A 72,089-nucleotide genomic window follows, 5' to 3' on the forward strand; every position below is an offset into this window, starting at 1 on the left:
GTATTGATTGGTGTAGAGAACTGAATTCGCTAGGCCGGCGTGGCTTATCAGACAAAGACACTCTCTCGCCTTCCGCCGTATACAACTCTTCTGCCTGCTCCCGTGAACATGACAAATTGTAATGTATGGACACTTCTGCTTGAGATAATGGAAGGGAGCCATTACATCGTCAATAATTTTTATGATATTATAGGTTGATTGCTCCGCCTTAGCATACGTAGAAGATACGAGATTTTTCAGGTGTATTTAGGTAAGGTACTTGACAGATGTGTTTCATACGTGCAAATATTTATTCCTTGCTCCAACTCACGTCTTTTGTTGATCCTATGAAGATCGATAGCCGATTTCCTTTCGGTCATCTGAGCATACAAGTCGCGTAAATCATTACTTTCCCATTCATGAAGCAATATTTCGGGGGGGTATCATGAACCTGTGGTTATTTTTTTGTATTTGTAAATGTTTGGTTCTGTATAGACAGAAGGACAATTCTATACATTATTCATAGGTTTCAGTATCCACTTTGTGAATAACACAACAGTTTATATTCAGTTCCAGAATAATATGGATCACTTATGAAATTAATTTCCAGTCCCCTGTTCATTACCCAAAATCATGGCGTGTGCTCATTTAAACCTTATTCATGCAGGAAATACGTTCGAGTGGATTATGTATTTAATTACGAGAGAACTTAAACTGTCTTCAGCAGAGACAATATTTCATAATTTGAAATGAAATTTTCAGTAAACAATGTAAGTGTGGTTTGCAGCGGATAGACATGACACGTTTTCTGCAGCCACAAAACGGCAATCTTTGCCCTTTAATGAGTCTTCTTCAGTGTGTTTGATATTTTAGAACACAGAGTGCAGGTGAATCTCTATGAATCGTTTTCGATGTGTTAGATCACATCAATTTCGCTTGATTTACTTAATGTTAAATCGCCCCTTTGTTAACAAGTTGCTGTGTAAGAAAGTTGGTTTCCTGCGGCTTATTTACTGTTGGCAATCGGATCGCGTTATTGTTCATTTATGGGCGAGATTTGATACTAAGCGGAATGTTTTCAGGGCATTAAATCAGGCGTCATAAGATGTTGTGTACTCACAGGCTAAAACCTTAAATGCAGTGACCGTTTTCACACTGCTAGTAATTCACTATCACCATTCATTCACACACATAGCACATGAGAAAGAACTGTCTATATGAGTATTTTCGATCTCCGTACAGGAGATGTATGTTAGCAGCAGTAGGAACATTCTGCAGTCAGTCGGAAATGTTGGTTCTCTAAACCTTCTCAATAGTGCAACGCCAAGGAATTGTCAGCTTATCTCCAGGAATTCCCATTTGAGTTCAAACAGAATTTACGGAATACTCGTGTGCTGATTTAAAGTAACTGGAATAAATCTGGCAGTATGCCTCAGAATTGCTTCGATGTTTCCCTTCAAGGGGGCATCGACCACTAAACGTATGAAAAATAGGAGATAACCGTGATTTTTCAAGTAAAACAAAAAGTAATGCTAAATCTGATGACATTGTTTCATTTGTTACCCTTTTTTCTTTAAGAAATCGTTTCGTGACCTCATAGGACGTTCCCTGTATCCGCTGCACCAGGTGGAAATACCCACTGCAACTGCAAGATCTGGCCATCGATGGGGATACCTGATGTCCTCCTATTGGATCTGAAACAATATCTTTTGTACACTGCTGGCCATTAAAATTGCTACACCAAGAGGAAATGCAGACGATAAACGGGTATTCGTAAGACAAATATATTGTACTAGAACTGACATGTGTTTAAATTTTCACGCAATTTGGGTGCACATATCCTGAGAAATCAGTACCCAGAACAACCACCTCTGGTCATAATAACGGCCTTGATACGCCTGGGCATTGGGTCAAACAGAGCTTGGATGGCGTGTACAGGTACAGCTGCTCATACAGCTTCAACACGATACCACAGTTCATCAAGAGTAGTGACTGGCGTATTGTGATCAACCAGCTGCTCGGCCACCATTGACCAGACATTTTCAATTGGTGAGAGATCTGGAGTATGTGCTGGCCAGGGCAGCAGTCGAACATTTTCTGTATCCAGAAAGGCCCATACAGGACCTACAACATGTGGTCGTGCATTATCCTGCTGAAATGTAGGGTTTCGCAGGGATCGAATGAAGTGGAGCCACGGGTCGTAACACATCTGAAATGTAACGTCCACTGTTCAAAGTGCCGTCAATGCCAACAAGAGGAGACCGAGACGTGTAACCAATGGCACCCCATACCATCACGCCGGGTGATACGCCTGTATGGCGATGACGAATACACGCTTCCAATGTGCGTTCACCGCGATATCGCCAAACACGGATGCGACCACCACGATGCTGTAAACAGAACCTGGATTCATCCGAAAAAATGACGTTTTGCCATTCGTGCACCCAGGTTCGTCGTTGAGTACACCATCGCAGGTGGTTGTGATGCAGCCCCGGCCAGTGTGGCCGATCGGTTCTAGGCGCTCCAGCCTGGAACCGTGCGACCGCTACGGTCGCAGGTTCCAATCCTGTCTCGGCCATGGATGCGTGTGATGTCTCTAGGTTAGTTTGGTTTAAATAGTTCTACGTTCTAGGTGATTTATGACCTCAGATATTAAGTCCCATTGTGCTCAGAGCCATTTGTGATGCAGTGTCAAGGGTAACCGCAGCCATGGTCTCCGAGCTGATAGTCCATGCTGCTGCAAACGTCGTCCAACTGTTCGTGCAGATGGTTGTTGTCTTGCAAACGTCCCCATCTGTTGACTTAGGGATCCAGACGTGGCTGCACGATCCGTTACATCCATGCGGATAAGATGCCTGATCTCGACTGCTAGTGATACGAGGCCGTTGGGATCCAGCACGGCGTTCCGTATTACCCTCCTGAACCCACCGATTCCATATTCTGCTAACAGTCATTGGATCTCGACCAACGCGAGCATCAATGTCACGATGCGATATACCACTATCGCTATAGGATACAATCCGACCTTTATCAAAGTCGGAAACGTGATGGTACGCATTTCTCCTCCTTACACGAGGCATCACAACAACGTTTCACCAGGCAACGCCGGTCAACTGCTGTTTGTGTATGAGAAATCAATTGGAAACTTGCCTCATGTCAGCACGTTGTAGGTGTCGCCACCAGCGCCAACCTTCTATGAATGCTGTGAAAAGGTAATCATTTACATATGACAGCATCTTCTTCCTGTGTCAGTTAAATTTCGCTTCCGTAGCACGTCATCTTCGTGGTGTAGCAATTTTAACGGTCAGTAGTTTACATGTCATTTTCAAAATATTTTCTGTCAGCATACTTAAAATAACTGACAAATATGCTGTTCTTACAAACTGATGACGTGTCGATTTGTTCACCCACAAAATCAACACAAAAGCGTGCGACAAAAATAGACTTTTCAAGGTATCTCGAAATTAGTATGTACGCTGATAAAGAGTTCAGTTTAGAAATCCAACATTAAATTCCCATCAAGATCGTATGCACCATTTCTCAAATTATGTTACTTGCCAATTTGAAAACTATGGTTGAGCCGTGTGCCGCGCGTTCTTGCCGTTCATGACTTGACGTCGTGTAATAACACTAGTGGCGTCTCGATTCCTTCTTGGGTTAACGGTGCCATTGAGTTGCTAGTATTGTTTGTTTGCGTGTGGCAGTAGCAGCGATTATCGATAGCCAGCACTGTTGTAATACGTTTGGTGCCACGGCTTGTATTCTGGGTCGTCGTGTGTGTGTCAGCCAGTTCGGCTTAGGACGGGGCAGCGAAGAGGTCCACAGCGCGAGAGCAGGCCGAGACTGCTGGCGGCGTGCAGCCACTGTCTGATTGAGGGGCTGTAGCTGACGACCGAACCCAGGACGTTTGAAGTTGAGTGAACCATATCCAGTACTGAAACCTCCACTGTTTGCGATCTCGCTGTTGTTTGCGTGTTGCTGCTCCCGGGGTCGGTGAGACTAATTGCAACAAGTGGAGTCTGTCAGGTTGGCGGAAGCTATTGACTGCCTTTGCCGGCCGGGGTGGTCGAGCGGTTCTAGGCGCTACAATCTGGAACCGCACGATCGCTACGGTCGCAGGTTCGAATCATGCCTCGGGCATTGATGTATGTGATGTCCTAAGGTTAGTTAGGTTTAAGTAGTTCTAAGTTCTAGAGGACTGATGACCTCAGAAGTTAAGTCCCATAGTGCTCAGAGCCATTTGAATCATTTTTAGATGCCTTATACACCTTGATATTAGTTTGGTGTTAGTATTATTCTTATTAGTGAAGTGCAACCAGCAGTATTTTCTGCCTTGTGGCGGCTAACGCCCCATTTACCTGCCCTGGAGATTAGCTTACTTTACTGGCAGTGTACCTTTCCACGTCGTGTTGATGCTGTCCGACACAGCTTGTAGTTCGATAGCCTCTTGAATTGTACTGTGCATATGTTTTTGGGAGGAATACCTTGGTTCTAGTGTTTCCTTCGGCCTTGCGCGTTCTTCTGTAGACATAGTGCTGTCCATGTCATCGCCCTTGCCTAAAAATATTCCATTGCACCGGTGATCGGACGTTAGCCGGATTGGTTAGTCGGTCGGTCGGCGCTTAAGTTACCCCTAGTGTCAGTTGCCTTCCTGTTACGTGGGTACAACTATTGGCTGCCTGTCTCACTTCTTACACAGCTGTAGTCACCTTCCTCAGGTCGATCCATGGAGGACTGTCTGTGGATCACTCCATCTTATTTGGACAAGTTGTCATAATTGTCTGAAATTTATGCTAATGTTTTAACATGTTATTGCCTTCACCACTTGCAATTCCTGCCTTCATTTGTTGATTGGGTGTAACATTGCTTGTGGCTTTCAGTTGACAATAGCCGGCAATTCATCTAATAAGGCTTTCAGCCTCCAGTGTAGTGAAGTCTTTTGGAAATGATTTTCGAGAGTTTGTTTTCAAAAAATAAAGATTATGTGTTTTCTGTGCAACCGACGGGAACAGATTAGGCCCCATCCACACATTTCCTGCTTTCCCTAATTCCCACGTTTCAACGGTTTCGAGAAATACGCGTTTGAAATTTTGGGTTATATTTTTTTGCATTTATGTTAGACATACATTCAGGAACATACAGCACTCCTTCCAGATCCAAAAGGAATTCCTGCACCATTTTCTTAGTGGCCATGTTAACCTTATGTGCTTCTCTGGCAGCTTCTGTCATCAGCTGCTCTGCTGACTCGACACGGTTATCGTCAGCTTTTGGGCATAAGTTATAACAAACTGATCCGATCTCAAGTTCGAGCGCGTTCATAGTTTCCCTAACGGCTGTTAGGCCGTCGTCGTAATTAAATATCAACTACTTTTTCCCCTGTGGTTGGTTTCGGAGAACTTTATCACACCTCACCTTGTTACTCGATGGCGAAGTTTCTAGTGGACTTGGGATGAAGGCTACAATGAAGCCTACATCCAGAGAATATTTTAAACCAAAAAGAAAATCGAGTTTCTGAAATTTTCAATGATGCAAACACTCAAACAGTACTCTAGAACGGGACGCACAACTGTTTTGACGCGTCTCCTTTATAGATGAAGTACAATTTTCTAGAACTCTCCGAGATATGAGAAGTCGTCAGTTCAGCTTGCTTACAAATGGTTCAAATGGCTCTGAGCACTATGGGACTTAACATCTTTGGTCATCATTCCCCTAGAACTTAGAACTACCTAAACCTAACTAACCTAAGGACAACAGACAACACCCAGCCATCACGAGGCAGAGAAGATCCCTGACCCCGCCGGGAATCGAACCTGGGAACCCGGGCGCGGGAAGCGAGAACGCTACCGCACGACCACGAGATGCGGGCGCTTGCTTACAACCGACCTTACGTGCTCGTCCATTTCATGTCCCTTTGTAGTGCTGCCCACAGTTATTTCGTTGACATCAATGTGTCAAGCGACACATCACTAATAGTGCATTCGAGTATTACTATATTCTTATTCCTACTCATCTGCATTAACATACATTTTTTCACATTTAGAGAATGGTGCCATCTCTCACGTCCTTCGTTGATACACAAAAATTGTAATACATTTTCTCACTCTGTGAGCTTGAGCATAGTGAACACTGGCATGCTAAATACTCTGATGTAACATTGCCAACATGAAGTTATTTCATGTTGGGCCAATGTTTTTAGTGTGGTGTCTAGTGGAATAAGTGACCAATGAGGGTCGTCGGGTTCACTGACTTCGCACTTATCGCACAGATTGGTTAAATTGTAGTTGATGTTAAACTCCTTGGACGTCTCCTCCTAATGCTACGACCTTCTTTTAGCTTATCTCCTGCTGTATCCAGGTCTGCAGGATGTATGTGATTTGCGTGTCCACATCAGATGAACTACTTTGGTTGTTCTCCTCCAAACAAGTTGCAATGGTTACTGTATTACTCTCTATTTTCAGTGATTTTTCATTATTATCTTCATTTATAACATTGAATTTTTACATAGTGACACATTTTAGTTTTAAACTCTTTTTTGAATTAGTCAACGTTTAATATAAAAGCTTTACTTTCTATATTTCCTACGACTTTAGAGGTGTGCGGTTGAAAAGTATTTAATAACAAAAATTTTCCATTTCCTAATAATTTGTATTTCATGTTTTATGGTATAAAGCGGAACACGCTGTTGATGGCAAGCTGTCGCTGAAATTAGTTTGAGAAAAATTACCAGAATATCTGCATCAAGGAAAAGAAATCTCGTTATGTAGTATAGGATCAACTTGAGGACATTGCCATATGACTTAATGTCAAATTTGCTGAAAAATATGTTTCTGGTCTTGTATCAGACAATGTAATTTTAAATAAAAGCAAAGCAAAGATTGTCAGACTCACAGTGTGATATAAAATAGTTGCTTTCGAGGAAAGAGAATTTTTTATTTGAATTTTTGTCTCCTCTTGATTTTATCCAAGAGGTACAGTTTTGAGAGAGGTTAAAATTGAATATTGTGCCCTACTGTATTTTGCATGGAGTAGAGCGCTGGAGTAATTCATTCACTGGAAGCTACTTTTCCTGCGGAAGTTAGTTTTTTGAGTACCACATGGTACTTGTCTCGACTGTGAAAGCCATCTTCAGATCAGAAAGTGTTGACAATGCATTACCTCCAAAAGGTATAGTATACTGTAACAAATTTTGTGATCTTAAGATAACCATTAAATAGTCGAAAACTGTGGTAGTGAGGAATTATTCGTGGTTGTGTCTGTGACAAAACAATTCTGCAGTTAGTTTCTGTATTCTCCTTTACAACGTTCATAGTGTTAGTAAATGAATGCAATGCCTGTATACAGAAATTTACATCTCTTTGCTATGGTGATAATGAAACTCGGTGGTGATGTGATGGTCTGGGGTTATTAACTCTAGTTTTCAGTTGAACACTTAGTTTTGCTCTATGGCAAAATGAACGTAGCTGTTTATAAAAATATTTTAGACAATAGCATAATTTCTATATTGAGGCAACACTTCAGAAACCATCTTCCTGTATTTGATAACGTTCCTGTCTTCAAATCAAGGTACACTGTCTAGTGATTGCTTAATACGTAGGCGAGTTTCTTGAATTAGTCAACCAAAGGTCTACGGCTGAACCACGGTGAGCCTGTTTGAAGTGAATGCAAGTGACATTGCCATCCCAACTCAGTTACAACAGAAGCTAAACTATTGCTGTTCCTGTGGATGTGGGAATAACTGAATCCAGTATCACCTTCAGTATATTAGAGCTCAGTGAAAAGGAGCCCCTAAAGATTCAACTAATACAAAATGGAAGTTTTCACACACTATGAAACGGGGTTGCCACTTAGCCTTCTTTCATTTAGTAACATAAGTTACTATCCACGATGAGTTCCCAAGATGAATGCATTTCCGTTGGGGGCTATGTGTTGCTCCATTATCTTTGGCGTGACACTCGATAGCGTTGCTATCATACAATATGTTAGTTTGGTAAACACTGTTCGGTCAAGGGTAATGATAGGGGTTGGTCCATATAGTTCTTTGATCATGAGCAAAGTTTTAATCTTTGCAACAGAAAAAGCTCTCTGTATCATTTATCAAAATACGTAAGGTGATTACTTCAATAATATTAGAAAACACAAACATCCATGGTACTAATGTTGTAATAAAATTGTTCTAAAACAGCAAAAAGTACACAAAATTCACCTATTGGCATTTCTGATCTAACTTAAAGGTTAAGCTGCACTTAGCAATGAAAAAATTTTGATAATTATACCAACTTTTAGAGACCTCAGAGATAGTCCGTTTCAAAATATGTGAATATCTGTTCCATAACATTACAAAATACACATGGCACTGCTGATCAATCTTAAGGGTTTAAGAACACTTGTTGTTGTGAGTGGTTTGGTCTTTGTACCATTCTTAAGAAATCAAAAAATCAAACTATTTTACGGATGCTATGGACTATAAGACACACCTTAATTGCTAAGCATTTTTTAAAATAACATTTTTACCATTTTTATAATTAGATTGGAAAGCCAGACTAAAAAATTCTTCGTTTGCAAAACCGAACAGACCTTTAAAATCACTGAAAATCGTCATCTGGTTTACCATCATGCATTCAGTTCTATATGTACACCTTTAGTCTCCTTCATTTTTTTTCAGTTCTTCTTTACAAGCCCACCAGTCGCGAATGGTTTTGTTTCTGTTGGTGGAGGACCGGAATAACACTCAGCTGCTCTGTTTTCACGTTCTTCTGCAGATGCTATTACTTATACTTTCAATTTATAGCACGCATGATATGAACACCTTTTTTTCGTTACGAAACTAGCCACTTACAAAAATATTGTAGTGTTACTCATAACACAAAGCACTGTCAGTTCAAGTCCACTGCCACTATACACTGCAATGACGCGTCTTAGGCTGAACAGTGTTCTGAGTTTGTGTTGGCGGGGCGAGAGGGAGACACTGTTGGTAAGCTTGCAAATCCCCAAAACTCATGTTCATCGGATCGGTGCATTGCTGTTGCCAGTTGAGTTGTGTTGAGAGATAGTGATAGATTTTGTGCGTGATCGATTATATGGCCATTTTTAAGACTTGCGGCAGTTTTAAGTCAAGTACTGGACATATTTATATTAATTTCGAGCATAAGAAGCATATGAATGTTGAAGGCAATTCTTCGAAGAAAAAATGCGTCTTATAGTACTTAAAATACGGTTAATTACAACAGTAATGCCACACGCGTTTTCTATCGTTATAGATGATATCTATACACAATAATACATAAAGAAATGAAATATGTAAGCACTCACATGCCCGAAATTTATGTCAATGTTATTTCAATGACATAAAACGTGTCGGTTACAGTATATACTCGTCTAAAATGTTTTCTATTATTTTCCAAAAGTATGTAACGGTCGTCACCAAAACAAACACCCATACACAAAATGTTTATATCAAGTGTCACAGTCTTATTTCTACATCTAAAATATCTGTCACAAGTGCAGAAAGATACTGATAATACTGGTGTAATTTACAGTTCTTTCAATCTAAATTGTCTACCAAAACGCATATGACACTACGGATCCAACTAACAGGTAAATCTGCGCTGGGCAATGATCAAAGACAGAATTATCTATCACGATCAGAGATTTGTCAGGAGCCTTGCGCACCACTGTCTTTTACTGGTCGATATTTAGGATGCCAAGATATCATATTTGGTGCACATTGAAGCTAATCTTTCATATTACGGAAGTGTGTAGTTTAAGTGACACAACATACTGCAGATTTCTTACAGGTTTCCCACGTGCTAAAGTGTCAGAAAGTGGGTAAGTGATAGATAAACATGCTATAGATGCAGCTATTATTTAGTACTTGATTACAGAGATGTTGTTGTTGTTGTTGCGGTCTTCAGTCCTGAGACTGGTTTGATGCAGCTCTCCATGCTACTCTATCCTGTGCGAGCTTCTTCATCTCCCAGTACTTACTGCAACCTACACCTTCTGAACTTCTGAATCTGCTTAGTGTATTCACCTCAGGGTCTCCCTCTACGACTTTTACCCTACATACTGCCCTCCAATGCAAAATTTGTAATCCCTTGATGCCTCAGAACATGTCCTACCAACCGGTCCCTTCTTGTCAAGTTGTGCCACAAACTCCTCATCTCCCCAATCCCATTCAATACTTCCTCATTAGTTATGTGATCTACCCCTCTAATCTTCAGCATTCTTCTGTAGCACCACATTTCGAAAGCTTCTATTCTCTTCTTGTCTAAACTAATTATTGTCTATATTTCACTTCCATACATGGCTACACTCCATACAAATACTTTCAGAAACGACTTCCTGACACTTAAATCTGTACTAGATGTTAACAAATTTCTCTTCTTCAGAAATGGTTTCCTTGCCATTGGCAGTCTACATTTTATATCATCTCTACTTCGACCATCGTCAGTTATTTTGCTCCCCAAATAGCAAAACTCCTTTACTACTTTAAGTGTCTCATTTCCTAATCTAATTCCCTCAGCATCACCCGACTTAATTCGACTACATTCCATTATCCTCGTTTTGCTTTAGTTGATGTTCATCTTATATCCTCCTTTCAAGACCCTGTCCATTCCGTTCAACTGCTCTTCCAAGTCCTTTGCTGTCTCTGACAGAATTACATTGTCATCGGCGAACCTCAAAGTTTTTATTTCTTCTCCATGGATTTTAATACTTACTCCGAATTTTTCTTTTGTTTCCTTTACTGCTTGCTCAATATACAGATTGAATAAAATCGGGGAGAGGCTACAACCCTGTCTCACTCCCTTCTCAACCACTGCTTCACTTTCATGCCCCTCGACTCTTTATAACTGCCATCCGGTTTCTGTACAGATTGTAAATAGCCTTTCGCTCCCTGTATTTTACCCCTGCAACATTTAGAATTTGAAAGAGAGTACTCCAGTCAAGAGATACGGTTTGCATACTTCTTTAGATAGCCTGAAACCATAGTTTCTTTCAGTAAATGTCATAGTCTTCCTTAAAATCTGGTTTTTTAGACCAGTGAAACGTAAGCGTAGGTAAGTCCCAGATCAAAAGTAATAAACAAAGCTACATTACTCAATCATCAAAGTTAATTTTTTTCTTAATGCATTATCTTTTTCGCAGACTAGTATTGCTTTTTCAGGCTTATTTTGTATCACCAGAAATACTACCTCATTCGTGTCTAAGAGAAAGTGTCAACTATTACTGCATCGCCTACTGAGCATGTTATTTTAGCCACATGCATTTTATTCTGTTACAAAACAATAATACAGACAATTTAGACCTGGAAATCGCTTTGTGGCACTTGCTTTCAGAGTCGATAGTCATGCTTCAGGCATCATCAAGTGTATCTTAACCCGTAAGTTACACATGAACTGCACCATTACAATAACTGACACATTATTTTATCTAAGACGAGGTTTGTACGTTTACAGCACAGTAATACAAGCAGTTTGGATGTATTAATATTTAATATTAGGCTCCCTTGTGGCTTGCACAACGATCGACCCTGTCTCTTTGTCCAGTGCAGCTTAATTGGTAAGTTAGTCAGTAGTGTTTGATAGACATTTTAGATGAGAAAATTTACATTTGGTAGACTTTTTACATGTGGGAATAACATCATGACACTTGACGTAAACATTGTGTGTGTGTGTGTGTGTGTGTGTGTGTGTGCGTGTGTGTGTATGTGTGTGTGTGTACATGATGAAACGTACGTATTTTTGAGAGACAGAGACATTTTAGACATATAAGTGCTGTAACTTACACTCTTAGTATGTTTCTGAAGACGTTTTGGATGTGTCAGTAACATGACCATGGACACTGAATCTGTGTTTCTGTAGAAGCTTACGTATTTTTGATAAATAAAACAGATATCTTGAGTATGGGATGTGCAGTTAAGGATTTTAATCACTTATAATTTTATACTCCACAAACCAAGTCGACATGCAGCGCATCTGGTAACTACACGCAGTGAACTTCCTAGATTCCGAACTAAATTGCCACTCTTTATACATGGTAAACAAATGTTGACAATTTGTAGTCAGTCGGCTATTCCTTGTTCTTCTGTAGATTTCCTGAATATACTCGGTGAAGCGCAATTCGCGCAATTGGACTTCGCAGCGCGACTTCTCACATGTCAGCGCAAAAAAAGAAAAAAAAAATATCGCTTACAAAATTTCGTTGCCGGCCGGAGTGGCCGTGCGGTTCTAGGCGCTACAGTCTGGAACCGAGCGACCGCTACGGTCGCAGGTTCGAATCCTGCCTCGGGCATGGATGTGTGTGATGTCCTTAGGTTAGTTAGGTTTAATTAGTTCTGAGTGCTAGGCTACTAATGACCTCAGAAGTTAAGTCGCATAGTGCTCAGAGCCATTTGAACCACAAAATTTCGTCCACTGAGTACATCCGGCAGGAAAAAGGATATTAAAGGGTGCCAATCTGACAAGACTGCACCACATGTATGGTAACTTCCTCTGTCAGCACATGATTGTTGTGCTGCACGGTTGGTGCAGAGGATACAGCTTTGGGTTAGCATGCAGGAGGTCGATGGTTCGATGCTGGATGGAGGCATAAGTTTTTCATTTGGTAAATGTAGTCCAGATGGTATGGTATCTGGCATCTGGAATCGTAGAAATGGAAGATTGGTCAGCTTTGAAAGAAGTCCTTCCCACGTCATGGGCATGAATTAATTCGCACCACCTCATCTACTAGATGCGATACCTGATTTCTTTGTACCCTCCTCCAATGGTCCCATTCATTAGCAACAACTATTGTTCTTGCCTCGTTCAGGTCCATTACATTTCGTTAGGGCCTTACGTTACCAGCCGTACTAGTAACGTGCTTAACGAATAATGTCCTAACTCTGTTACTATTTGCATGTGATATCACAATGGTCCCACTAATTATGCCTTTCATCGCTGAGTCTGATAACTGCAAGCTATTTAGTACGTATCTCAAAACCGAACCTTTCACAGTTAGCAGTGTCGGGATGAATCATGCAGAACAAAATCTGTCAGCTGGTAACGTGCATTAGATGGAACAGCACGCAGGGCTGACGTCCTGTTTATACTGTGTGCGCTGTCCACCAGATAGGGACTAGTTGTGAGAAGAGTAACGTGCCCATGACAGACTCCAATGTAAATGCGTACATGTATCGAATTTCTCATTGTAAACCTCTAAACTAGTGTGGCAGGCGTATGCCATACTCAGACGATGAATATGTGGTTATGCGCTTGGTCCTGGGTGCATCTGATAACAGGGCTCGTGTTGCCGCTCTTGAATGCGCTGCTAGATATCCTCGTCGACGACATTCAGGTAAAAAGGTGTTTGTCGTCTAGGCCTGCACCTTTGGGAGTCAAGTTCTCTCCTTCCACCATTGCGTGGCAGGAGTCGTCCACGGACTCGCCGCACTCCAGTTACTGAGGAATGTCATACACCAAGTACCTCAGGGCAAACAGTTGCGTGTTTCACGATGCACAGTCGCTAACGTGCTGCACGAGCTTGGGCTGCATCCCTGTCACTATGCTTTCACGTAACACCTGCATCATGCAGACCGCCATCAATTCATGATTCTGTGTATGGTTCCAACAAGAACAGGAATCCAACGATGACATCGTTAACACCATAGTATGGTCGGATGAAGCAGCATTCAGTCATGAGTGCGTCTACAATATGCACAATGCCCACCATTGGTGTGAGGTTACATCCAACGTCACCCGCGACCGTGAATGTCAAGTTCGCTTTGGTATCGACATCTGGGCCGGAATATTCGGCTACAGGTGCTGACTGCACGAAGGTATCATGCAGTCCTCTTAAACTATCTGCTTGATGCGCTGGAAGATGTTCCCCTTCATGTTCGGCAAAGGATATGGTACCAACATGATGGTGCACCTCCATCATACGTACCCTAGAATCAATATGCGCCGAGGGAGGAGGGGGGGGGGGGGGTGGTAGCCGCGCAGTCTAAGGCGCCTTACCATGGTTCGCGCTGCTCGAGGCCTCCCTCGGGGATGACTTCAGCAGTTTGGTCCCATAGGAACTTACCACAAATTTCAAAATTCCAATTAATGTGCGACAGTATCTGAACAGAACATTTCCAGGGAAATGGCTCGGACTTGGGAGGACTGCATTCACCTGGCCCCTGGATTTCTCCCTGTAGCAGCTTGGGTACTCCATTCCGTCGACGAATGTGGAAGAGTTGGTAGCGCGTGTTCATGCTGCTCTTGTTACTGTGGACGCAGCTTTGCTGCGAAGGGTCCAGAGCTGTACGATCTGGCAGATAGCGTAATGTTTGGAGGTGCAAGGATGTCGCTTTGAGCATCTGTCGTTCTGAGAGCAACGTATTCTACTGTGGAAGTCATGTGGTCATTAAAATGGACATTATTATTGTCACTGGTTGCTGATGTGCGTGTAGTATAAATGAAAAGTAGATGTTGTCTTATTGTACTGTGCTATTACCTTTAGTATCTCGAAACTGATTTGTTTTTGTAGTTATTATTCGTATGACAGGTCATTAGTTTCTACTGTCTATTTTCTATTTGTCTAACGACGTGTTTGTTATGTTCAGGGTTACAAAAAGTTGAAAATTTGGAATACATGTGACCTAATAAACGGTGTATATTGTAGAGATGGGGGATCCGCTCCTGAACTAATTCATAGAGTTGAATCTTTCAAAGGAGTGAACAATCAGTGATTCAGAAAAAAAGAACGGTAGCTCCAAACTTTTCCCACAGCAGAGAGAGAGAGAGAGAGAGAGAGAGAGTCGGAGCAGACCATTGGGGCCTCTGCTGGTCAGAGCACACTGCACGCCACACAACGCAGCCAGCGCCAGCCTCTACCCTGCTTCTGCCTTGGCTGCCTACTTTGTGCAGTGCCCCATTGGATTTTGTGTTTCACATATGCCGTGCCCTCTCTGTGCTTCCTCTGCCGCGTGCAGTGTCTGGCGCACCTTAGCATAGCACTCCGTCGGCGATCGTTTCAGTCGCACGTCCTGCCCTCTGGGCAGTTGATGCGAGCAACAGGACAGAGAGCCTCCTAGCGGAGAACATAAGAACTACTTGCAACAACCTGCTCGCAAGAGAACGGACGATTTGTCTCCGAGCGGGTGAGTGGTGGCAGTTCACCGTTCCCCCCACCCTCGGAACTCGCCCCCGCTCAACGCTCACCCCACCGTTCTCGACTCTAGCCAGAGCGTTGAGCAAAGCAACTCAGGTGTCACTCTGGTCTCTGCGGTCTTAGCTCACGCAGTAATACAGCTCGCGTCTCGACCTGCTTCACTCAGCGCCTCTGCATCGGAGTTCGTCTCTACTGGATATTGTTCTTCGTAGTAATACCGTTATGTATATTACATAATTATGTTATGCATACATCATTTGTTTTTATTTTATTTTTATTTGTTTAAACTGATCAGATTAGGTTCCTGATGGCTCCTTTTACTATAGGATTTTTTATTATGGTCACTCGAATTTACACTTTAATTACGAGTGAACCGATAAACGTATAGCAAAAGTGATACACCAATATTTTCCTTGTTTTATTCTGCGGAAGGCTATATGCAGCACTTTGGTCTTACAGTCAAATTTATATATATTTTTCTTATTTTAGTACGGATTTTGTGATTTTAGGCGTCTTCGGAAGGAAATGTTCACTTTAAAAATGTGTGGCTTGCGATGTATTTGTACGAGGTTAATGAAATTTTAATACATTATAGCCAAATATATTGTTAATGTAAATCTCAAGTTACAACATTTTCCGATCACCCAAAAAACCACGATAGTGCAAAATAAATCAATAATCAAAAACTTTGTCATATCGTGGAAATTTAAATAAAGAATACAAAATTCTTACTCATTATCTGTGTTACTTCAAAATAGGATCAAATAAGATCAAAATACAGGTATAGTACTGGAATAAACCAAGTTTAAAGAGCAATGTGCCTTCCATTTATTTTCTGTTGTGAATGAGTTGTGAGTCATAAAAAAGAGCTAGTTCATTTCAGGGAGTGAACAGTTCTGATCCGATCTCTGAAAAGAACAGTTTTGCCCATCTCTAGTATATTGCGGATTTGTGTCGAGTTCCAGTACGCCGGCCAGTCTGTGGATGGTTTTTAGGTGGTTTTCCATCTGCCTCGGCGAATGCGGGCTGGTTCCCCTTATTCCGCCTCAGCTGCACTATATCTGCGATTGCTCCACATACGCGTACACCACCATTACTCTACCACGCAAACATTTTGGTAACACTCGTCTGGTGTGAGACGTTCCCTGGGGGGGGGGGGGGGAAGGGGGGGGGGACCCACCGGGGGCCGAACCGCACAATAACCCTGCGTTCGGTGTGGGGCGGCGGAGGGGTGAAGTGAACTGCGGTATTCGTCGTGGGGTTTCGGACCACAGCGGCTGCGGCGGGGACGGAGCCTCTCCGTCGTTTCTAGGTCCCCGGTTAACATAACATAAATGCTGCCCAAACCAAGATAGAACCCTCGACCTCCTGTATGCTAATCCGAAACTCTGCTCTCTGTACCTACTACCTCATAGAGGTAGTTACCAGGCATGTGGTCACAGTGTTTTCAGATTGACACTCTTTAACGTCCTTTCTTGTCAGATGTATTCGCCCGCCGAAAGTTTTTCAGAGACTTTTTTTTTATGACTGGCATGTGAGGAGTAGAGCTGCGAAGCCCGTGTGCACCAGTTTCGATACACCCTGTATTTCAGTACGTTTGCAGATCATATAAATTGCATGTACATTGTCGTTCGCAGATGCAAATGGTAAATTAAAAAAAAATTATGGTTTCAGTTTTCACTAACGCCATCCAAATGAATAACGATACATTTGTCGAAACCATGTAGGAACCGTATGGGGCCAATTATTGCTGTAGCCTCCATTATGGAATCGAAATAATTACAGCTAATTATGTACGAATGTGACAGGGAAAACGAAAGGAAATATAGCGGGTGTAGACAGTTATATTCACAGTGGTATGTCTCATAATGTATATGACAATGCAAGCATGGAGCTATGCTTGCTACAAGAATAAACGTATCGAAAAACATAAAAGATCTTTTAAGCCCTTGTTAACGGTCCATGTTGCCCAAGAAATAAAAATATTGTGACGTTCCCAGTTCCGATCAATGTTTTCCGTAGATCTTTTGTGATTGTGAGGTGAAATTAGTACATGGATGTTGCAGAGCTCAAAACCGGTTGTGAGCTCTGCAACATCCATGTACTAAATAATATTTACGTGACAAACCCTATTTTTAGGGCTATATTTTAATTTTGACAAATGGATCTATGCAGACATTTGTAAAAACGGCGATGATACACCAGTCCATACTAACGTAAAATTGCCACCTTCTGAAGAAGACAAATTTAAATTTGTTGAAACCTAGGTAAAGAATTCTTTATCCATTGCAACTGGTCGGCTGTTTATAATTTTATTACGTGGAACTGTTGCTGTTGTGCAGCTATGTTTAAAATACTGAATTATGAATATAATATTACTGGAACATACCAACACAAAATCACACATTTGCTATACATGGATGATCTAAAATTACTGGCAGCAACAAATCAACAACGCAATCAATTACTAAAGATAACACTAGTATTCAGCAATGATATAAATATGGCTTTTGGAACAGACAAATGTAAGAAAAATAGTATAGTCAAGGGAAAACACACTAAACAAGAAGATTACTTATTGGATAACCACAGCGACTGCATAGAAGGAATGGAAAAAACGGAAGCCTATAAATATCTAGGATACAGGCAAAAAATAGGAATAGATAATACAAATATTAAAGAAGAACTAAAAGAAAAATATAGCCAAAACTAACAAAAATACTGAAAACAGAACTGACAACAAGAAACAAGACAAAAGCTCTAAATACTTATGCGATACCAAAATTGACCTACTCATTTGGAGTAGTGAAATGGAGTAACACAGATCTAGAAGCACTCAATACATTTACACGACCACAATGCCACAAATATAGAATACATCACATACATTAAGCAACAGAAAGATTCACATTAAGCAGAAAGGAAGGAGGAAGGGGATTTATCGACATAAAAAATCTACATTATGGACAGGTAGAAAATTTAAGGAAATTCATTATAGAACGAGCAGAAACAAGCAAAATACACAAAGCAATCACTCATATAAATATATCGGCTACACCATTGCAATTTCATAACCACTTATACAACCCTTCAGATCACATAACATCAACAGATACAAAGAAAGTAAATTGGAAAAAGAAAACACTACATGGCAAGCACCCGTATCATCTGACACAGCCACACATCAATCAAGACGCATCAAACACAAGGCTAAGAAAAGGCAATATATACAGTGAGACGGAAGGATTCATGATTGCAATACAGGATCAAACAATAAACACCAGATATTACAGCAAGCATATTATTAAAGATCTCAATACCACAACAGATAAATGCAGACTTTGCAAACAACAAATAGAAACTGTAGATCACATCACAAGCGGATGTACAATACTAGCAAATACAGAATACACCAGAAGACATGACAATGTAGCAAAAATAATACATCAACAACTTGCCATACAACATAAACTAATAAAACAACACGTTCCCACATATAAGTATGCACCACAAAATGTACTGGAGAATGATGAATACAAACTATACTGAAACAGAACCATTACAACAGATAAAACAACACCACATAACAAACCTGACATCGTACTCGCCAGCAAAAAGAGGCCGGCCGCGGTGGTCTAGTGGTTCTAGGCGCGCAGTTCGGAACCGCGGGACTGCTACGGTCGAAGGTTCGAATCCTGCCTCGGTCACGGATGTGTGTGATGTCTTTAGGTTAGTTAGGTTTAAGTAGTTCTAAGTTCTAGGGGACTGATGACCACAGAAGTTAAGTCCCATAGTGCTCAGAGCCATTTGAACAAAAAGAGAAAATTAACACAATTAATCGAAATATTCATACCCAATACAACAAATATACAGAAGAAAACAGGAGAAAAAAATTGAAAAATACATCAAACTGGCTGAGGAAGTCAAGAACATGTGGCATCAGGATAAAGTTGACATTATACCAATTATACTATCAACTACAGGAGTCATACCACTCAATATCCACCAGTACTTCAACGCAATACAGCTACATCCAAACGTGTATATACAACTACAGAAATCTGTAATTATTGTTACATGTTCAATTACCCGAAAGTTCCTAAATGCAATGTAACATATACCGTACAGTTAAAAGGAAGTCACACTTGATCATGGTCCGCGTCACTTTCCATTTTTAACCAGACATAACGTCTGAGAAAGGAAAGAGTAAAACAAAATGGCTCTGAGCACTATGGGACTCAACTGCTGTGGTCATAAGTCCCCTAGAACTTAGAACTACTTAAACCTAACTAACCTAAGGACAGCACACAACACCCAGCCATCACGAGGCAAAGAAAATCCCTGACCCCGCCGGGAATCGAACCCGGGAACCCGGGCGTGGGAAGCGAGAACGCCACCGCACGACCACGAGATGCGGGCGGAAAGAGTAATAATAATAATAAACTATAGTGGCCCTTATGTAGTTACTGCTATGTCGTGCTATCAGTGAATTCATTAAGCTGTTTTGAAGCGAGTAAAGAAGCAATTTCTCGAATACAACAAGTACTATCTACAACTTGGAGAATACATTCTCTTCAGATATTGAACATTGTTTCGTATATGTCTCACTTTTATCGTCGGCGATATGTCGGTCAAATAACATATGTCAGTAGTGGGTGGACTATGTGAGCCTGTAGCCTCAACCGTATTAATATTACTGAGAAAAATTAATTACTCATAATTTCTATAATCAGTATTATAGTCTTACAAAATTGTGATAGCAGAAATGATCTTTTGAAAATAATTTAGTTCAATGACTGAAACAGAAAGAATTGTTTGGTTTTTAGCCGTCAGAAAATTTAATTTTAACCTTCAGGAGGTATTTTTGGGAACCACTGACCTAGGCAGCGCATAGTTTTAGCCCTCAGAAAATTTAATTTTAACCCTCAGGGGGTACTTTTGGGAACCACTGACCTTGGCAGTGCATAGTTTCAGCCCTTAGAAAATTTAATTTTAACCTTCAGGAGGTACTTTTGGGAACCACTGACCTAGGCAGTGCATAGTCTTAGCCCTTAGAAAATTTAATTTTAACTTTCAGGGGGTACTTTTGGGAAGTACTGACCTAGGCAGTGCATTCCCAGAGATCTAGATGGGGAACTAATCCGAAACTGTTTGTCAATGGAGAGATCGCCATGACACTTTTTAACTTCATAGGTCACATATTCTTTCGACACACGTTCTCTTTAACGCAGTGGTTTCCATTCCCAGCTGCGTTCAAATACATTTGATCGTTGGTGATTCTTCCGTTCTTTAGGGATAGTTCCCACCACAATGACAAAAGGTAGCCCTGAAACACTGTCCGCTCTTCCGCCCTCTTTGAGAAAGCGGTTGGTACAACGAGGATGACCCCTTATACAGAAAGCCTTCGGATGTCATTTGTAATGATTTTTATTCAAAATTTAAGCAGGGGCTGGGTTCGAATTAAGGACCCAGGGCGATCTGATAACCAGTCAAAGACGTTAAATATAGAACACAGATATTTCTTTCAGGATTTTGTGTTTTCATCCGAAATTGTGTAATCTTCAAGCAGAACACTATAACGTTTGTAAACGAACTTTGCATGGTAGTAACAAACCACCTGTCAAGCAACAGGGAAACCAATTTGTCACATACTATTTCACTGTTTTACTGAACATATGGCAGTCTGTTGATATGACTTAATGTGCTGCAATTAAGTTATTATGTTGTTCTGAACTTTTCATCAACTAGTAAAAAGTAAATACTCAGCAGAATGTGTCAACGGGAAATAATCCCTTTTAGGCAAATTTGCCTCACGATCCTTGAGACATATCCAAATCATTCATTGCTGATCGACACTGGAGGTAAGTAAAGTGCTCGAATCTATGTATGCATATGAGGAATCTTTGCAACCTCTTTCTTCAGCGTACGTATTTAGTGCTCATACTGCACAATAACTTCTCTACCTTCCTGGAATCCGCAGTTTCTTTATACGTCCGTTTGAATTTGTAACACAATAGGAAGACCTACTGCATCATTTTAACTTATCACTTCCAGCATTCTCTTTCACTTCTAGAAGTTGAAAGGTATTTTAAAGAGTGTCTTTTGTGTCCAAAGTGTTAGACAGAGGAACTCTTGCTTTCTAGGCAGTGAACTGAAACGAGTTAGTGATCTAAGCGCTAGGCGTTACTACATTACTGACCATTAAAATTGCTACACTACGAAGATGACGTGCTACAGACGCGAAATTTAACCGACAGGAAGAAGATGCTGTGATATGCAAATGATTAGCTTTTCAGAGCATTCACACAAGAACGGCGCCGGTGCCGACTCCTACAACGTGCTGACATGAGGAAAGTATCCAACCGATTTCTCATACATAAACAGCAGTTGACCGGCGTTACCTGGTGAATCGTTGTTGTGATGCCTCGTCTAAGGAGGAGAAATGCGTACCATTACGTTTCCTACTTTGATGAAGGTCGGATTGTAGCCTATCGCGATTGCGGTTTATCGTATTGCAACATTGCTGCTCGCGTTGGTCGAGATCCAATGACTGTTAAGCAGAACGTGGAATCGGTGGGTTCAAGAGGGTATTACGGAACGCCCTGCTGGACCCCAACGGCCTCGTATCACTAGCTGTCGAGATGACAGGCATCCTATCAGCATGACTGTAACAGATCGTGCAGCCACGTCTCGATCCCTGAGTCAACACATGGGGACGTTTGCAAGACAACAACCATCAGCACGAACAGTTCGACGACGTTTGCAGCAGCACTGACTATCAGCTCGGAGACCATGGCTGCTGTTACCGTTGACGCTGCATCACAGACAGGAGCGCCTGCGATGGTGTACTCAACGACAAACGTGGGTGCACGAATGGCAAAACGTCATTTTTTCGGATGAATCCAGGTTCAGTTTACAGAATTATGATGGTCGTATCCGTGTTTGACGACATCTCGGTGAACACACATTGGAAGCGTGTATTCGTCATCACCATACTGGCGTATCACCTAGCGTAATGGTATGGGGTGCCATTGATTACACGTCTCGGTCACCTCTTGTTCGCATTGACGGCACTTTGAACAGTGGACGTTACATTTCAGATGTGTTACGACCCGTGGTTCCACCCTTCAAAAAATGTTCGAATGGCTCTGAGCACTATGGGATTTAACATCTATGGTCATCAGTTCCCTAGAGCTTAGAACTACTTAAACCTAACTAACCTAAGGACGTCATACAACACCCAGTCATCACGAGGCAGAGAAAATACCTGACCCCGCCGGGAATCGAACCCGGGAACCCGGGCGTGTGAAGCGAGGACGCTACCGCACGACCACGAGCTGCGGTCTCCACCCTTCATTCGATCCATTCAATACCTTACATTTCAGCAGGATAATGCACGACCGCATGTTGCAGGACCAGTACGGGTCTTTCTGGATACAGAAAATGTTCGACTGCTGCCATGGCCAGCACGTTATCCAGATCTCTCACCAATTGAAAACGTCTGGTCAATGGTGACCGAGCAACTGGCTCGTCACAATACGGCAGTCAGTACTCTTGATGAACTGTGGTATCGTGTTGAAGCTGCATGGGCAGCTGTACCTGTACACGCCATCCAAGCTCTGTTTGACTTAATGCCCAGGCGTATCAAGGCCGTCATTACGGCGAGAGGTGGTTGATCTGGGAAATGATTTCTCACTATCCAAGCACCTAGATTGCTTGAAAATGTAATCACATGTCAGTTCTAGTATAATATATTTGTCCTATAAATACCCGTTTATTGTTGTTGGGCTCTTCAGTCCTGAGACTGGTTTGATGCAGCTCTCCATGCTACTCTATCCTGTGCAAGCCTCTTCATCTCCCAGTACCTACTGCAGCCTACATCCTTCTTAATCTGCTTAGTGTATTCATCTCTTGGTCTCCCTCTTCGATTTTTACCCTACACGCTGCCCTCCAGTACTAAATTTATGATCCCTTGATGCCTGAGAACATGTCCTATCAACCGATTCCTTCTTCTAGTCAAGTTGTGCCACAAACTCCTCTTCTCCCCAATTCTATTCAATACCTCCTGATTAGTTATGTGATTTACCCATCTAATCTTCAGCATTCTTCTGTAGCACCACGTTTCGAAAGCTTCTATTCTCTTCTTGTCTAAACTATTTATTGTCCATGTTTCACTTCCATACATGGCTACACTCCATACAAATACTTTCAGAAACGACTTCCTGACACTTAAATCAATACTCGGTGTTAACAAATTTCTTTTCTTCACAAACGCTCCCCTTGCCGTTGCCAGTCTACATTTTATATCCTCTCTACTTCGACCATCATAATTTATTTTGCTCCCCAAATAGCAAAACTCCTTTACTACTTTGAGTGTCTTATTTCCTAATCTAATTCCCGCAGCATAACCCGAATTAATTCGACTACATTCCATTATCCACGTTTTGCTTTTGTTGATGTTCATCTTATACCCTCCTCTCAAGACACTGTCCATTCCGTTCAACTGCTCTTCCAAGTCCTTTGCTGTCTCTGACAGAATTACAATGTCATCGGCGAACCTCAAAGTTTTTATACCTTCTCCATTTATTTTAATACCTACTCCGAACTCTTCTTTTGTTTCCTTTACTGCTTGCTCAATATATAGATTGAATAACATCGGGGAGACGCTACAAGCCTGTCTCACTCCCTTCCCAACCAGTGCTTCCCTTTCATGTCCCTCGATTCTTATAACTGCCATCTGCTTTCTGTGCAAATTGTGGATAGCCTTTCGCTCCCTGTATTTTACCCCTGCCACCTTCAGAATTTGAAAGAGAGTATTCCAGTCAACATTGTCAAAAGCTTTCTCTGTCTACAAATGCTAGAAACGTAGGTTTGCCTTTCCTTAATCTTTCTTCTAAGATAAGTCGTAGGGTCAGTATTGCCTCATGTGTTCCAACATTTCTATGGAAACCAAACAGATCTTCCCCGAGGTCGGCTTCTATCAGTTTTCCCATTCGTCTGTAAAGAATTCGCGTTAGTATTTTGCAGCTGTGACTTATTAAACTGATAGTTCGGTAAGTTTCACATCTGTCAACACCTGCTTTCTTTGGGATTAGAATTATTATATTCTTCTTTAAGTCTGAGGGAATTTCGACTGTCTCACACATCTTGCTCACCAGATGGTAGAGTTTTGTCAGGACTGGTTCTCTTAAGGCTGTCAGTAGTTCTAATGGAATGTTGTCTACTCCCGGGGCCTTGTTTCGACTTAGGTCTTTCAGTGCTCTGTCAAACCCTTCACGCAGTATCATATCTCCCATTTCGTCTTCATCTACCTCCTCTTCCATTTCCATCATATTGTCCTCAAGAACATCGCCCCTGTATAGACCCTCTATATACTCCTTCCACCTTTCTGCTTTCCCTTCTTTGCTTAGAACTGGGTTTTCATCTGAGTTCTTGATATTCATGCAAGTGGTTGTCTTTTCTCCAAAGGTCTCTTTAATTTTTCCTGTAGGTAGTATCTATCTTACCCCTAGTGAGATAAGCCTCTTCATCCTTACATTTGTCGTATAGCCATCCCTGCTTAGCCATTTTGCACTTTCTGTCGATCTCATTTTTGAGACGTTTGTATTCGTTTCAGCCTGCTTCACTTGCTGCACTTTTGTATTTTCTCCTTTCATCAATTAAATTCAGTATCTCTTCTGTTACCCAAGGATTTCTACTACCCCTCGTCTTTTTACCTACTTGATCCTCAGCTGCCTTCACTATTTCATTCCTCGGAGCTACCCATTCTTCATTTACTGTATTTCTTTCCCCCATTCATGTCAATTGTTTCCTTATGCTCTCCGTGAACCTCTGTACAACCTCTGGTTCTTTTAGTTCATGTAGGTTCCTTCATAACCAATAGTGTGTGGTCAGAGTCCACATCTGCCCCTGGAAATGTTTTACAATTTAAAATCTGGTTCCTAAATCGCTGTCTTACCATTATATAATCTATCTGAAACCTCTTAGTATCTCCAGGGTTCGTCCACGTATAAAACCCTCTTTCAAGATTCTTGAACCAAGTGGTAGCTATGATTAAGTTATGCTCTGTGCAAAATTCTACCAAGCGGCTTCCCCTTTCATTTCTTAGCCCCAATCCAAATTCACCTACTACGGTTCCTTCTCTTCTTTTTCCTACTGTCGAATTCCAGTCACCCATGACTATTAAATTTTCATCTCTCTTCACTATCTGAATAATTTCTCTTATCTCATCATACATTTCATCAACTTCTTCATCATCTGCAGTTCTAGTTGGCATATAAATTTGTATTACTATAGCAGGCGTGGGCTTGGGGACAATAATGCGTTCACTATGCTGTTTGAGGTAGCTAACCCGCACTCCTATTTTTTATTCATTATTAAACCTACATTACCCCTATTTGATTTTTTATTTATAACCCTGTTCTCACCTGACCAAAAGTTTTGTTCCTCCTGCCACTGAACTTCACTAATTCCCACTATATCTAACTTTAATCTATCCATTTCCCTTTTTAAATTTTCTGACCTACCTGTCCGATTAAAGGATGTGACATTCCACGCTCCTATCCGTACAATGCCAGTTTTCTTTCTCCTGATAACGACGTCCTCTTGAGTAGTCCCCGCCCGGAGGTTCGAATGGGGGACTATTATACCTCCGGAATATTTTACCCAAGAGGACGCCATCATCATTTAATCATACAGTAAAGCTGCATGCGCTCGGGAAAAATTACGGCTGTAGTTTCCCCTTGCTTTCAGCCGTTCGCACTACCAGCACAGCAAGGCCGTTTTGGTTAGTGTTACAGGGCCAGATCAGTCAATCATCCAGACGGTTGCCCCTGCAGCTACTGAAAAGGCTGCTGCCGCTCTTCAGGAACCACACGTTTGTCTGGCCTCTCAACAGATACCCCTTCGTTGTGGTTGCACCTAGGGTACGGTTTTCTGTATCGTTGAGGCACGCAAGCCTCCCCGCCAACGGCAAGGTCCATGGTTTCGGGGGGGGGGGGGGGGGGGAGGAGGGGGGGAATACCCGTTTATCATCTGCATTTCTTCTTGGTGTAGCAATTTTAATGTCAAGTAGTGTATTTACTTATACTGTGAAAAGTACTTGTTTTGGCTTCTCACGTCTCATTTACTTAGAAGCATTCTTTTTAGACACTGTTGTAAAGATAGTAGTGCATGTACACAGATGTATCCAACGTCGCCGATTAAAACATACACGGATCACGGCCAAGAGTGTCACACAGCAGACAAACACAAAGCGTCACTTCCCTTTCACAGGCCTGCCTAAACACACGAACAACACTATCAGTCCTGTCTATTGACATTCACGATACTCTCAGTTGGTCTTTTGGCGTCGGGAATGAAATTTTAAAGTGGAGGAGGGTTCTTTAAAACCTATAAATTTTATTTTTATGCCACAGCAAGTTTGGAGTTCTCATTCAGGCACATTCTAAATACAGAATCATTGCGTAAAAAACAGTAGAGTTAAATACTGGTTCAGACATGTAGAAGATGTACCATGGACAAGCATTACACGATAGCTCAACACAATTTTTATTAACCTGAGCAGTTAACATAAAATCATTCAGTTCGCATTGGAGATTGGCAACAATTCGTTAACATCCTAGCTCTAGATATCAGCATCAGTACATAAACACATTACTGGAAAATATTTATGTAGTAACTACAAGTGCAGACACAGCAGTATCTGCTTGGTCACAAAATCTAGTGTCACACAAACATGCAGACTTCCGCTTAATGGTGCACTGGCTCTTATCTACTCCAATATTCAAAGATTTCAAAGCAGATTTAGACACGATAAAATTTATTGTCTCAACCAGTGACTCTTCCCCAGTCCTGATGGACTACATATTACGCAAAAAACGAAAACTAAAATTTATATCCCTGATCTATTCTCGCCCTACTGATCCTGCCAACGTTGCAGAAAGTGGTGCTAACCCATACTTATGACAAGTATCACAAAGTGTAGCCAAAGCACTCAAATCCTGCAGCTATAAAATTTCCTGTTGCCTGGGGAACATCGCAGCTCAGTATATTTTCAATAACAAAGGCAAGACCCACTTACTAGCCAATAGTTGTATTTAAAAAATTAGTTGTCCTGACTGTGATACGTTTAATATTGCTCAGTGAGGTATGAACACAGCAAGAGGATTAGCTTCACATGAACGCAGCTGGCAGCTGGATAATACAGAATTCTGACTCTATATTTGCAAAACATCTACCGAGTGGGGGCCACAGCTGATTGGCCACTGTCCATGTCTTTCCCTTAGCTGGCCAGAAACTTTAATAATTTGGATGCCCTGTAAATGAATAAACATCTAGCACATGACCAGTAATAGTTCAATACTTCCCTCTCCAAATGTTCACTTAGGTCCCACAATTCTCCAGTTCTTCCCACACTATCTGTCTCATTCTGTTCCTCCATCGCTTCTTGGATTTATTTATTATATTGTTATTGTCTATTTACCCTACGTATTCTGTTGTTTTATAATATGGAGATATTCCCTACATAAGAGATAATTCTTCATATTAATGGTGATTAATTTAGCTTATGTATTTCCTGTTAAATTTGCCATTTATATCTATTACGTGTGTTACACTTTTACTGATACTCTTCCATATTTAATACCTAATCAATTTATTCTTCATTTCTTTTGTCTCGTATTTAATTTCTTTTGTTGTGATTTTTAACTTGATGCAAAATGTCAAGAAGGCTATCAGGTTGTTTCGGCACATGCTAAACGTCTCTTCGGTTGAATTTAACTCTATTATAGTCTGATCGTTGCCTTGTAAACCGTTAACCAGTTAACGAAATAAATTAATGATGTAGCTCATCTCCTATTCTGTACCTTTCGTTTTGTTTCTGAAGTTGTTCTGATACGAAGCGATAGAGTAATCAGTCAGCACGATAAATGGGGAATTCACAGGTTGGATAATAACATTTTGCTCTCCCCTCGCCTCTGAAAGCTGTTAGTGTGAGCTGAAATGTGTGGATTGTGCTGTGTCGGCAAACACTGTCGCTGCTTCTCTGGAACGGAGGCTGCATGCCAGGCGGAGTTACAGTTATGTCGGGAACCTGGAGCTTAGAGATCAGCAAACATAATCACGGAAGCTCCCGCTTCCACACAGCGCGGAAACACGGACGCAGCGAAGTGACGCAGTCTGAACAAAGTCAGAGTGCAAGTGGTGTGCGCGTCTCCGCAAAACAAATGAGGGCCGTAGAGAATGCAAACTTCGTCTCCTGTTTCGTATGCAACCCGACAAACTCTCGTCCCCTGAGAGTTCTAAGCCAGGCGCACTGGTATTCAACCGGCTTCGGGGACACAAATGGCAACATGACAGAAACAGTACCTCTGTTAGTCGAGAGGTTAAAATTTCTTAAGTTGCGTCTCCAGTATTCTAAAGTAATACGGTGTCCGTTTGTAGCAAAGAGGCTGTGGACGTTGAATAAACTGTGAAATAAAAAGTAAAACAGATATTTTGTATAACGGTTTAAGTGTACATGTACATTCTATATTTGATAACAGAACAACTGCTCATAAACTCTCTTTAATACACGATAGTCGAATTAAACAAGGTGATGCTGAGGAAATTACATTAGAAAATATGGCACTAAACATTGTTGATCAGTTTTGGTAGGCCACGTTTCGGTAGCAATATTGCTGTTAATTGTCGAAGTGGAGCCGGCCAGGGTGGCCGAGCGGTTCTAGTCGCTACAGTCTGGAACCGCGCGACCGCTCCGGTCGCAGGTTCGAATCCTGCCTCGGGCATGGATGTATGTGATGTCCTTAGGTTAGTTATGTTTAATTAGTTCTAAGTTCTAGGGGACTGATGACCTTAGAAGTTAAGTCCCATAGTGCTCAGAGCCATTTGAACCATTTTTTGTCGAAGTGGAGAGGATATAAAATGCAGACTGGCAGTAGCAAGCAAATAATTTCTGATAAGGAGGGGTTTTTTAACATCTGGTATAAATATAAGGGTTAACGCGTCTTCTCTCGTGATATTTTCATGCAATGAAGCCTTGTGCAAAGGTGAAACATAGATGATGAACAGTTCACACATACAGAGAATAGAAGCTTTTGAAATGTGGTGTTACAGAAGAATGTTGGAGATTATATGGGTAGCTCAAATAACTAACAAAAAGGTACTGAACCGGATTGGGATAAGAAAGAAATTCGTGGCACAAATCAATGAAAGAATGGATCAATTCATTGGACTCCTCGTGCGGCTAATCGTCAGTTTGGTAGTAGAAGAAATTGTATGTATATTTGTGGCGAGGGGGTAGGAGGCTAAATTTGTAGAATAAAAACAATGCTTGACTGCAATGATCATATCAATATGGGTGTAGGTTCCAGTAGTTACGCAGAGATGAAGAGGAGTAAAGCTCCATGAAACCAGCCTTGGGTCTGAAGACCATTACAATAAAGCGTGAAAGATGTTTGCAGGACGAGAAAAATACGCGAAAGTAATTCGTCAACAGGTTAAAAAATATAACTAAATATATGACATTCCTATAGCCATAAGTTCACATTTTTTACTCACGACGCTTCTCGAGGAAACACTTTTGGAGCTTTCCAAATACACAGTTTTATCTCAGCTTAAGGTACACTGACTTCGAGAATAATAATTGACTGTACAAACATATTATTCACTAAAGTTAATGTTTCCTTTGCTCAGTGGTGACTGTACGTATTGAAACGGTTCTCCACTCGTGATATTTGCATGCAAATAAGAATTTATACTCTTGTTTGAATAAGGAATTTCAAAGAGAAAGGCTTTAGCGCAATCTCAAGAGAAGGGTATGGCTTCCTACCTTTCGCATGGGAGAAGGGTTTCTACTGAAACTGAGAAATAAACAGGTTTCGTTTCTATAGAGAGAGTGAGAGAGTGGGGTGCGGGTTAATTATTAACTTTGTAATGGCATATTTGCAGAAGATTTTGCTATAGAAAGGCCTAATCTTCAAAGTACATTCTGAAATGCTGTCGTGTATATGAACGTAACAGATAAAGACGAGGTACTATACATTAATTCGACATTGAGGACCACCTCAGGTAATGATCGATGAAGGAAGTAAGCTACTGAGGGCTTATTATTCCTGTTGAGCTGCAGAACCACGCCGCGAAGCAAAGCATCTCGTTTGTGGGATAACACAGCTTCTAATAGGAAGCATCTCATTTTATTCCCTGAATGCTCTTTAGTTTAAACTCTTGAATTTCTTTCGTTTTTGCTTATTTATCAGACATTGTTCCATGTTTTCTTAACTTTGTAGTACACGGTGCCGCTGTCTGCATTGCGAAGGCGTTTATTTTTGTTCCCTGAGACAATTACTGTTGCTACCCTCTTCAGTTGCATTGTAGTTGCAGCCCCTACAACAGCTAATCGAAGTGCAGTATTTCGTTTTTGAGTTGACACAGATTCTTATAAGAAGCGACTTACTTTAATTCCCTATGTGCTGTTTACTTTAAACTCATGAATTTATTGTGTGTGCGTTTGTGTATTTATCGGGCACAGTTCCGCGTTTTATTGGCTCTGTACTGCGTAGTACCGCTGGTGGCATTGCGGAGGCATTTGTTTTTATTTCAAGAGACAGTTACTTTTGTTTACACTCTTTTTGGTGTAGTGGTAACTGCAGTCGATATAGCAGCCTATCGAAATACAGTGTTTTGTTTGTGAGTTGACACAGCATCTAATGAGAATCGACTTATTTTAGTTCCCTGTGTGCTCTTTAGCTTAAATTCCTGAATTTGTAGCATGTTTGTATGTTTGTCAGGCATAGTTCCACGTTTTAATAACTGTCTTCAATATATTCCCGCTGTCTTTTGTATGGGTAGTGACTGTGGCTGCTGTGTTCAAAATAAAGCTGTGCTCGTGGCTCTACGCTCACAGCTCCAGGCAGTGCTGGCTTCAGTCATGCTGCTTGATGCTTTTGCCGGTAGGCATAAATTTTTTTCTTTTTTTTGGGGGTTGGGGGCATGGGATCCAAGGGGGCATCCAGGTATCCCCCTACCAGTCCACAACTGTGTCTCCCCTGCTCCCCTGGGTACTATCTGCACTGATGTTGACATTTCAGCTGTGGTCGAGTGAGAGGTCGTTCCAAGATGGGACAGGCAGCACAGCAAAAGACTTTCCCAGGGGAAGAGAGAAGGGCCTGCCAGTTCGTCTGATGAAAATATTTCAGGCAGTTTCTGTGTCTGATAAACATCCTGAGCCAGATGCAGTTGCATACCCTATTTCAGGGTAACCCTTTCGACCTACAAGATCTGTACATTCACAGAGGGTGGGCTTGCTGGTACTTGGGAGCTCCGGCATTAGATGAGTAATGGAGCCTTTCAGGGTATGACTGCCAAGGAGGGGAAGCAATCTCCGTGTATACCAGGAGGAGTCATTCCAGATGTGGAACAGGTGCTCCCAGATGTCATCAAGAGCAGAGGGTGCAGCCAACTGCAGGTGGTGGCTGATGTCGGTACTAATGCAGTCTGTCGCTTTGGATTGAAAGAGATTCTGTCTGGTAGAGTGTGTCTAGCTGAGGTGGTAAAGCCTGCCAGTTTTGCTCGCAAGACGAAGGCAGAGCTCACCATCTGCAGTATCGTCCACAGGAGCGAATATGGGCCTTCGGTGCAGAGCCTAGTAGAGGGTATGAATCAGAGAATCAGGCGGTTCTGCAACTGCGTAAGCTGACATTCCTCGATATGCGCTAGAGGGTGGTGTGTTTTCTGGTTCTGCTTAATAGGTCTGGGATCCTCAACACTCAGAAAGTGTCTACAGGGGTAGCGATGGCCATGTGGGGGGACAACGCGGTTTTTTAGGTTATGGGGTCTATGAAAACTACAGAAAGGGCATCAGTCTAAAAGGTTACTGAGCGAGCACAGGAGGAGGGTAGACCTAGAATTAATAGGTATTGTAGTAGTCAATTATCATAGCTCTGTTGGGAAAAAGCCAGCGCTCTAAGCGCTAATAGAAAGCACTAAAGCTCAGATTGTTGTAAGTACGGAAAGCTGTCGAAAACCGGAAATAAGTGCAGCCGAAAATTTTACATCGGCCGTAACGGTCTTCGGAAAGGATGGATTAAATATAAGCTGGTGGTGGAGTGCTTATTGCTGTCAGAAGTAGCTTTCCTTGTAGTGAAACTGAGGTAGATAGTCCCTTTGAGTTAGCATAGGTAGAGGTTATGCTTGACAATCGGGATAAATTAATAATTGGTTACTTTTACCGTTCCCTACCCCTCAATGATTCTTATGATATAGTCCCTGAACAGTTCAAAGAAAACGTCAATGTATCATCGATATAATAGATGTTTAAAATCGGTGGTAGACATAAAACGTCTTCCGAAGTGGTCCCGAATTCTTCCTGTGAAAATTATTTTTAACAGTTAGTTCAAGAGTCCGCTGGAGGTGTAAGTGGATACGAAAACATGAACTCTTGGCAACAAATAATCCTGAGCAAATAGGGATCAGTGACTACGAGGTCGTTGTAACAAGACTGAATACCGAAACATCAAAATCCACCATAAATAAACACAAAATATATCTATCTCAGAAAACAAATTAAATTTCGATTGACATCTTTTAGAAACAGTCTCTACTCCTTGCAAACTGACTACATAAGCGTGGCCCAGATATGGTACACTTTGTGATCAAAAGTATCCGGACACCTGGCTGTAAATAACTTACAAGTTCGTGGCGTCCTCCGTCGGCAATGCTGGAATTCAAAATGGTGTTGGCCAACCATTAGCCTTGATGACAGCCACCACTCTCGCAGGCATATGTTCAGTCAGGTGCTGGAAGCCTTCTGGGGGAGTGCTGCACTGAGGAGAGGTATCGATGTAGATCGGTGAGGCCTGGCACGAAGTCGGCGTTCCAAAACATCCCAAAGGTGCTCTGTAGGATTCAGGTCAGGATTCTGTGCAGGTCAGTCCATTACAGGGATGTTATTATCGTGTAACCACTCCGGCACAGGCCGTGCACTATGAACAGGTGCTCGATAGTGTTGAAAGATGCAATCGCCATCCCCAAATTACTCTTCGACGGTGGGAAGCAAGAAGGTGCTTAAAACATCAATGTAGGCCTATGCTGTGATAGTGCCACGCAAAACAACAAGGGGTGCAAGCCCCCTCCATGAAAAACACAATCACAACATAAAATCACCGCCTCCGAATTTTACTGTTGGCACTACACACGCTGGCAGATGACGTTCACCGGGCATTCGGCATACCCACACCCTGCCATCGAATCGCCAGATTGTGTACCGTGATTCATCACTCCATAAAACGTTTTTCCACTAATCGTCCAGTGTTTACGCTGCTTACACCAAGCGAGGTGTCCTTTGGCATTTACCTGCGTGATGTGTGGCTTATGAGCAGCCGCTCGGCAATGAAATCCAAGTTTTCTTACCTCCCGCCTAACTTGCAGTGGATGCTGATGCAGTTTGGAATTCCTGTGTGATGGTCTGGATAGATGTCTGCCCTTTACACATTACGACTCTCTTCAACTGTCGGCGGTCTTTGTTAGTAAACAGACGAGGTCGGCCTGTAAGCTTTTGTGGTGTATATGTCCCTTCACGTTCCCACTTCACTATCACATCGGAAAGAGTGCACCCAGGGATGTTTAGGGGTGTGGAAATATTGCGTACAAACGTATGACACAGGTGACACCCAATCACCAGACCACATTCGAAATCCGTGAGTTCCGCGAACCTCCACATTCTGCTCTCTCACGATGTCTAATGACTACTTAGGTCGCTGATACGGGGTACCTGGCAGTAGGTGGCAGCACAATGCACATAGTATGAAAAACGTATGTTTTTGGGGGTGTGCGAATACTTATGATAAGCTAGTGTACTTTATTCAGTAAAACTGCAAGCCTCTTCATCTGCAGATAACTACTGCAACTTACATCCTTCCGAATCTGCATACTGTACTCATCTCTCTATAATTTTATAAATTTTATCTCCCACATTATCTCCAGTACTAAACTGGTGACACCTTGATGCCTTAGAATGTGTCGAATCAAATCTCGCAGTGAGCGGGCTGGTATTACCTCGCTGAAGTGTAAGTCAATGATAGCTTACCTTGAGGGACAACGAAACGTGGCGTAGATTATCTTGACGTAACAGTGTGCTGAAGGGCGCTGCAGATGACAACAAAAGAGGTCCTGCTACGAAAAGAAATGACACGCCAGATCATCACACCTGGTCGTCGGGCCGTACAGCGAGCGACAATCAGGTTGGTATTCCACAGGCTTTTCCACTCACGTCTTTGCTGGTCATTGGAAGCGAGACTCATGAATGAAAGGTCTTCTACTCTAGTCAATGAAATTTCACGCCGAAGACGTGCCTGGAGATGCCCCTTAGAGTGGTGGGATACCAACCTGGCTGTCGCCTGCCATACGGCCCGCCAACCAGGAGTAAGAACTGCAACCCACGCCCGCAGTTATTTGTTGGATGTATTCCAATCTCTGTCTTTCTCTACAGTTTTTACCCTCTACAACTCCCCCTAGTACCATGTGAGTTATTCCTTGATGTCTCAACACATATCCTACTATCTTGTCCCTTCTTCTCGCCAGTGTTTTCCATATTTTCCTTTCCTCGACGATTCTACGCGGAACGTCCTCATTTCTTACACTGTCAGTCCCTTTAATTTTCAACATAATGCTTTAGCAACAGATCTAAGAGGCTTCGTGTTTCTTCTGTTCCGTTTTTCCCACAGTCCATGTCTCACTACCGTACAATGTGTGCTCCAAACGTACATTCTCAAAATTTTCTTCCTCAAATTAAGACCTGTGTTTGACATTAGCAGGAACGCCCTTTTTGCCAGTGCTAGTCTCCTTTTGATGTCCTCCCTGCTCCGTCTGTCACGCGTTACTTTGCTGCTTAGGTAGCAGAATTCCTTAACTTCAACTACTTCGTGATCCCCAATCCTAATGAAAGTTCCTCGTCGTTCTCATTTCTGCTACTTCCTATTATTTTCGTCTTCCTTCGATTTACTCTAAGTCCATATTGTGTACTCATTAGACTGTTCATTCCGTTCAACACATCCTGTAATTCTCCTTCACTTTCACTGAGGCTAGCATTGTCATCAGCGAATCTTATCATTGTTATTCTTCTACTCTGAATTTTAACTGTACTCTTGGACCTTTCATATACTTCCCTCATTGCTTCTTCGATGTATAGACTGATCATTAGGGGCCAAAGACTACGTCCCTACCTTGCACCATTTTTAATCCGTGCACTTCGTTCTTGGTCATCCAGTTCTATTATTCCCTCTTCGTTCTTGTACACATTGTATATTAATCGTCTTCCCCTAGAGCTTGTCCCTATTTTCCTCAGAACTTCAAACATCTTGCACCATTTTATATTGTCGAACACATTTTCGAGGTAAATCCACTGAACGTGTCTCCATTTATCTTCAGTCTTGCTTCCATTATCAACCGTAAGTTCAGAATTGTCTCCCTGGTGCCTTTATCTTTCCTAAAGCCAAACTGATCGTCATCTAACTGATCCTCAATTTTCTTTTCCATTTTATTATTCTTGTAAGCAACTTGGATGCATGGACTATCATGCTGATTATGCGATAATTCTCGCACTTGTCGGCTCGTGCTATCTTTCAAATTATGTATATAACGTTTCTCCGAAAGTTTTATGTTACATTGCTATTCCCATATATTCTACACACCAACGCCAATAGTCATTTGGTTGCCACCTTACCAATGATTTAAGAAATTCCGATGAAATATTATCGATCCCTCCTGCCTTACTTGATTTTAAATCTTTCACACCCCTTTAAAAATCTAACTCATACAGAATCGAATTAAACTGGTTTTTGATTGGTTGACGTTTCACTGATGATCGATGCATAACAACTCTTGTCTTCTAAATATCATTGGTTTGTTGTTTCATATCTTCAGAAAATATTACTTATAAATATTATGTTAATCTCCTCCTAAACTACTGGATCGATTTCTAACAAAATTGGTACACATATGACTTAAAGTCTGGAAAGTAGTCATGGGAGGGTAAGAACCACCTATCCATGGAAGGAAAGAGTGTGGGGGTGGTAATGAAGTGTAGCCAAAGACGTGAAAACTCCCAGATTTTATTTACCCAATACCTGAGATTGAGTGCACTTAGTGACTTGCAAAAAAGATTACACATGCTTTTGCACCTGTACAAAACTTTTTTTCCCTGACACCCATCACAAAATGATGAAAGGAGTAAAGTTAATCGATTACTACATTTTCACTGTTCATGCTGTTAACCTATCGCACCAGTCATGACGTTTTAATATATTTCTTATTTATTAATTTCATTTGCTACAAATTTCCAACGAGCAGTATTCATAAACACCACAGGATAGGGCTGCCAAATTATATCATTCTACGACATTTTTTTCTCGAGATATGACGTCATAAACAGCATTTGTTTAATATGAGGCTACTGCATTTGTAGGAAACGTTATTCGTTCGTGTACGTGTAGGAATATAAAAAAAGGGAGGAAGGTTTATCTGTTTAGCAAGACTAATAGAAGGCGGATTTCAGACTACCTAACAGATCAAAACGAAAATTTCTGTTCCGACACTGACAATGTTGAGTGTTTATGGAAAAAGTTCAAGGCAATCGTAAAATGCGTTTTAGACAGGTACGTGCCGAGTAAAACTGTGAGGGACGGGAAAAACCCACCGTGGTTCAACAACAAAGTTAGGAAACTACTGCGAAAATAAAGAGAGCTTCACTCCAAGTTTAAACGCAGCAAAAACCTCTCAGACAAACAGAAGCTAAACGATGTCAAAGTTAGCGTAAGGAGGGCTATGCGTGAAGCGTTCAGTGAATTCAAAAGTAAAATTCTATGTACCGACTTGACAGAAAATCCTAGGAAGTTCTGGTCTTACGTTAAATCAGTAAGTGGCTCGAAACAGCATATCCAGATACTCCGGGATGATGATGGCATTGAAACAGAGGATGACACACCTAAAGCTGAAATACTGAACACCTTTTTCCAAAGCTGTTTCACAGAGGAAGACCGCACTGCAGTTCCTTCTCTAAATCCTCGCACAAACGAAAAAATGGCTGACATCGAAATAAGTATCCAAGAAATAGAAAAGCAACTGGAATCACTCAACAGAGAAAAGTCCACTGGACCTGACGGGATACCAATTCGATTCTACACAGAGTACGCGAAAGAACTTGCCCCCCTTCTAACAGCCGTGTACCGCAACTCTCTAGAGGAACGCAAGGTTCCAAATGATTGGAAAAGAGCACAGGTAGTCCCAGTCTTCAAGAAGGGTCGTCGAGCAGATGCGCAAAACTATAGACCTATATCTCTGACGTCGATCTGTTGTAGAATTTTAGAACATGTTTTTTGCTCGAGTATCATGTCGTTTTTGGAAACCCAGAATCTACTATGTAGGAATCAACATGGATTCCGGAAACAGCGATCGTGTGAGACCCAACTCGCTTTATTTGTTCATGAGACCCAGAAAATATTAGATACAGGCTCCCAGGTAGATGCTATTTTTCTTGACTTGCGGAAGGCGTTCGATACAGTTCCGCACTGTCGCCTGATAAACAAAGTAAGAGCCTACGGAATATAAGACCAGCTGTGTGGCTGGATTGAAGAGTTTTTAGCAAACAGAACACAGCATGTTGTTATCAATGGAGAGACGTCTACAGACGTTAAAGTAACCTCTGGCGTGCCACAGGGGAGTGTTATGGGACCATTGCTTTTCACAATATATATAAATGACCTAGTAGATAGTGTCGGAAGTCCCATGCGGCTTTTCGCGGATGATGCTGTAGTATATAGAGAAGTTACAGCATTAGAAATTTGTAGCGAAATGCAGGAACATCTGCAGCTGATAGGCACTTGGTGCAGGGAGTGGCAACTGACCCTTAACATAGACAAATGTAATGTATTGCGAATTCATAGAAAGAAGGATCCTTTATTGTATGATTATATGATAGCGGAACAAACACTGGTAGCAGTTGCTTCTGTAAAAGATCTGGGAGTATGCGTGCGGAACGATTTGAAGTGGAATGATCATATAAAATTAATTGTTGGTAAGGCGGGTACCAGGTTGAGATTCATTGGGAGAGTCCTTAGAAAATGTAGTCCATCAACAAAGGAGGTGGCTTACAAAACACTCGTTCGACCTATACTTGAGTATTGCTCATCAGTGTGGGATTCGTACCAGATCGGGTTGACGGAGGAGATAGAGAAGATCCAAAGAAGAGCGGCGCGTTTCGTCACAGGGTTATTTGGTAACCGTGATAGCGTTACGGAGATGTTTAACAAACTCAAGTGGCGGATTCTGCAAGAGAGGCGCTCTGCATCGCGGTGTAGCTTGCTCGCCAGGTTTCGAGAGGGTGCGTTTCTGGATGAGGTATCGAATATATTGCTTCCCCCTACTTCTACCTCCCGAGGAGATCACGAATGTAAAATTAGAGAGAGTAGAGCGCGCACGGAGGCTTTCAGACAGTCGTTCTTCCCGCGAACCATACGCGACTGGAACAGGAAAGGGAGGTAATGACAGTGGCACGTAAAGTGCCCTCCGCCACACACCGTTGGGTGGCTTGGGGAGTATAAATGTTGATGTAGATGTAGATCTGTGTCAAAACGAAAGACCAGGGTGAAATTTGCTAGAAATAAAGGTGAAATATGTGTACAAAAATGAGTGAAATACGTTAAATATGTATCAAACATTTGTGACAAGTGCGTTCACGAATGAAGCTACATGTAAAAAGCTTCTCCTAAATCCTTGCAGTGATTATAACTACCCTTAGAGCACTTATTAATTACTACGTGGAAAGTAATAATCGAGAGGAGATGGGAGTAACATTCACCAACCTCTTTTTGGGGTGGGGTTGACAGACACAGAAGGGTGGAGGAGAAGGAAATGGAGAGGTAGTAAGGGGCAAAGTGGAGATGGACACATAAGTGGAAGGGGAGGTGACGAGGGAATGAGGGAGAAGATGAGCAGAGAGGAGGGAAGACATGGGCAGAGGGACAGGAAAGGAGGGGATGCACTGAGAATGGGAAGAGAAGGAGCGGGTGGAGGGAGAGATGGAACATGAGAGAGTTGGGAGAAGAAGGGCAGAGAACGGGACAAGAGGAGATGGACAGTGGGGGTTTAGGAGGATATGGAAAGAGAAACAATGGAGAAGGAAATATACAGAGAAAGACAGAAGGAGGAGTTGGACTAATAGAAAACTGTAATAAACGTATACTTGGGCAACAGCATGTGCTCAACTAGTCAGGAAATTAAGAAGTAGTCATTCAAATTATATTTTTACTCACACCAGCATAAAGTCATAACGAGGAGCTAAAAATCCCCAGAGTACAGCTGCTGGCGCTAGTTCTGTGTGCATTAGGTAATTACTGTGTACATTGCCTGACATTCGACAATATCTTTCCTGTCACTGTCGACTTATTGGGAACATGAAGGTGTTTCGGCATGGGCCAAAGGAGTGATTTCGTTGCCCTGTGCATTCGAGTGTAAGAGAATATAAATAACACGATTACTTTGGATACCATCTATCAGCCACGGATGCTCAGCGCACTTTACTTTTCGGCAACAGCGCTTTCTATGTCGGAAAGTCGTTACTTGTTTCTATTCCACTACTCCCTGTATATATGCCATTCACTTTTGCTAATTTCTGGAATGTACTTATTTTATAGTGTTCTATCTTATTCTAGGAGTCGAGAAGTGACTACGATGCAGAATGGGAGGCGACAGAGAGTTGAGACAGGATATCAGGTCGTTGAAGGTCCAGAGAGACTCGGCTGTCAAAAGTAATAATTTATCTTACTATAAATGTGTGCTGTGTTGGTGTGGGGTAGCGACCACGGCACCATTTCTTGTGGGGAGGGCCGAGTGACAGGTGAGATGAAAAGCGGTATCCAACAGGCTGGCTGCTAAATGCTTGCCAAACTTTGCTGACTCCCGTGCTAAATGTGTGGCAGGTGACTACACTGCGTGAGTCTTGCCACAATCACCTCGAGTTACTGGCGCACAACGGCGACCAGGTATCTTGCTGCGGTAGCCTGCTCAGCGATGAATGACTGTCCCAGTGGCTGTAGACATGCCTTACTGTGGTGTACTCACCGAGATGGCAGAAGACAGCTGCCCTGCATGGGAATATGACCCGCTGTGCAGGTGTCTAGCTTGCCCATGGATTCAGTAAGGGATAGCCCGCTGCACAGTGCCACTAACTGTGGAAGTGTCGAAGATGGTACTGTCATGGAGACCCAAACTCGTGACTTTGTCCTAATCTGGCGTAGCTTCCACATCCAGATATTACTGCTGGGCTGCAAGTGAAACACCTACCAAAATGACAGCTACAGATACAAAGGTAGCAGCTCACCTGTTACGCCAGTGACTAATCGTGTTCTTGACAACACCGTTGGAACCCATTGGTAGAGACAGACCCTTGCTTGTGCTCAAGAACCATGCATTACTAATGCACTAACAAGTTTCACTGAGCAATCCTGGTCCATCTCGCAATAGTTCTAAAACTCTGTTGATATAACCGAAATGACAGCACTCTGAAAACACCAGCTGCCAGAAGCTACAGCATTATCACCAACTGCGACATGGTCGCATATACAAAAGTGATCCAATACTGTCAAACGTTTTTTATTCCAGTCTTTGATCACAATATCAAATCTTTAGAAGATTATTAACTTCATGCATCTTTATTCTTCAAGTCTACACATTTATTTCTCAACTTAGTCAACCGGGTGACGAACACATTTCTCCCGACGAGAGACCAGTTTGTTGATATCAGCACTGTAGAATGTCTGACTATGTTGACGGAGCCACGATCTCGTCTATGCTTACACTGCTTCATCACTATCATAGTAAAGCCGTCGAAAATGTTAAATGTTCTTTAAGTTCTGGAAGCACATGAATATCTGACGGACCATGTCAGACCGTATGACTGATGATCGATGACGCTGAACCTAAGGCATCGGATTGTTGTAGATGTCGCAGCGCTTGTGTGTGATCTGGCATTCTCATGCTGATGGAGAAAGTGCCCCATTTGTGGACGTACTCGTTGAATTCGAAACTCGATTAGAGCACGCTGCTTCTTACGCACTGACAAAGTTATGCTTCACGCTGCCATGTTACACTCTACATTTCGAAGTACTCTAGCGGCAGAGGGCTGCAAATATGTAGACATGAAAAATAAAAACATAGAATGTTAATAACGTTTGTTTTATTTAAAAAGCTTTAAGAGTTCTCGCATAAAAAAGATGCGATGCATCACTTTTCAGCTCACTGTCGTAGTGTGATCACACAAACCCCTGACTGCTACAGACATGCTCTCTGCGTTCCGTGGTAAGCATGGCTTTGTTGTTGTTGTTGTGGTCTTCAGTCCTGAGACTGCTTTGATGCAGCTCTCCATGCTACTCTATCCTGTGCAAGCTTCTTCATCTCCCAGTACCTACTGCAACCTACATCCTTCGGAATCTGTTTAGTGTATTCATCTCTTGGTCTCCCTCTACGATTTTTACCCTCCACGCTGCCCTCCAGTGCTAAATTTGTGATCCCTTGATGCCTCAAAACATGTCCTACCAACCGATCCCTTCTTCTAATCAAGTTGTGCCACAAACTTCTCTTCTCCTCAATCCTATTCAACACCTCCTCATTAGTTACGTGATCAACCCACCTTATCTTCAGCATTCTTCTGTAGCACCACATTTCGAAAGCTTCTGTTCTCTTCTTGTCCAAACTAGTTATCGTCCATGTTTCACTTCCATACATGGCTACACTCCACACAAATACTTTCAGAAACGACTTCCTGACACTTAAATCTATACTCGATGTTAACAAATTTCTCTTCTTCAGAAATGATTTCCTTGCCATTGCCAGTCTACATTTTATATCCTCTCTACTTCGACCATCATCAGTTATTTTACTCCTTAAATAGCAAAACTCCTTTACTACTTTAAGTGGGCTTTGTTGTAGACAAATTAAATGGCTTGTCTGCAACCAAAGTACCATACGGAACCTTAGCCAGTAGACAAGTACTCTCAGCTATACTCCAAGTCTCCCGAGCCAAAATGTTTGCATCAGGGAAAGCTTCAAGGCCACCATAGTCTTCATAGTTAGCCCGAACAAAGCCAAGGTCACCCATGTACTGCCTCCAAACACAGCAGAAACATCACACGTGAACAGTCCACTAAAGACAATTGAACCACCATTAAGCTGCTGCTTACTGAGTTGGCCAGTCTCTTTCAATGACTTGTACATAGGAACACTGCGCCACCAACGGCGACGATAACCACGTCGCACAGGCATTGCAGAGCACAAGTGGACGTTGCAAGCCAACACCCAGTGAAACCCAAGAGCTAAGCATTGCCCGCATCTCGTGGTCGTGCGGTAGCGTTCTCGCTTCCCACGCCCGGGTTCCCGGGTTCGATTCCCGGCGGGCTGAGGGATTTTCTCTGCCTCGTGGTGGCTGGGTGTTGTGTGCTGTCCTTAGGTTAGTTAGGTTTAAGTAGTTATAAGTTCTAGGGGACTTATGACCACAGCAGTTGAGTCCCATAGTGCTCAGAGCCATTTGAACCGTTTTTTTAGCTAAGCATCCGCACGCGTCGACGAACCTCTGCAATGCCTCTGTGATGTGGTTATTGTCGCCGTTGGTGGTGCAGTGTTCCTATGTACAAGTCATTGAATGCAATAGACATTGATCTTGCTGGTCAGTTCAATTAGCAGCAGCCTATTGTTGGTCCAAGTGCCTTTCATGGACTGTTCACGTGTGATGTGTCTGCTGTGTTTGAAGGTAGTGCATGGCTGACATTGGCTGTTGTATGGGGGAACCATTCAGACTATGGTGGCCTTGAAGCTTTCCCTGATGCAAACATTTTGGCTTGGAAGACTTGGAGTGTAGCTGAGAGTAGAGGTCTACTACTAAGGTTCCGTATGGTACTTTGGTTCCTGACAAGCCTTTTAATTTGTCTACAAGAAGATATAAGAAGCTGAATGCAGACGAGTATGTGTTTATAATGGCCAAAGTAGGCAACAACAATTGCAAAATAAAGACTACTGGTGACTGTATGTTGTATTATAAGGTTCGTTTGAGCAGTTACCAGACAGCGCCAGACAACAGGCTGTACTGCGCATGCGCAGCTACGATGACGTAGGCACCCCGTGATTGGTGCTATCTCTGCTCATAGGCTTTTCGTCGCATTTCTGGTGGAATTTCGTGCGTGGTGGGGCATCACGTGACCATGTACAGCCCTGCGATATGTTGTTGAGAGGACATAGAGAGTTGTACTTAGAGCAATTATTTTATCATATCCCACACAGATAAAGGAACCAAATAAGGAAGCAGTTCTTGGCAAAATATCATTTCAAAATTAGCCTGAGAGACAGTTTCTTCTGTAGCTTACACCGGAATAAAGGACAATACATTTCATGACTATTACAAAATGTGTAAAAAATTAACATGGTTGTCTGTGAGGCAAAGAAACTGTACAACTGACAGTTTATATTCTACTGTAGGAATAAATAAGAAGCCATGTGGGGAGTTAAAACGATAAAACACAGTATGCTGCCAGTCTACAATTTAGCATAGAATGGCATTCTATAAATTTAAGACGTAAACACTAATTAAGAAATAACTTCAGGCCTAGAGGAAGTACTAGACAAGTGCCTTGTGATCGAAAAACACTTTCACAGAAGACAGATTTGTAAAATTCTGCTACTGCTGTCATTATATTTGAAACAAAATATTTAGTTCAAAACTACTGACTAATTTTGCCTACTTAGTCAGCTGCAAATCAGTGTTTACGTATTTTCGTACGTATATAGCATTAATAGATCTTATAGTGTCATAAAAGGAACAGGACATCAGAGACTACTCCAGCAGCATCGAAATTTCATAAACCATACTAAAATGCTTCATTCCGCTCTAATTGCACATTTCTATGTCCATATGCACTCTGAAGTACCTCATGTTCAGCTTGTCATGTGGTTTTCGTGATACCAGTTTTCTCGGGGGTCCAGTACTGTATTCTCATGTTTGGTTCTTTATTATGGTATAACGTCATTCGTCCCGGAAAATGAAAATTTGCACTTGAAATTGAACGAGGTTGAATGTAGCCACTAGTGCGGAATGAAACACGTCGTTTCAAATAAACTAACTGCCTCAGCGGAAAAAAATTAATGGAAGCAAATTTCTCTATATAACAGACAGAAATAGCTTTATTAAGACATTAATGGTTCATTGCTGATAACGTGGAAATAATATAAAATCAGAAAATTGAAACTACTAACTTATTTTGGTCTTTTATGGTTATGAGAATGTATAGTTTTACTAGGCTCCGCGCGCACTATTACTCTGAGGGACCACGTTCAATTCGGTATCATTGTACTAGCTTTGCCGCACCGTGTTGCTCGCCTTTCCTTAGTGTCTCTTAAGTGCTTGGCGTGAGGGCTTCCTCAACCGCTCCGATTTAAGCCACCATCGACATGAAGTAAATACAATTACTCTGACGAGTTACGTTTTTCACAGTCACGATCTTCTGCAAATGAATTACTGCATAGACAAACACATACTTATGTCAATATTGTTGCATACCTAAGAATTACATTTTTCCTGTAGCTTTTTGCAGGGTTCTAGAAGCCTATGACAAAAGTGGCGTGTCGCTTTGGGTTCACCTCAGTAATTTAGTATTCTTTCACAGGAATTCGTCCACAAATGCTGTATTCTTACAGCGGAAATGCTAATTTTTGTCGATGACATGTATACTTGCCAGATGATTTTAAGATCCATTTTCAGATTGAGTCGTGACTGGCTCGGGTTTGATATATCGAACGTACCGCGTATAATATTATCGCTGTATCGCGGAGGAAAGACAGAAGTGGCGCCCCCTCGTGGGGGAAGTCGGCGAGGCACCTGTGACAGTCGAGTAGTTGGAGTTTGGAGGGCGAGGAGAAACAGTGAGATTGGCAGTAGTGCGCGGAGCGTGAAGCCGTGTCTGCCGACGCCGTGTGTGGTGGCAAGAGGAAAGTTTGCCACGTTACCTGATTGTGTTTGGGCGTTTGCGGCGGACTTGGTGGGTAGAGGCGCCGATGCTGTCGCGAACATGCAGCTTCCTTGTTTATGATGGATTTACCGTTTGCTTCTAGTGACTACATTCTCTTCTCCATGGCTCTGTGATTGATGTGACGCCATTGCGAGCACAGTTGGTTTGGATATAAACAGCGTTTTGCTCTCAGTGCCCATCGTTCTGGCGATTACTGAGTGTGCTTGCCGTTGTGGTGTGTTTATTGAGCAGTGTGCTTTGGACGCTAGACCTTAATATTAGGAGTCCATTGCGTAAGGCCGTGTTTATCCTGTGAGGACTTGTGTTCTACATTTAAAATCTTAGTTGTTGTCAGTCACTGAATTGCTCAAATGCATTCATACTTTTCTGCTTAAGTGTTATTGTTTTACGCCCCTCTGAATGGGAAAATGATAAAGGACCTTACTATTACTGACCTTCTTGTGTGCCACTGACTTGGATGTGTTTTTCAGCCACGTAATGTGTGCGTTTATTGTAACGAACCGATGTCTGTTGCTGATTAATGTTTCCCTGTGACATTGAGTGTTAATCTTGCACGAACACTGTTTTAGATATTTTAATCAGTGTGTTGCTGGACATATCCTATTTGTGCCTCGCAAGTGGAGAGCGGAGGCGGTTTATTGACCATGATGATGTGTTGGTTGATCCATTTAACGAGTCCAGGCCAGTCATCCGGAGGTTTAGAATTGTATGTAGTGTTAAGTTAATATTCCTTATTTGAAGCGTAGTGTGCTCATGCACAGGATGTTTATGTGGTTTTACGCAGATTGCGCGGTATGCTTAGATGACTCTGAATTCACTGTGTTATGTGGTGCCCTCTGAGGTGCTGAAAGCAGTGGATAGACAGGTGTTTTGGACACGTTGTATCTGCAAATAATTTATGTCCTTATTACGTTGGTGAGTTGCTTGCCATTTGTGTCACAGGCGGTGCTAATTTCATTAATTTCGCCACCGGTCTTCACAGAGGCTGCGGGAGGAACCGACCCACTATGGCAAGCAGTTACGTAGTCGCGCCCGCCCACCGTAGCCGGCGTTGTTTACTTCCTGTACTTGGAGGCTGGAGCGTGTTGACTGGTTTCTTACGGCTTGCAGTCTGGGGAACCGTACGTTTGGTTTACACGTGGAAGACTTATGTTTTGCTTCCAGTACCTCGGAGTGGCTCTATGTGGGTAATGAGAACGACTTATGTTGTTGGTGGCTCAGGCCGAAAGTGGTTCATTTGCTAAACAGAAGGTGTATATGCATTTCTTTCCCATAATTCTGTAAACATGTTTACGTGGTTGTGTTTTTTTTTAAGCCAATTGAATTGTTGTTCAGAGGTTACTATGTATGGCCATTAACTAATGCAGACATTTAATAGCAAGGAAGTTGTGTTGATTATGTGGAGAAACTGGCGTGAGCAGACATTTAATTAATTAGTAAACAACTGAATGCTATTTGTGAGTTGAAGTTTATTGTGTCCCTAAACATATTAACGATTATTTTTAGTAGTTAACTTACGCAGTTAGGCGATTTACAAGGCCTGTTGTGTTGTTTCCTTTTAAAGGTATTATCAATGTTATTAATAAAGAAGTGTGTTGTAAAAAAATAAGCAGTGAATGAAGTGCCTCAAATCCCTTTGGCACATCTTACTGTACAAGATTTTGCTTAGCAAAATGGCCCAAAGGCCGAAACTGTAATTGTGAAATAAATAATTTCTACAGTCAACGACGAATGTCTTTTCAAAAATATGATTGTCACTATTCTCCAGACATTTTTTTTGTATCTACGGGAGGGTTGTGCTCATTATGCCAAGTGTTCTGTCCATGCACAAGGTAAATCATGTGGTTGTAACAACCGTCATATTTCATAGACGGTTCAGGACATCGTAATGAGGTTTTACGTAAATGATATCAAGTAAAAAGACGCGTATTTTAAAATATGATTAATGATCAAAACCTTTTTAGGTATCGAGATATTGAAGTAGCTAAAGCTTTTTTCGATGGAATTACGCTCTTATTTTAACGGCATTTAGTGTCTCATCAAAAAGAAATACCGTGACATTGTAAACATTAATATTTACGATAGCCTATGAGGGATGCTTGGCGGCGTCCGACGGAACGTAGGCGCCGGAGCCCCTCCGTCCTCCTGCCACATCGACTTCTGCCGAGGCCGTGCCGGCCGCTTTGATGGAACTTCCAGTACTCATCGTTCCTTCTACGGCTTCTGTGCCGGAACGTCGGGAATCCCTGCCGTCTTCCGATAATGAAGTTCGGATGCGCGAGCAGCGGTCACCAAAGAGCACAAGTGGCGGCGTCGTGCGACCTCTGACCAGGATGCCCCGTCTCCCATCCCCTATTCAATTGCCAATCACCCTGGTGCCGCCTCGGTGATTACTCAAGATGAAGAGGCACGACGTTACTTTGGAAGACGGACCAGCAGCGACAAGTGCGATGCCTGCGGACACCGACGATCTGGAGAAACTCTTCCCCACTAGCGGCTCGGCTGTTCTGCCGCCGCCATTGGCAGCGTCTGCGTTGTGTCGTATGGACACATGTGAGGCGCTGATGACATCGGCATGGAGCGACGACGTCGTGGAAGAACCGGGCACCGCTCAGGTACCTGTTGCGGAGCTATAAACGAATAGCAGCAGCAGTGCCTTTCAGGGACACTCCGCTAGGGACGCTGCCGGCTGCCCCCTACTACGGCCGGCCGGTGGAGCTCCTCCAGAAGGCGGTCCACAGCTTCAAACGTGCCGTGTGGCTGCGATTAACACCAACAACGTTAGTACCCAGGCGAAACTCCTACTTCTGTGGGAAACGATTTGGGCTTCAGACATCTATGTCGTGCTGCCTCAGGAGATGCACTTGGCCGATCTACCGGATATGGCCGGATAAGCCTCTCCTGGTGACGACCTTGGACGTGGAGCAGTCACATATGTCCGTGAGGGCATATCAGTTGAAGACGTCATGTACTTGGCATCCACGAGGGTTACGGCACTTACCACGGTGGGCACCCGCGTTGTAAATGTGTACGTAGCCTCTAGCTATGGCCATACAAGGAACAGAGTTCGATTTTACTTGAGGAGATCACCGATCTCATTCTTGGCCGCTACGTACATTGTGTGCTTGGTGGCGACTTCAGTTGTGTTTTAAATGGGTAGGACCAACAACCACAATTCAACCCTTGCCAGGAACTGTGCTTTGGCGTCCGCGACCTTTCCCTCTGTCACTTTGGAGATTCGTCCTGGCAGTTCATATCAGACAGGTCACGTGAGTCGCCCGAATAGGATTTACAGCTCCCCAGGCCTCTTCTATGTTATCCCAAACGCAGAACAGTGGCCCTTGCCAATCTCGGACCACTGTGCATACGTCAGTACCACCCTCCTCCCACGGCAGGTGGTGTGGTACAGTCGTGTTCTGTGGAAATTAAACACCACACACCTAACCAATCCTGACTGTCGGCGGCCTTTGGACAGCAAGCGAACGCCGGAGTCCGACATAAATGACGACGATAGCTTGGCGGCTGGAATGCACCAAGCCTGCAATATGGCGAGTCTTTATGCAGTTTGGCAGGAAATACTAAGCATGAACTGCCATACAACAGGCTTATACTTTGCTGTGCTTCGTGATCTTAATATTCAGATGGATAAAAACACGGTCAAGGCTCACATTATTGCAGTGATCCGTCGCAGAATGCAGGGTGTTGTCGTGAGAACTCGCCGTCCAGATATAGCTTGACAATGCACCACATCGTGACTGATAGAAAGCACCTACGGTAAAAATTAGTCTCGGTGCTCTTCACTTTCGGGAGACATCGGGCCACTGACCAGGCAGATATTGTGGCTGCTTTTGTGGAACACTTTCACCACACTACCAGTACGAGAAATATGTTCACGATTTGGAGTCGGTTTTGTCCCACATCACTCCCACCATCTCGGGCATCGAAGTGGAAATCCTGATGGAGGACATCACCTGTGATGACGTCGAGGATGCGATAGCGAAAGTTGCTTCAAACGAGTCGGCTGACGTGGATGGTCTCCCTGTGGAATTTTCCATTATTTAGTAGCGAGAAGACTCAGTGTGATGTGCCAAAAACTACTCACGACAGCCGCCACAGTTCCGCCGTCTTTTGTCGAACGCATGCCAGTTTCCAAGCCATCGCGAGGGAATACAGTTCTCATTACCGCCAGCTAATCTTTCTCAGTGCCGACTACAAGGTATTTGCACGTATTTTGGTGACACGATGCCGTCGGATCTTCCCGAGTATAATATCCACAGAACGAACGACATGGGTGGACACGTCAATGCACAGTCAGAAACTGCTGAATGACGAGATTTGATTTCTCTCGTAGCTATGTGCAATTTCTGTGCAGCTTTAGTGGCTATCGATTTTGACAGTCTGTCTGCCTGCTTAGCTGGGTGGTAACGTGATCGCCTCCCATACAAGCGGGCCCGGGTGCGATTCCCGGCCGGGTTGGAGATTTTCTCCGTTCGATGACTTGTGTTGTCCTCATCATCATCATCTCATCCCCATTCCCGGCGCGCAAGTCGCCCAATGTGGCGTCGAATGAGATAAGACTTGCAGCTGGCGACTGAACTTTCCCGAATAGGGGCCTCGCGGCCCATTATGCCATACGTTCATTTCCATTTTGACAGTGCTTTTGATCGGGTGCGACATGGTTACCTCTTAGCTGTCATGGAGGGAATGCTCTTCCTGGCCTCACTCACTGGTACGCAACAAGGTGTCTACGCCAGCGCCCACGCCCTTGCCCATGTTAACGGTCGTATAGTCGGACCACTACCAGAGTGTCTTTCCTTAGGGATGCCTGCTATCGATGCTCCTCTATGCTCTCGCCCTGGAGCCACTTATTGTGAGTCTCGTGAAGCACTTGTCAGGATTCAGCCTGCAGCAATACAAGTTTCTTTGTCGTGCCAATGCAGACGACCTGTTGCTGCTGGTACAGTTAAGAGAAGAGACCACAAGCGTATTTGATCTGATCTCTATGTAGAACGTAGCAGGCAATGCTTTGTGTGCTGGCAAATCTATGGAAATGCCAACTGGCCATGGACTCTCAGGAGGAGAATTGGCGCCTCTATGTTGCGTCCAGTGCTCCGATGCATTGACATTATTTTTTACACACTCATCCTCCCCTGGAAAGCCACGGGACTTGGACTCATCAACGTCCAGTGTCGTGTGGCAGCCTTGTATCTGGCCGTCATGAATAAAAAGTGGTCGGGCACAGGGAACTCACTGAAATGACGAATCTTTGACATTCACACGCCGGCCTCCATCTCCCCGTCGGTGTCAGTAGGACATGCTGCGCCTCTATTTGTGCATCAGTCTGTCTTTTTTATGGACCTTAGCTATATCCGTACTGGCCTTCCATGTACGCACCCCACGTATAGAGGATTTCTTCATGCAAATACTGAGTGGCGTACCTAGCAACCACGTTGAGATCAAGTACTCATTAACGAGGTGGATGGCGGTGTGGCGCAACCTTCATTACCCATACCTTCCCACTTCATGTAAATGGAGGCTTCCGTGGCCGTTGTCAAAATCAATAGAATTCTTCTGGCTTTGGGACCGCATTGTCAACTATAAAATTCCGACGTTTCGGCGCCAGTTGCAAGACGCCTTCCTCAGGATGTATTGCTAACTGCTCAATACACCCTGAAGTAGGCGTCTTGCAATAGTCGCCGAAACGTAGAAATTTTATAGTTGACAATGTGGTCTCAAAGCCACAAGAATTGTGTTGACTCTCCCAACATCAGTTCGAGCAACATGGTATCATATCGCCTGTGGAAAATTTGCCACTAACCAACGTTTACATGGTAATGGTTTAATGGGTAGTCATATAAGCCCCTATAACACGATACGCCTAATCCGTACACCTATGCACCAGCGCACCAAGCGGACGTTTCTGTAATTACGTACTGGTTCACGTATACCTTTTACACCATCCTCACGGGATATACCTGGCGCACATGCGCAGTAGACGGTAATAATAGGGAAAACGCTAACAGAAGTGTCTGATCTCATGTAAAGTCGTTAGTTCTACCACGTGAAATATAAGTGACATAGTGGAACGTCATTCGTTCAAAAGATTTATGTGAGCTCAAGGTTTCTGTTTACTAAGAAATTGTTTTTTTCATTATTTATTAAGTGATTGTTATTCTCTTATATAGGTTACTACTGTTCTGAATTACAGACTCAACAGCTAGCTTTATATTACGACACTTCATCATCAGTTTTCACATGGAGGACCCACTTGTTTTTGGAGCTATTGCTCAGGCAGTGGCAGTAAATCTTCTTATTAGGGCACAATGACGACGAAAACGAAAAACGAGACGTTGTTGAGTTCGACCCTGGCTAAAGGAAGGAACGAAGGTAGGGGATTATATTCACTGCTTCTGAAAGAACTGAGGCCCAAAGATCAGCAAGAATTTTGGAATTTCGCGAGGACGGACATGGCCTGTTTCGAGAAGCTGCTGTTTATGATAGAAGACGGATTTAGCAAGTGTGATATAGTCATTCTCGAAAGTAAGAATTAAATCATATATGTATACGTCTTGTGATCATACCAGCCTAGGTCACTGATAAAATACTGGTAAACGCCCTTTTATGTCGCAGGCTGGTAGTAACATTACGTTTCCTGTCGGGTGAGAAATCTATTGAGAATCGGGCTTTTAGCCACAGAATAGCACAGGCCACAATTTCAAAAGTTGTTGTGGATGTATGCACCACAATTTGTAGCACTTGAAAGGACCAATACTTATAGATGTACTTAAGTTAGTCGTCCAAGTTTTGATATACAGTACATAAGTACTACTCAGAGTTTTTCAGTCCTCGTCTATCGCATTGGGCAAAACTGCACCGACTTTGTCGCCTATCACTGCCAGTTTCTCTTTTCTGGCATGCTCAGATAAACAAGGCATTACGATAAAAAGCGAAAATAACCGTGTAGCCTTTTATGCATATTACTCAGAAAGAAACGATTGCCGACGTATCCTATTATGATACAGCGAGTCACATGTACACCTATCCTAACTGTATTCCTGAATTAAGATACTTAACGCCTCTATGCTCCATTTCACTTCTAGAATGCTTTCACAAACAACTTGCATAAAAGAAAGTATACTGGGGAAAAAATGTGTTTTTTCTGCATATATGAAAACCTACTTACTTTCAATGAAAGTTCCCAACACGAAAATCTGAAATGAGTTACTAGCCACCGAGCAGTAAGCAAATAACAAGCAGAAAACACTGCGGTAGCCCCGTCTGCGTATGTGCGAGTTATAGCTGCCTAGTGCAGTTTAGAACTGCCCTCTATCCTGACGCGCGGATAATGCGTCTGCTAATTTTCGTAGTTTCACCCGTTCTACCGCTAGACGGCTGTCATGCTAGACCAGTACCGTTCGCGGCGGATCGTCGTGTAATATCCGCTTTAGACTCCACCTGTCACCTGCTGGACGATGACGCTCGTCGCCTGAACTGCGCCGGTGTTGTCGAAGTCTGGACACTGGGACGGCAAATGGTCGCCTGTTTCCTTCATGCTCCTCCATCCGTGGTCGAACCGTACACTTTCATTCGCCCGGAGGACAACTGTTTTTCCCTGCAACCAAGACTCACGCGATAGACTGGGTCAAAGGATGGACAGTTGCCTACCTTCATGAAGTCGGGGACAAATCGCGGCTGGGTCTTTGGGTCCTCCTACAGAATGAGCGTGTGGTGATTGAATGATGCCCAAGCTACCGCACCTATGCGCCAGTTGCCTCCGTGGAGACTTGCACGACCCCCTCTCAGCTGAAATGTGCCTGGTATCGTTGTACCGGCTGCTGTTGATGTGCTCTACTAACACGTCCCTCACGTTGTTTCAAGCCCCTAGTGGGCTCAATACCTGATACCACACTGTCCTTGCTTTCCATTCCCGTATGCTCTACCTACCACAGGTGTGTTGCATGATGAAATTTCGTGATTACAATTAAGTACCTCGTTCCCTGGCTGCTGCCGGCTGGGGTGGCCGAGCGGTTCTAGGCGCTACAGTCTGGAACCGCGCGACTCCTACGGTCGCAGGTTCGAATCCTGCCTCGGGCATGGATGTGTGTGGTGTCCTTTGGTTAGTCAGGTTTAAGTAGATCTAAGTTCTAGGGGACTGATGACCTCAGAAGTTAACTCCCATAGTGCTCAGAGCCATTTGAACCCTGGCTGCTGTTCCTTCATCCCCATCTTACAGTTGGTTGGTGGTGTAGGGTGTGCCACGGCCAGGCTCCATGCGGTCGACCCCTGCCCACTCCACCCCCCGACCCCCCCCCCCCTTTCCCCCACCCTACCATCTAGCCGGAGTCGACGTTCTCCTACTCATGTCCCCTCATCCGTACCTTCTGTCTGCTTAAAGGAACAGTCAATTTTCCCCATTGTATTTTCTGTAGCTATTTTCTGATTTGGTGTATTGTTTGCCTGTAAATGAAGTTTATGTTACCTTCTCATGTACCACAAAAAGAAAAAAAAATATTGCTTGAGCACTTGCCCGCAAAAGGCCATGTCCCAGGTTCGAATCCCATTCCGGCATGCAGCATTAATCGCCAAAAAGTATCAGCTTCAGTCCACCCACAATTTACAGTTTTTCCAAAAATAAAGAACTAATGCTTCTACCATGTTAACTTGATGATTGGATTTCAGATTGTGATGTAATAGAAGTTGAGTTCCTCTTGAGCGGTGTATTCGGTATTCGTGATGGTTAACTTGTAGTAGGTCACCCATTTAGTATGAAAGGAATAAGATGACAGTCCAATGCAAATTGAGTGGGATGATGTAATACCATTAACTTTTACACTCCTGAGATAAAAAAAAATCGCAGGAAATTTTTCTTTTCATACAGCGAACTAATAAACAAGAATGATACAAACGCAAATGAAATATTAAAATGATTCAACTGAGGCTTAAATGGAGGTCCACATGTGTAAATAAATCTGTACGGTACGTTTTATGAAAAGCTTAAAAACAATTATTTTTCATAGCTCATAAACACATTCCACATTTGACGCACTTGTCTCCTGTCTTGGCATTGAAGCCACGAATCTTGCAAATGGCTCTGAGCACTATGGCACTTAACATCTGACGTCATCAGTCCACTAGAACTTAGAACTACGTAAACCTAACTAACCTAAGGACATCACACACGTCCGTGCCCGAGGCAGGAATCGAACCTGCGACCGTAGCCCACGAATATGGCATTTTGAGGCATTTATTTCCTCAATCAATTTTGGTATTTGGCTGACATTGTAAAACCGAACTTCAGAAAATGGTTGCAACACCGCTCATCTTGGCTTTTTATTCACATTTTCTACATCATTTGCCTTTACAGTCAGAGAAATTGACTGTACAAGGGTGTCTTTTTCTCCTAACGACTGGCACGACATCTTAACGTTCGCCGGCCGGTGTGGCCGAGCGGTTCTAGGCGCTTCAGTCTGGAACTGTGCGACCACTACGGTTGCAGGTTCGAACCTTGCCTCGGGCATGGATGTGTGTGATGTCCTTAGGTTAGTTAGGTTTAAGTAGTTCTAAGTTCTAGGGGTCTGATGACCTCAGATGTTAAGTCCCATAGTACTCAGAGCCATTCTTAACGTTCTTATTGTTTACCAACCAATTCATCAAACTCAGCAGGACAATTTTGTGTCAAAAACGAGACACTTCCTCACTGCTGTCATTAAGAAGAGCTTCTAATTGCTCATCATTTAATATTGCATTCATTGGTGTAGAGTGTAGAAATAATGATATTTCCAGTATTCCATTGTAGAAGGCCGAATATGCACATATGCCGAATATGCATCATGATCTGAGGTCAACGTACGGGGATCTTTAGGAAATGGGTTATTTGATAGTAACAAATAAAATGTATACAAATATGAACTAATCCTCAACATCTAGAACAGTTGTCGAACGATAGATACGAGGGCAGTTCAATAAGTAATGCAACACATTTTTTTTCTGAAACAGGGGTTGTTTTATTCAGCATTAAAATACACCAGGTTATTCCCCAATCTTTTAGCTACACAACACTATTTTTCAACGTAATCTCCATTCAATGCTACCGCCTTACGCCACCTTGAAATGAGGGCCTGTATGCCTGCACGGTACCATTCCACTGGTCGATGTCGGAGCCAACGTCGTACTGCATCAATAACTTCTTCATCATCCGCGTAGTGCCTCCCACGGATTGTGTTCTTCATTCGGCCAAACATATGGAAATCCGACGGTGCGAGATCGGGGCTGTAGGGTGCATGAGGAAGAACAGTCCACTGAAGTTTTGTGAGCTCCTCTCGGGTGCGAAGACTTGTGTGAGGTCTTGCGTTGTCATGAAGAAGGAGAAGTTCGTTCAGATTTTTGTGCCTACGAACACGCTGAAGTCGTTTCTTCAATTTCTGAAGAGTAGCACAATACACTTCAGAGTTGATCGTTTGACCATGGGGAAGGACATCGAACAGAATAACCCCTTCAGCGTCCCAGAAGACTGTAACCATGACTTTACCGGCTGAGGGTATGGCTTTAAACTTTTTCTTGGTAGGGGAGTGGGTGTGGCGCCACTCCATTGATTGCCATTTTGTTTCAGGTTCGAAGTGATGAACCCATGTTTCATCGCCTGTAACAATCTTTGACAAGAAATTGTCACCCTCAGCCACATGACGAGCAAGCAATTCCGCACAGATGGTTCTCCTTTGCTCTTTATGGTGTTCGGTTAGACAACGAGGGACCCAGCGGGAACAAACCTTTGAATATCCCAACTGGTGAACAATTGTGACAGCACTACCAACAGAGATGTCAAGTTGAGCACTGAGTTGTTTGATGGTGATCCGTCGATCATCTCGAACGAGTGTGTTCGCACGCTCCGCCATTGCAGGAGTCACAGCTGTGCACGGCCGGCCTGCACGCGGGAGATCAGACAGTCTTGCTTGACGTTGCGGCGATGATGACACACGCTTTGCCCAACGACTCACCGTGCTTTTGTCCACTGCCAGATCACCGTAGACATTCTGCATGCGCCTATGAATATCTGAGATGCCCTGGTTTTACGCCAAAAGGAACTCGATCGCTGCCCGTTGTTTGCAACGCACATCCGTTACAGACGCCATTTTAACAGCTCCGTACAGCGCTGCCAACTGTCGGAAGTCAATGAAACTATACGAGACGAAGCGGGAATGTTTGAAAATATTCCACAAGAAATTTACGGTTTTTTCCACCAAAATTGGCCGAGAAAAAAAATGTGTTGCATTACTTATTGAACTGCCCTCGTATACAAAAGAGTTTCTCAATCTAATACTGAAGTACAATAGTTATTTACACACCTTCTCGATCTGTAGAAGTAGCTATCTCCTGCGTACGATCAGTTGTAAATGAACGCCCGAATTGTTCTTTGCAAAGTGCTGCGCTCTAGTTTTAAAATTAAGAATTAGAAGGTCCTCACACAGAGACCATCGGCCTGTAAGCGGAGAAATACTCTTATTTACAGAGAGAAAAAATAATGAAGGAGGGGTCATAGTGGAAAATGACATGGATGACAGTATGCAACAACAGAAGTAGAATGGTTCCACTGAATATAGGGCCTTCAAAAAGCCGTTTTCAAAACAGTTGTGAGTGCGCTGTTACGATCTGCCACTCACTTCAATATGAGATATTGTCCAAATGAATACTGACGCATTTCTAATTTAAAATTTTCAACGAGGTCACCATATTAATGGGCCCAAAATGGTGTAAAGCGCGCTGCCTGCGAACAGAGATCGCCGGCGCCGTCGTGCGCTGGGTCGCTGTGGGCGCAGCCTCAGATCGCGGCCTGTTGACCAGGCTGTTTGCTGAGGGACGCGACGGGGTGAGGGGCCGCGAGCCGTTATCGCGTGCGGCATCTGTTAATGGCGCTGCAATGGGCCCAGTGATTAGGCACAATGGTCAACACGCGGCGCGGGGCTCAGATAAACGCGGCGAGTGCGCAGCGCCGCGGACTTCGGCGCCGACATCAGTTTTAATGGGCGGCGGCAACATCACCGGCCCGCCCCAGTGCTCCATTCTGCTGTGAGCGCCTGCTGACGCCGCGGCCTGCATCGTCAGTGGCATGCTTACCTGTGGTGTGCTGCGGCGGCTCCTATTGTTGGAAACGAAACCAGCCGGTAAATGTTCCAGCGCGGTGCCGAAGCCGGTACAGCGGGAGACTCGTGTACAACCAGAGCTACGTGTTCACTGCACACGCCAGAGCCAAGGGCTAGCTGCAGTGTATTTTGTACTGTGACGTGATTTGTGATGTGTCGACGGAAGTGCCGACACAGTGTGGTTTGAGGGGACCGCAATGCACGCTATAAGCACACGAAGGATGGCGTGAGGTCTGAAACAGGATACGTAATGAATGCTATAAAGAAAAGTACGTAGCTTCTGGAATACTTAACTTTAATCCATCCTTGTTGTACATCGCTCTTGACGATACAAGTGAGACTCTTTAGATACATGCAATGTTACTAATGCCGCCTTGCTAGGTCGTAGCCATTGACTTAGCTGAAGGCTATTCTAACTATCTGCTCTGCAAATGAGCGAGGCTTCGTCGTCCGTACAACTGGGGCGAGTGCTAGTAATCCTCTCGAGACCTGCCGTGTTGTGGCGCTCGGTCTGCTATCACTGACAGTGGCGACACGCGGGTCCGACATGTACTAATGGACCGCGGCCGATTTAAAGCTACCACCTAGCAAGTGTGGTGTCTGGCGGTGACAACACAATTTGCACAGGTGTCTTTACTTACATATTTTTCCCTTTTCCTTTAATTAAATGTTTTTTTATGTTATCATGAAACTACATGGTTCCAGAGACCTTATCAAATGTCAAACAGCTATGCTGTATATAAGCAGACTGAATCGCCGAACAAAAATTTTTACCAAGGCTGGGATACGAACATAGGTCTCGTGCTCACTAGGCAGATGCTCCAACCACTGTGTCACACTAGTACAGCGGCTTTGCACCATTGCACAGATTACCACAGCACGCCTCTCTCTTCAACCCAAATTCCCATTTACTCAGCGGTTTAGGCTGCTTATATTTATCAAAGATGTTTGAGACTTGGAAAGATATATAATTTCATTTGTATCGCGCCTATGTCTGGCTTTCAGACAGGTTCCGCAGTTTCGTGCTGACGTGCTATTTCAATACAGCTGGAGAGCCTCTGCAATGCTGTTCGAGTGTAGAGGGAATACCAAGTGGGCTGAGGCCTGAATGCGAATTTGGATTGAGGAGACAGCCGTGCTAGGATAGTCCATGGAGCTGTACAAAGCCAGTATGGCAGGCTGGCCTAGTGGGCAACGGATCTACGTCAGAATCTCGGCACATAAGTCTGCGTATATTGTAAGAAGGTAGCCTGTTTCAGTTCTCCTCACATTTATTCTGTTTGCATACTGAATTTGCGTACGAGTTTCTCTTGCTTTATTTACTTTCCGATTTCATTTTATTTGTCGACTTTCCACCAGTATTGCACGTATTTTACACGAGTGGCAGCACATAGCGTGCGACAATGTAGGTAACCCACCACTCTAACATTTCATTCGTCTACCAGTTTTTTTCCATTAAATGCAGCTAGTCTTGACCAGGGAAACTCCTTTCCCCAGTAGCGAAAACTGGAGATACTTTCGCACTTACTGGAAGAGCTGCGGGCATTTAGAGTGCAGGGTCTCAACCTCGTGGGCCGCATGGAGAGCTGGACGACCCTTTGCAGGGAGTATCCTCCTGGCTAAGCTTCCTTGAACAGTAGGTGGTGGAAGAGAAGACTGGTGTCCTCAATAGCATAACGAGAAACCGCTGGTGGAACGGGGGCGAACTCTGCCTTGATAATAACTTTGGGTGGAGCCCTCAGCTGTCCACTTGCCGTCATGTTGCTGTGTGTGGTCTGCACGCACATCTCCTAAAGCAAAATTCGAAACTTCGACCTTCCCGTTGGGACGGTGTGCCAAGCCCAACACAATTTTCGGAATTTGCGACAAGCAAGTCGGGCTGTGGGAACGAGGTGACACTCGTCTCCTGTTTCCATCTACAAGAATCTCAGTGGTAGATACCTTTTAACTTTGTGGTGGAAGCTATGAAACGGATTTCCAGATCTCTTATAGGAAAAGCACTTAAACCCCTTCTGTAATTGGCTGAAAAAGATTGCGTGGTGTACCTTTCCGAGGTCTGAAGGAAGGGTACCAAAAACTGAGCAGTCGTATTTGGATTCGTATGGGTAAAACTACTCTCAACTCTGCGCTCGTACATGTTTTTCTTGACTCCAGCCCTCTGCCATGTCTTTGAAGTTCATTCTGAACATACGCGCATCCCTGCGAATAATCAGATCATCACCTCGGTTCAGCCTAGGAGAAGTTAGCGACGCCGCAGTGCGGCGCACCCCGACTTGTCGGCCACCACATCAATGGCGGTCACGGTAAGATCACATTTGCAGTGCACTCTCCTGAGTTCAGGAATCTCCGCACTTCACGCACTGTTATGCAAGCTTTTCTGCCATCTATTTCTTGCTTCACACGGGCTTTTTCTCGTAACCACTTATGTTTATTTCGCTCATTGGGGCTCATACGGTTATTAATGTTTCCTTCTGATACTTCCTTTGCTCATTGATCTGTTATGTACTCTATCTCAATCCAAACGCTTTTTGCATAATTTTAAACTTATGCAATCACAGTTGAAAATATAATTCTTGTCCCTTATGTGTCTAAGCATCATCTCAACCGTAATTGCCCTGTATAATGCTGGCAGCGATCCTAACAACCAACTATATTCTTATTATTGTTCTATTTTAATTATTTAAATTCATCTCAAATTGTTTTATAACCTCAATTCTATGTGCCATGAAAAGTTTTCACACAATGTTTGAATAAATGTTATTATATCATATTACGCTCTATCATTCAGCAACAAATAAAGTAAATTATTCTTCAGAATTACCCAGTTCCTCCAACTATAAGCGACAGAGGAAGTTCCGGAGGAGTTCAGCATCTTATCAAATAACGTTTTCCGATTTGCGCTGAAGTTAATTTTTCAGTTAGTTTGTTAGCTTCATGCAGGTAATCTATCATTTTTTATGATCTGGGGTGATAGATTCAGCATTGTAATGTGGGTACCCAAGGAGCACCTCATAAAGAAGAGGTCGTCACTGCCAGCTTCTGGCAGTATAAATCATTACCTGTGTTACTTTAGATATGTAAATTTGTACATTATCTAATCAAAATTATTCGGACACCTGTTACGCCCTCCGGCTTCAGGCCACAAGTGGCCCATCGGGACCATCCGACCGCCGTGTCATCCTTAGATGAGGATGTGGACAGGAGGGGCGTGTTGTCAGCACACCGCACTCCTGGTCGTTATGATGTTTTTTTTTTTTTACCGGAGCCGCTACTGTTCGGTCGAGTAGCTCCTCATTTGGCATCACGAGGCTGAGTGCACCCCAAAAAATGGCAACAGCGCATGGCGATCCAAGTGCCGGCCACGCCCGACAGCTTAACTTCGATGATTTGACGGGAACCGGTGTACCCACTGTGGCAAGGCAGTTGCCACTGGACACCTATTAGTAGACATTAATTTAGTGTCCATCTAAACCTTTATGGTGAAATTCGCTGGGACACTGTCAGTGACGTGTCTGAATCTCTGTGCTGGAATGGCTGCCCACCATACATCAAAAATCGAAACCAGATTAGGAGGTGATATTGGACGCTTGGATCTGGTGCAAAATCTACGTTCTTAATCATCCCATAGTAGTTTAACTGGATTCATCTCGGTCTCTGGACATCCCAATCCATATCGGGAGTGCTATTGACCGCGAACGATTGCCTTACAGATGCATCTTGACGACAGGGTGCGTTGTTATGCTGACACAAACAAACAGTCTCTAGTTTGTTACTTGCATAGCAAGCAGTATTGCAAAATATATTCATATCTTTCCACAGTTAGCGTTTTGTGAAGTACGATAAATAGACCACACCCTAATCCCAAATAATACAACCATACCGCAACTCCACCTCCTCCATACTTCATTTTTGGCACTACATGTGATGGCAGTTAGTATTCGATAGGCATTTGTCAAACACAAGACTCTTTCAACGGATTGCCACAGTTTGTAGTGTGATTTATAATTCCAAATCACTCGTTTCCAGTGATCCAATGTCCGTTGATGTCGCTTATGATAGAATACTGAAACTTATGGTTTATGAGGTGCTACTCGACATTTGTACCACATTCTTTTTAACATAATACGCTCAGTCAATGTGCTAGTTCGACTGCCGGTAGCACTTTGAACGTCATGACTGATTCCTGTTGCTGATTCACCTGATCAGTTTTTACACTCGCCCTCCGCAATACGCCCTTTTCCTGTGTTATAAATATGGTTCGGATTCTTGTTATTCTGATCGCTTATAACATTTAAACAAGATGCTATGGCGCGCCTACCACGGAGCGCCAGAGGCCGAATGCCTGCTGGCCGCAATATTAAAACGCCCGCAGTTTCGCTCGTACTGCGGTCGGACCGACACCGCAATGGTCGCGCACAGCTAGAATCGCCGTGCGCAGATCGCTTCTCTGTTCTACCTCCGTGCTGCAGATCTGTAGCCAATCAGATGGAGGTAAACCTTCGCGAAGCGATAATGTAAGCTCTCACGGGAGCAGCAGAGGACATCCTGTGGGCTATATTCCCATGCCTTCCAAGACAGAAGGTTTTTACTGGCTGGGATACTTTCAAGGGCAAAATAGACGTTTTGGAAGTTACCACCTCTCGCCCACTGCTGGTGCCCGTCAGCGCCTGCTTGTGCCACTTGTGCCATTGCCGCCTACTGCTGGTGCCAATGGCCACCTGCCCCTAGTGTCCATCACCGCCTGCTGCTGCTGCTGCTGCCCATCGCCACCGCAGATGTCGTCCTTCGTCGCCATCGCCATCCTGTCCTGTCCTCTCCTCCCTGACTCATGATTAGCCCTGTCTTCGTTTCCTCTCCCTTCTAAATGTAAATGTCGTGTGACTAGGGCCTCCCATCGGGTAGACCGTTCGCTGGGTGCAAGTCTTTTGATTTGACTCCACTTCGGCGACTTGTGCGTCGATTGGGATGAAATGATGATAATTAGGACACCACAACACCCAGTCCCTGATTGGAGAAAATCTCCGACCCAGCCAGGAATCGAACCCGGGCCCTTAGGATTGACATTCTGCCACAATGACCACTCAGCTACTGGGGGGCACCTCTTCCTACTTAGGCAACAACTATCACTGGTAGGCCTATGAACAGTCCATCATGGACAACCCCACCACCACAATCATCTACACCTCCCCTTCCTCTGCCTCCAGCATTACTTCCTGCAGTGCCTCCTCAGAGCATCACCTCTATGCTCCACCTCCCCTCACAGTCTCCTCCTATCTCCTCCCCTGCACTAATCCCCACCTGCATACTGCTCCTGCTCCTCCTATCACTCCCACTCCCATTCATACTCCGGCTCCTACTGATGCCGCCGTCACCCGTCAGGATGGCTTTCCACTCTCCCCACTCGCACTGCTACACCTGCCCCTGCTTTCCCCACCCATGTCATCACCTGTCGCACCACAGTCGCCAACACGGAGCCTCCGTCTCACTTTCCATTCCAGCCAGACCCTCACCCTCCCTCCCGGTCCATCCTCGCCCAAAAAACCCAGCAAGCACCATTTAAGTGCTGACAGTGTCTTCACCCTCTCCACCAAGAAACCAACGCTCACACCTCTACCTTCTGACCCCCTCATGGACACCACCCCTCCTCCCACATCCTCAGCCCCTGCCCTATGCACATTTGTCCATCTCAAATTCCTTAAACCCCAAACCATCTCGGTAGAAATACGGAAGTATGTTCACAGCACCCCCACTGCTCAGCTTATCCCCCACACAGACTCCATCCTTATCAAATCTCTGTATCCTTCATTTCACACTGACCTACTTGGGAAAATTACCAATTTCAACTTTGCCCCCATGCGCCTCTCACATTCTTTCTTACCCCCTCCTCTCCTCATCAGCTCCAACCTCCCTCATGGTCCTGCAAACCTCAGTGCTGTGATCACAAACCTCATCCCTGTTTTCACAGAGGCAGAGTTGTTAGCGGAATTGAATGCATGCCCCGCCCTAGAAGTCCATTCAGCCTGTTAAATCTACAACGACTCTGGCCCTACCTTCCTGATGCACATGTTTGCTGTGTCTGCCTCAGCTATTGATCACCTCCTCACTCAGGACGCTCTGATTTATCACTGTCGCTACCCCATTGAAGGCTACCGTTTCCCTCCTCAATCCTACCACTGCCATCGATGCCTTCGATACAATGATCACATCACCCAAAACTGGGTGAAACCCCCCAACTGTCCCCACTGTAAAGTCTCTCACTTCCTAAAACAGTGTCCTAACATCACCTCTGCTCCTTCCTGCAACATCTGCAACAAATCCCTTCCCACTTACCACTGCAAATACAAGGCCACCAACTCTGAGCTTACCGCCCCTTTTTGCCCCATCGATCAGCCCGTCCACCCTAACAATTCCCTCTGCCAGCCCCCTATGGCCAAAGACACCATGCATTTCCTCACCATTGTCGTCCAGAACATACAACCCTTCCCATCCCCATGCCCTCCATCAGATTCCATTGCCACCTGCTCCATCTTCCATTTGAATGCCTACACCCCCTACTCCCACAAACTGGCCCACTTCACCTGACCCACTTCAGCACACTTGTTTGAGCCTCTCTCATCCTCCCTCTGCTCCCTCACCCCCTCCACACCCTGGCACACCAACACTCTCATCTCCTCCATCAAAACATTTGCCTATTGCCTGCCAACAAATGCCTCTTCATGCATACCCTGTCCCAGCATCAGGTCGTCTCCTACATCTACATCTACCTCTACATGATTACTCTGCAATTCACATTTAAGAGCTTGGCAGAGGGTTCATCGAACCACAATCGTACTATCTCTCTACCATTCCACTCCCGAAAAGCGCGCGGGAAAAACGAAGTCCTAAACCTTTCTGTTCGAGCTCTGATTAATTTTATTTTGATGATCATTCCTACCTATGTAGGATGGGCTCAACAAAATATTTTCGCATTCGGAAGAGAAAGTTGGTGACTGAAATTTCGTAAATAGATCTCGCCGCGACGAAGAACGTCTTTGCTTTAATGACTTCCATCCCAACTTGCGTATCATATCTGCCACACTCTCTCCCCTATTACGTGAAAATACAAAACGAGCTGCCCTTTTTTGAACCTTTTCGATGTCCTCCGTCAATCCCACCTGGTAAGGATCCCACACCGTGCAGCAATATTCTAACAGAGGACCAACGAGTGTAGTGTAAGCTGTCTCTTTAGTGGATTTGTTGCATCTTCTAACTGTTCTGCCAATGAAACGCAACCTTTGGCTCGCCTTCCCCACAATATTGTCTATGTGGTCTTTCCAACTGAAGTTGTTCGTGATTTTTACACCCAGGTACTTAGTTGAATTGACAGCCTTGAGAATTGTACTATTTACTGAGTAATCGAATTCCAACGGATTTCTTTTGGAACTCATGTGGATCACCTCACACTTTTCGTTATTTAGCGTCAACTACCAACTGCCACACCATACAGCAATCTTTTCTAAATCGCTTTCCAACTGATACTGGTCTTAGGATGACCTTACTAGACAGTAAATTACAGCATCATCTGCGAACAACCTTAGAGAACTGCTGAGATTGTCACCCAGGTCATTTATATAGTTCAGGAACAGCAGTGGTCCCAGGAAGCTTCCCTGGGGAACACCTGATATCACTTCAGTTTTAGTCGATGATTTGCCGTCTATTACTACGAACTGCGACCTTCCTGACAGGAAATCACGAATCCAGTCCCACAGCTGAGACGATACCCCATAGGCCCGCAGCTTGATTAGAAGTCGCTTGTGAGGAACGGTGTCAAAAGCTTTCCGGAAATCTAGAAATACGGAATCAACCTGAGATCCCCTGTCGATAGCGGCTATTACTTCGTGCGAATAAAGAGCTAGCTGCGTTGCACAAGAACGATGTCTTCTTAAACCATGCTGAATACGTATCGATAGATGGTTCCCTTCGAGGTGATTCATAATGTTTGAATACAGTATATGCTCCAAAACCCTACTGCAAACCGACGTCAATGATATAGGTCTGTCTTTCGATGGATTACTCCTACTACCCTTCTTAAACACTGGTGCGACCTGCGCAATTTTCTAATCTGTAGGTACAGATCTATCGGTGAGCGAGCGGTTGTATGTGATTGCTAAGTAGGGAGCTATTGTATCAGCGTAATCTGAAAGGAACCTAATCGGTATACAATCTGTACCTGAAGACTTGCCCGTACCAAGCGATTTGAGTTGCTTTGCAACCCCTAAGGTATCTACTTCTAAGAAAATCATGCTAGCAGCTGTTCGTGTTTCAAATTCTGGAATATTCCATTCGTCGTCCCTGGTGAAGGAATTTCGGAAAACTGCGTTCAGTAACTCCGCTTTAGCGGCAGAGTCGTCGGGAACAGTACCATCGGCACTGCGCAGCGAAGGTATTGAGTGCGTCTTGCCGCTTGTGTACTTTACATACGACCAGAATTTCATCAGATTATCTACCAAATTTCGAGACAATGTTTCGTTGTGGAACCTATTAAAGGCATCTCGCATTGAAGTCCGTGCCAAATTTGGCGCGTCTGTAAATTGTAGCCTATCTTCGGGATTTCGCGTTCTGAACTTTGCATGCTTTTTCAGTTGCCTCTGCATTAGCGTTCGGATCTGTTTTGTGCACCATGAGGGATCGGTTCCATCTCTTAGCAGTTTATGAGGTATGAATCTCTCAATTGCTGTTGCTACTATATCTTTGAATTTGAGCCACATTCTTAATGAAACCTTCCTACAACCTGTCCATGTTGTCTGCGCCTCTCCCTATCTCCTTCTCCTAGCATGAGGTGGGGGCTGCTATTGGCCACCTCAAGCATATCCCTATCCAGCGACAAACACTGCTCACTTAACCGACCAAGCACCTCATCCACAGCCTCTTTTTTCCCGTTCCTCACTGTCACCTGTGCCACGATGTATATCTGTCCCCTGAATTCGCCTTCCATGTTAACCACACTTTCTCCACATATGTGATTGCCACAGATGTCGTCATCAACAGCCGTGACCATACCACCCTTTGACAGTAGCATCAGTTCCATGTTACTCTCCAAGGTAAGTTTGTTCCTCTCCCACAGTACACTGATCCCAAAAGTGACTCCACCACTGATGTCATCCTCATTTCTCCAATCTCCTTGGTCATATCACCACGGAAGTCCTACACCCTATTGGTAATGACCACGTACCAGTCCTTCTCACAAACTCCTCAGTCCATCACCTATCTTCTGGTCCCCCCCCCCCCCCCCCCCCACCCTGTGACCCTCCAAAGATCGTCCGTGACTACTGCCGAGCTGACTTGAATGACTGCCAGGAATCCATTGCCACCACCCAGGTCGAAGGCCACACACTCACCATTCGACACCCCACTGACCTCACCCACGAAGCGTCCTTCCTCCAGAAGAGCATCGCTGACGCTGTGTAGGCCCAAGTTCCAAACAAAATTATCCACCCACACTGCCCTGCTCTTCCTCCACAGGCTGTCCTTCTTCTCCGTAAACCCTGCAAGGCTCTACTGCTCCTTCGTCCACACCTGAGACTGTGATACAATCCTCCGCCACCGGGAATTACGACACACACAACCTCTCACCATCAAAGAACTGCGGAGACTGACGCCAGACATTTACACAACTCAACGTTAGCCTTCCTGTCAACTCCTCCAAGTACTGGTCTGACATGCATCACCTTAGTGCTAGCCACATTACCCCCTTCTCCACAACAATTGTCCCTTCCCTGTCAACCTCAGTAAGGTTAACCATTTTGCTTCCCTCTCTGAGATCTTATCCATTTCCAACGATTCCCATTTTGACTACTGCCTCTTCCCCACCATCTTTGAAGGCACTGATACCTCCATCACACCACTCGCCCCCAGTTTCCAGTACGTGGATCAGTTAACCCCCTCAGATTTAAACACTCCCATTACAGCACAGATCCAGGATCTAATTCAAAATCTTCATATTTACTTTTCGAAAGGTATCTAAAGTAACTGATGATTTGACACGAAAAGTAGGCTACTTTGCTTATTTTCATTTGCTTATGTCATATGGTATTATATTTTGGGTAACTCTTCTCATTCTCAAAGAATATTTTTGGCTCGCAAATGGGCAGTTCAGGCAATACATGCTGTAAGTTCATGAACCTCTTGTTGACCCCTCTTCACTAGTCTAGCCTCTCAATACATATATTAATTACTGTAATTTCTTGTCAAAAATATCAGCTTATTCCCAAGAATTATCAGCTTTCACTCAATCAACACTAGACAGAAATCCAACCTGCATTTGGATTGCACTTCCTTGACTCTTGTGCAGAAATGTCTGCAGTCTACTGCCGCATCCATTTTTGATAAGCTACCACAAATTCAAAAAACTTAGCAGTAATCCGCTCACTTTCAAATCGAAACTGAAGAGTTTCCTCATGAGTCACTCCTATTCTGTCGAGGAGTCCTTGATTCCTGATTCCTATGTTATATTGTTGATTGGCTTAACTTAAACTTATGTCTTGTCATTTTTGTGTTCATAAACATTTTTTTATCTGTTATTACCTTTATGATCTTATTAAAAGTACTGAAACTTTCCATGGCTTTAGAGATTTCCTCATTAGTTTGCTCCTATGGAACCAGATGTGTAAAATAAGAAAAGTCAGAGTCACACTTTTCCCTAAATGCATCGCCACCTGTGGTCACAACTGCATCACCTACTGCCACCTCAAGGAGTCTCCCCTCCACTTCCTGGCTGTCCATGCTACCTTGTATAATGTCATTTTCTTCACCAGCTTTTATGCCGACCCGTGGAGTACTTCCCCACATCCTGTTGTTCCAAACCCAACAACCCTTCTGACACCTCCTCCTATCGCCCCATCTGCCTCACCTCCATGTTCAGTAAGATCTCTGAATCAATCCCCTCCCAATACATTCATTACCACCTCAATCAGCACCATTTCCTTCCACGTAACAAATGTGGCTTCTGGCCCTTCTTCTACACCAATGACCAGTTCTTAATCTTACCAACCTTCTTTCTTTCCTATTTAGCTCCCTTCATTCTGCTATCTTTGCTTCTCTCAACATTCAGAAGGCTTATGACCATGTACGGCATCCTGGGATCCTCTTTAAACTCCAGACTTATGCCCTTCCTTTCAATTTCGTCTCTCCTGTTGCTTCCTTCCTCTCCCATCATCCTTCCTATGTCACCGTCCTCAATACTCACTTCTGTACATTTTATCCCATTGGGGTCATTCCCCATGACTCTGTCCTTTCCAATTTCCTCTTTCTACTGTATACTGCATATACACCCAAACCTCCCCCACCTGACCACCTCCTCCAGTCCCTCTATCCTACCCTTCAATAGTCCGACTCTACGCTTCCAACCCACCTCGACCACGTCACTGCTTCTTTTCATCAACCCTTACAAGACCCAGGCAATCATAGGCTTTACCACGCCTCCTTCCAGCTCCACAATTTTTACCTCACCGTTTGCAGTCGTTCTCTCCAACTCACTCCTACCCTGAAATTCCTTGGCCTCACCCACGACTGTCACCTCATCTGCACTACCCATCTCCTTGCAATTCAGCACAAAGCCCACAATAGATTCCACCTCCAGAAACTCCAGTCTGGGCCGACATGGGGAATGCATCCTACCGCCATCCTTCACACCTAGTTTTCCACCCCACCCAGGTTCTATAATGCCCTCCTATTCCTCGAACGCGAAGCACTCTGCCTCACTTTCTGTATCCACCTCCCGTCCCCCACAAGGAGCCTTCATTCCCTTCCTGCATCTTCTCCTTTTCCTCAAATGGATCCAAACCCTGTATATCATCTGCAGACTTTATCCCCCTGCCCTCCAGGTGCCTGTTATCCTCTCTACCTCCCATATGTTGCCGCATCTTTACCGTTCTGTCCCAATCTCTATCTCCACTCCTTCCACCTCTTTTACCAATGCAGCTTCCAGCACCTGCCCCTCCTGGACGATGTGCTTTGCCCCAATATCTACCCCTCCTACCACCTCTAGCCCAACCTTTCCCCCCTCCCCAGGGCTCCCTCTCTCCTCCTTACCCTTCCCATGACCGATTTGTCCTCCCTTCCAACGATCCCCTTTCATGTCTTTGTGCTCAATCCTAGATTGCTTTCCCTCTCCCCCGCCCCCCCCCCCCTGTCTCCAGCCCCTGTCCGTACCACCCCACCCAATTTTTTCATTCCACCCTCTCCAGCTCCTCCTTCCCTGCTGCACCTTCCTCTCTCATCTCTTTCCTCCTTTCAGGTCTCCCCTCCCTCAGCAGGTCCCTCCACTTTTCTTTTTCATAGTTTTAATCTTTGTGATGTGTGCTACGCCTAGTGCAGTGTTTTAGAAGTGCTGTCGATTTCGTGTGGATTTTATCTTGTGCCTACTGTTATCTTATGCTTGTGCATATCATCAAATGTGTTTTTATCTTCATGGTGCATTTTTTAACTGTGTGCCACAATGAACATCTCCATGTCAGCGTATTTTTCACACCTACTGTCTGGCGCATTATTATGTTCTTATATTTCTTTTTATCGCCTTATTATATGTTTCGTGTCATCTTTGTTGTAATTCATGTAGTATCTCTCGATTGAAGAGCGACGGATTGTGCAGCTGACAGCTCTCCCCTGCCTGTGTGAGGCAGGGGAATGAAATAACAATAAAGAAAAAAAAAACATAATAAGGTCGGAACCGATGAGCATCACCGGAGCCACCGCCACAGCAGCTGTCGTCGTCCAGTCCACCGCCCCTCTTCTGACAGAGACTTCGCGCTACCAGGACCAAACACTACCAGCTAGGTAGGTCGGGACTAGGACATTATTTCGGGGATTGTAGTGAGGAAATTTAAAATGACACCACTAGTACTCGTAGCAGAACTTAGCATTCAAGACGAGTGGACTAGTAGCGTTTCAGAACTTTTGTTTCCATTGTATAGTCTAGCAAGTGACTTCATTCTTGGCAGTAGCAAAAATAGCGTTTTGTGACATTTGGTATTTAATCTGAAGGCTCTCCAAGGATATTTAAGTCGTTTATTGAAATAATCAGAATTTTGTAAATAAACAATTTCTCAGTTCAGTACAGCGTGTGTGTCTTGTGTTGGATATAAAACACAACGATGCCGTGGGGTCCTCGCAGGAACGGAGGTTCAATAACAGCGAGTACCATCGTACAGAGCAAAATGACCATGACACTTATAACAGAGAGTAGGGTGCGCTGGGAGAGCAGCATGGTAATATCCATAAGCAGTGACAGAACAACAATAATCATTTCTATCAGTGTAAGCGGAAATGTGATAACATATGGTATCATCTTGGTTACAAAACCACTAATCAAATTCATGACTGGTAGAATCAGATACAGGATTACCATACGAATCAGAACTGGAATTATCCGATTCCAGATGGGATTGTGGCGGCCAATGGATATCATCCACCCACTTTCAACCTGGAAACAACTGCAACCACATTCAGTCCCAAGCGCGTGGCTGAAGTATAGGTTAGGGCTATAGCCAAATAATCCAAGTGTCTAGGTGTGATAAAGGATTTGTCATTCAGGGCAATCTACACCCTAACACCGTTAAATGTGACAGTCTATACTTTGCCATATCTCATTCTGCATTAAATGCTTATTTAGCGAATATTCTAACTAGAGTCATAATACAAACAAGTGCTGTGGCTAGTGTAATCATCACTGAATTGTATAACAGGGTATGAGAAGGCGTGGTTGATCCTACGTTGCCTGTAAGCAACTCCAAGATACTGGGAGTAGTAGGCAGCAGATCATGTAATGTGAAATGGCAACAAGATGCATACAGTGAAGAGTCAAAGACACTGATACACCTACCTAATATCGTGCAGGACACCAGCGACGACACAGAAGTGCCGTAACACGACGTGGCATGGACTCCATTAATGTCTGAAGTAGTGCTGGAGGGAACTGACACCATGAACCATTAAGGTCTGGTCATAAAATCCGTAAAATTACGAGGGGGTGGAGATCTCCTCTGAAAAGAACTTCCAAAGGCATCACAAACACGCTCAATAATGTTCATGTCTGGAGCGTTTGGTGGCAGCGGAAGTATTTAAACTCAGTAGAGTGTTCCTGGAGTCACTCTGTTGCAATTCTGGACGTGTGAGGTGTCGCATTACCCTGCTGGAATTGCCCAAGTCCGTCGGAATGCACAATGAACATGAATGGATGAAGGTGGTCAGACAGGATGCATACGTACGTGTCACCTATTAGAGTCGTATGTAGATGTATCACTCCAACTGCACACGCACCACGCCATTACAGAGCCTCCACCAGCTTGAAACGTCCCCTGCTGACATGAAGGGTGTATGAACTCATGAGGCCATCACCACACACGTACACGCCCATCCACTCGATGCAATTTGAAAGGAGACGGTCGCATTCTTGCAGGGTCTTTTGCCAGTCGCAGCGGTGTTATAGATATGATGTTTTACCGGATTCCTGATACTCACGGTACATTCGTGAAGTGGTGTTACGGGAAAATACCCACTTCATCGCTACCTCGGAGAAGCTGTGTCCTATCGCTCGTGCGCCAACCATAACACCACCTTCAAACTCACTTAAATCTTGATAATCTGCCATTATAGCAGCAGTAACCGATCTAACAACTGTGCCAGACACTTGTTGTCTTATAAAGGCCTTGCCGACTACACCGCTATGTTCTGCCTGTTTACATATCTCTGTATTTGAAAACGTATACCTATACCAGTTTCTCTGGCGCTTCAGTGTAAA

The sequence above is a fragment of the Schistocerca americana genome, chromosome 4, assembly GCF_021461395.2.
Source record: "Schistocerca americana isolate TAMUIC-IGC-003095 chromosome 4, iqSchAmer2.1, whole genome shotgun sequence".
In the NCBI taxonomy this organism is placed as follows: Eukaryota; Metazoa; Arthropoda; class Insecta; order Orthoptera; family Acrididae; genus Schistocerca; species Schistocerca americana.